Source organism: Chiloscyllium plagiosum, unplaced genomic scaffold (assembly GCF_037043375.1).
Source record: "Chiloscyllium plagiosum isolate Xiang-an unplaced genomic scaffold, Cpla_swu_hap1 HiC_scaffold_32, whole genome shotgun sequence".
NCBI classification, from domain to species: Eukaryota; Metazoa; Chordata; class Chondrichthyes; order Orectolobiformes; family Hemiscylliidae; genus Chiloscyllium; species Chiloscyllium plagiosum.
In genome coordinates, this window is record NW_028270170.1 from 52,699,377 (window position 1) to 52,771,465 (window position 72,089).

The window sequence follows — 72,089 nt, forward strand, 5'->3', positions numbered from 1 at the left end:
GAGCACTTTGGGGATAGTGACCATAATTCGGTGATTTTTACTCTCGTGATGGAGAGGGATAAGTGTGTACTACAGGGCAAGAGTTATAGCTGGGGTCAGGGAAATTATGATGCGGTGAGGCATGACTTAGGATGTGTGGCTTGGAAAAGTAGACTCCAAGGCAAGAGTGTAAATGATATGAGGAGCTTGTTCAAGGAGCAACTATTGAGTGTCCTTGATAATTATGTACCTGTCAGGCAGGGAGGAAAGGGTCGTGCGAGGGAGCCGTGGTTTAATAAGGAATTGGAATCCCTTGTTAAATGGAAGAGGGCGGCCTATCTCAAGATGAGATGTGAAGGTTCAATTGTGACGATTGAGAGGTATAGGGTAGCCAGGAAGGACCTGAAGAGAGAGCTAAGAGCAGCAAGGAGGGGACATGAAAGGTCCTTAGTCGGTAGGATTAGGGAAAACCCTAAGGCTTTCTATAGGTATGTTAGGAATAAAAGAATGACTAGGGTAGGAATAGGTCCAGTCAAGGATAGTAGTGGGAAGTTGCGTGTGGAGGCGGAAGAGATTGGGGAGACACTGAATGAATACTTTTCTTCAGTATTTACTCAGGAACAGGGCATTGTCGTCGATGTGAATACTGAGTCACAAATAAGTAGAATGGATGGCTTTGAGGTATGTAGAGAAGAGGTGTTGGAAATCCTGGAAAGGGTGAAAATAGATAAGTCCCCTGGGCCTGATGGCATTTATCCTAGGATTCTCTGGGAAGCAAGGGAGGAGATTGCAGAGCCATTGGCCTTGATTTTTATGTCCTCTTTGTCTACAGGAGTAGTGCCAGAAGACTGGAGGATAGCAAATGTGGTTCCCTTGTTCAAAAAGGGGAGTAGGGATAACCCTAGTAACTATAGGCCGGTGAGTCTCACTTCTGTTGTGGGCAAAGTCTTAGAGAGAATTGTAAGGGATAGGATCTATGCACATCTGGATAGGAATAATGTGATCAAGGATAGTCAGCATGGTTTTGTGAAGGGCAGGTCGTGCCTCACAAACCTTATTGAATTCTTTGAAAAGGTGACGAAGGAGGTTGATGAGGGGAAAGCGGTAGATGTGGTATATATGGATTTTAGTAAGGCGTTTGATAAGGTTCCCCATGGTAGGCTACTGCAGAAAATACGGAGATATGGCATTGAGGGTGAGTTGGAGGTTTGGATTAGGAATTGGCTGGATGGAAGAAGACAGAGGGTAGTAGTTGATGGCAAAGTTTCTTCATGGAGTGCCGTCACTAGCGGTGTTCCGCAAGGATCTGTTTTGGGACCATTGCTGTTTGTCATTTTTATAAATGACCTGGAAGAGGGGTTAGAAGGTTGGGTGAGCAAGTTTGCGGATGATACGAAAGTCGGAGGAGTCGTTGACAGTGAGGAAGGATGTGGCAGGTTACAGCAGGATATAGAGAAGCTGCAGAGCTGGGCAGAAAGGTGGCAAATGGAATTCAATGTAGCTAAGTGCGAGGTGATTCACTTTGGGAAGAATAACAAAAAGATGGGGTACTGGGCTAATGGTCGGATACTTGGTAGTGTGGATGAGCAGAGGGATCTTGGTGTCCATGTACACAGATCTCTGAAAGTTGCCACCCAGGTAAATAGTGCGGTGAGGAAGGCATATGGCGTACTGGCTTTTATTGGTAGAGGAATTGAGTTCCGGAGTCCTGAGGTCATGATGCAGTTGGATAAGACTCTGGTGCGGCCGCATCTGGAATATTGTGTGCAGTTTTGGTCGCCATACTATAGGAAGGATGTGGAGGCACTGGAACGGGTGCAGAGGAGGTTTACCAGGATGTTGCCTGGTATGGAAGGAAGATCGTATGAGGAAAGACTGAGACACTTGGGGCTGTTTTCATTAGAGAAAAGAAGGTTTAGGGGTGACTTGATTGAGGTGTACATGATGATTAGGGGGTTAGATAGGGTTGACAGTGTGAACCTTTTCCCGTGTATGGAGTCGGGTATTACAAGGGGGCATAGCTTTAAATTAAGGGGGGGTAGATATAGGACTGAAGTTAGGGGTAGGTTCTTCACTCAGCGAGTTGTAAGTTCATGGAATGCCCTGCCAGTAGCAGTGGTGGACTCTCCCTCTTTATGGGCATTTAAGCGGGCATTGGATAGGTATATGGAGGATAGTGGGTTAGTATAGGTTAGGTGGGCTTGGATCAGCGCAACATCGAGGGCCAAAGGGCCTGTACTGCGCTGTATTGTTCTATGTTCTATGTTCTATGTTCTAACTCTAGCTCTGTAGTATATTTGAATTTTCTTTATCCTATCGTGGAGTGCCTGGGTCAAGGGTGGGGCACTGGTTGGGAGAGGATATGATGGGCTTTTGGAAAGGAAGTGATGCCCCCTGGGAACAAGGGGAAAATCTCCGTTTAAATATCTTTTATATTTTTTCTATTTAGAAATAGATTTTTATTATATTGATGTGAGTGTATTAAAGGACCTCTATTTTTGTGAATTTTATATGTTCTAGGCTCGGGATGTTTTGGATGGGGTTTCCCCTCCCAAGGGGTCTCAGACTTGCCCGGACGATTATGGTTAATCAGTCGGTTAAATGGTGCACCTGGAATGTCAAGGGGAGTAATTCACCAATCAAAAGGAAGAAAATATTATCAAACCTCAAGAAAGAAAGGGTTGATATAGCTCTCCTACAGGAGATACATTTATTGGATAAAGAACACTTGAAATTACGGCTGGGTGGATTTGATCAGGCCTTCTTTTCTTTCTCCAGTTCAAAAAGTAGGGGAGTTGTCCTTCTTATTCAGAAGAAAATCCTAAATCAGATAAAAGACGAATCTGGAAGATATATTCTGATTAAAGCCCTTAAAATGAAGAGGAATATGGGATCTTAAATCTATATTGTCTCCAAATTGATGACTCTTGGTGCTCGTCATACAATTATCGGGGGAGACTTTAATTGTATTCTCGATCCGGAAATAGATAGGATTCCCAAGAGTACTGCAGGAGTATCCCCCAGATCCAGACAATTGGTGGATTTGAACAAAGAATTAGGACGAGTAGATGTGTGGAGATGCCTTCACCCACAGGACAAAGATTTTTCTTTTTACTCCGATCCACATAAATGTCACACCGGAATTGATATGGTTTTTGTCCCCTTGATTTTTAAAAATTCCATATCATCCTGTAAAATCGGTAGTATAGCAATTTCTGATCACGCTGCTGTATATATGGAAATCAAGGTGAGGAACAATGGGACATCCCCTCGGTATTGGCGTATGGAATCCTTCCTGATGAAAGATAGTAAATTTGTAAAGTACTTCTTTCAAGAATGTAAAACTTTTTTAGAAATTCATTCAGATACGGCTAGCAACCCATCAATGATGTGGGAGACCATCAAAGCTTACGCGTGAGGTTTGATCATTTCATACTCAGCGACCCAGAAAAAATTAAAGGGAGAACAACAGCGTCTGCTTGAAGTTCGCTCAAAAGCAGCTGAAACAGCACACACTGACAGACCTTCTATTATCAAATTACAAAGGATTACGGCCCTTAGGGCAGCTCTAAACACCACGCTTACCCAAACGGCTAAGAGGGAAATATTATTTGCAAAACAAAGGTTCTATGAATTGGGCGATAAACCTGATAGATACAGAGCATTTCTTGTAAAGAAAAAAAAGCTCCTCAAACTATCACATCCATCAAGGAAAGTGCGGGTACTCTGACTCATGATCACAAAAGGATTAACACAATCTTTAGAAAATTTTATTCTGTTTTATATAAATCACAGGATTGCGAAGATAGAGCTAGGAGGATGCAGTCATTATTTTTAAAAACCTGACCTTTCCGGACCTAACTCCGGAACAGGTATCGGTACTGAATGTTCCCTTAACAAGCCAAGAAATACTTGACACAATCAGGCAGCTTCAGAGCGGTAAGGCCCCTGGCCCAGATAGCTTTCAAGCTGAATTCTATAAAGAATTTACCGGAATATTGGCTGGTCCACTTATGGACATGTATAACTATCATACAGTCAGGGCTGTCTCGCGCCTTCGCTGAAAGAGGCAAATATCTCCCTTATTCTCAAAAAAGGAAAGGACCCAAAAGATTGCGCGTCATACAGACCAATATCCTTGCTAAATGTAGATTTTAAAATCCTTTCTAAAACGTTAGCATTGAGGCTAGAGAGGGTATTGCCATATATCATAAAGGAAGATTAGACGAGGTTTATTAAGGGCTGTAGATCATCCAATAATGTTAGAAGGGTTTTGAATGTGATTCAAGCCTGCCATCAGGGAAAGATACCAGGAGTAATAGTCTCATTAGACGTGGAAAAGGCATTCGACAGGGTTGAATGGTCATATCTGTTTTACACATTGGAAAGGTTTGGCGTTGGAAAGGTGTTTGCCAAATGGGTCTCAACATTGTATAGTGATCCCAAAGCAGTTGTGATTACCAATGGATTAGGCTCGGAAAGCTTCAGTGTGGGTAGGGGCTGCCGTCAGGGATGTCCTCTCTCGCCATTGCTATTTACGCTAATAATCGAGCCACTAGCAGAAGCCATACGGGCTGACCCTAATATAACGGCCCCGAGGATTGGTACAGGTAAACATAAAATTACCCTTTATGCAGATGATGTTCTCCTATTCCTCAGTATTTCCCTGATGTCCGTGCCTCGCTTAATCCAAGTTATTAGTATATTTAGCGCATCCTCAGGCTATAAAATTAATTTTTCAAAATCAGAGGCTATGCCAATGGGTGACCTTGCTCGTGTTTCCACCTATCGGATGGATCCCACTTTCCCTTTCGATGGTCCCTGGAGGGTTTTTTATATTTAGGCATTTTTATTGTCCCAGTATTTGGCCAGCTATACAAGGCTAACTTTGTGCATTTACTGGAAAGGATAAGGCAGGACCTCCAGCGATGGGGAGACCTTCCAATTTCCTGGCTGGGTAGAATAGCACTAATTAAAATGAATGTCCTGCCCCGTCTCCTTTCCCCTATGAGAATGCTTCAAGTGATGCTGCCAAGGCTGGCACTATGTAAATTGTATGGCTGGTTGGGTTCCTTTATCTGGAATCATAGACGGCCTCTCATTAAGCTGAAGAAGCTACAGCTTCCACAGGTAAGGAGAGGACTGGATTTTCCAGATTTTAGGAAATATCAGTTAAGTTCCCTTTTAAGCAACATAGCTGATTGATTGCGGGTCAGACAAGACCCAATCTGGCTGGACATCGAGGCTTCTCAAGTAAAATGCCCACTTATTAAGGTCTTATTTTCAGACAAGAAGAAAATCATCACTGATCACTGTAAAAACCCTATAATACGAAATACAATTAAAGCTTGGAATATAATGCAGCAAAATGAGGGCAATTCACATAAAACATCCCCCTATATTCCGATAGTGGGGGCATGGGGATTTCAACCGGGGCTTACAGATGTCACTTTCAAACTCTGGAGATCCTGGGGTATCTCCTGTTCAGGGGATCTGTTTAAGGAAGGGGTCCTGATGTCTTTTGAACAGCCGCATCAGAAATTTGGATTACCTAATGGTGATCTCTTTCGATACTTCCAAATTCGAGATTACATACAGAAGAAGACTACACTATTAGATAGTCTTTATAAATCAGACAGAGAACGTAGAGTGCTATGGCCAATGGGGGTATTTTCGGTCAGCACTATTTATCATTTATTACATGATGAAGTATTGGAAGATATGGACAATCTGCTTAAAACATGGGATCAGGATTTGGGGCTGGAAATCTCCATAGAAATATGGAATGACATTTGGGAAAATGCCAGAAAAATCTTAACAGAACCCAGGCCATTCAGTTGCAGATACTTCACAGGGCCCGTATAGCACCGGACCGATTGGCAAAATGTAAGGCAGGAGCATCTCCAATGTGTCCCAATATGTAAAACACAGGTGGGCACTCTTGTACACTGCTTATGGACTTGTCATAAGATCCATAAATATTGGACTAAAGTAGCAAATGCCCTGACAGAAATCTTGGGAACTGAAATTAGACTGGATCCAGTATCTCTCCTTTTGGGCTTTTCAATCTTACCTTCCCTGGATGTGCACGGGAAGAGATTATTTTCCATTCTCTCTTTCTGTGCAAAGAAAAATATTTTGGGTGAACTGGGTGGCTGAGGGCCCTCCTGGACTTTCGAATTGGCTCAGAATAATCATGGAATATATTCCCCTTGACTTCCTTACAAACATGGTGCACCAAAAAACCGAATTATTCTATAAAATATGGCAGCCCTTCTTGAAATACACAGATACAGATATTTCGGCCATTCTAACAAGGGCTTTTATCGAGTTGAGACAACGACTCTGGCTGGTCCGGGCCCCTTGGGAGAGGAATCCCACACGAGTACGGGTTTTGTTACGATCTGATGTTAACACATTCCGAGCATGTACTTTACGACTCAATTTCTGTGTTATCCGTCGTTTATTCTTTTCTTGAGTAATGTAAGAGATTTAATCATACACGCTGGTTAGTTGGAGGTTAGATTAGTAGTTAGTTGAGTTTTGTCTTTTTTTCTTTTCAGTATCTCTTCTTTTGTTTGATAGAGTTTGGCTATTATTTATTGAAGATTTAATTGTATATCAATGTTTATACCTTGGTTTTTTATTTGTAAACTTGGAAAAGCATGTTAAGTTTTCAATAAAAATATCTATTAAAAAATCATTTCAGTGACATCACACCGTAAATGTTTGCTATAAATTCTGTGTCTTACAATCTTACAAATAAACCTATTGGACTATAACCTGGTGCTGTGTGATTTTTAAATCACAACAGGGAGAGAGAGAGACTAAATATTTAAATTTCAAAGTAGCACCAGAATAATACAGCTCCATAGTGAGTATTTTAACGCGAGCAGCGAGTTCTGGAACACCGGGAGCAGCGAGTTCTGGAACGCCGGGAGCAGCGAGTTCTGGAACGCCGGGAGCAGCGAGTCCTGGAACGCCGGGAGCAGCTGAGGTCTGGGGCTTGGAGCGGGGGTCAGGGACAAACTGGGAGTTCTCTTCTTGCTGCTCAAATTGGATGTGAGACAATCTGTTTTACTGAATGTGCCTTTGTCAAGGGGTGTGGTTATGGGATGTTCCTATATTGGAACAGATAATTATAATAGTTACTCCATCTATTATTTGGCTCTGGATTTGGATCGAGTTACACCTGAGCCAGTTCTTTTCTTTATCTTTCCTCCTGTTGTCTTTTTAACGATAGTGGACAAATAAAGTGTGTTTTGCTTCATATCTGGTTTTCCCAATCCAATTGCACCTGGAACACAACATCTCACACTGACCTTTCAAATACAAAATAGTTCAGGTCTAGATTATCTTCTTATTGTATGTTGAGGGTGTTCAGTCAGGTCCATAATACATGTTGTAATTGTAAGAAAGAGAGTGCAGGAGCACAATCTGGTGAGCAACTCGCGGTGAGAGCTCCCCAGTTGGTGAGGGAGACATGCCCCAGGTGGCTGGCACTGGGAGGATGGTCAGACACCGTGTACCTGCTCAGGCCTAGGCAGGAGAGGAGCCTGTGGTGTTGACAATCAGGGATTTCATCCACATGCACAGGGAGGGCCAGGGACAGCAGGCTGGGCTGTGGGACACAATGGCCCTCATTGGCCAGAAGCTGCAGCAGGGCAGACATGTGACTGTCCGGCTGGGCCCGTCTCTCCCTAAGGGTCTGCTGGAGGGGTGTACACTTAATCAGAAGAAAAAGACATGACCAGTTTCGTATTCTAATCTTTTATTTGAGATGGGATGTGGACATTTGTTACCTGTCCCTAATTGCCCTTAGCTGAGTTGTTTCATTTTGGAGAACAATTAAGAATCAGAGTCAATCACCTTGGTCTGGAGTCCCGTGTCAGCCAGACTGGCCAAGAATGGGAGATTTCCTTCCCTAAAGTATATTATGAACCAAGTGGGTTTTCACAATAATGGCCACGTAGCCACCATGAGGGAAGTTTTTAATTCTCAATGTTATTTAACACTTGCTGCAATGAACTTTGAACTGATATTCCCGGAATATTAGCCTCGTGCTCCTGATTATGGATAGGAACATGACCATGCTTCCCGCTAAAGTCTACTGATCAGCAATTCCACAGAAGGGAAGACTGGCTGGATTTCATAATCACAAAACCCAAGATTTTTACAAAACAGATGGAACCTATTTGGTTTTGCCTTTGAAGGAATTGCTTTGTTTTGTCTACCCTGCCTGCTATGTTCGCTGGAACTGAAAATTCCTCATAACATGATTTATCCTGTTCCGTTTGAAACCCAGGATTGAATCTGCTTCCATCAAGTCCTGAGGCAGTAGATTCCCAGATTTAAACAACTCTCTGCAGCTGAAAACAATTTCCTTTTTTCTCCTCAGCTTTTAAAATCCTTCTCGTAGTGAATGTGTCCTTGAAAGTAATGTCCATTATGTATCAGTTAAGGTCAATCGTATGTTTCAGAAAGGGCAGTGCTGCCAATGCTGACCCCGGGGCAATATCACGGTGTTCTCACCTTCCAATCTGAACCATGACCATTCACCCATTCCCATTATAATCTGTCCCCTAACCAATGCCTTATCCACACTCCCACTGCACCTTTTTCATCAACGTTTTTCAGTTTCTTAATGTGTGAATTAAAAGCCGATCGACAACCAAATGGATTAACCCAATAGCTATTCCTCATCTTCTCTATTACTTCACCAACAGAATTTCATAAAATGAGTCAGAAGCGATTTTCCTTTCATGTATGTTTGCTACTTGTCAAATATTATCTCATGGTTTTTCTAAGCCCCACATTAAATTGTCCCAAGATATAAAATTTAAGAGTTCCCTGCATATATTTTATTGACATTAGACTGGCTGTTCTGTAATTAAAGGGTTTAGCCTTCTCTACGTTCATAAACCTCCCCTGCTTGTCTGGTAACCCCCCTTCCCAAGAAGGATTGAATGTTTCAGACTGACCTTTATGCAATTTCTCCAAATTCCCTCTTCGCCTGTCTGGGTGTAATGTAGGAGAAAGTGAGGTCTGCAGATGCTGGAGATCAAAGTTGAAACTTTATTGCTGGAACAGCACAGCAGGTCAGGCAGCATCCAGGGAACAGGAGATTCGACGTTTCGGGCACAGGCCCTTCTTCAGGAATGAGCAGAGAGTGTTCAGCAGGAGAAGATAAAAGGTAGGGAGGAGGGACTTGGAGGAGGGGAGTTGGAAATGTGATAGGTGGAAAGAGGTCAAGGTGAGGGTGATAGGTCGGAGTAGGATGGAGGCGGAGAGGTCAAGAAGAAGACTGCAGGTCAGGAAGGCGGTGCCGGGCTGGAGGGATTCGGCTGCGACAAGGTGGGGGGAGGGGGGATGAAGAAACTGGTGAAGTCCAAGTTCATCCCCTGTGGTTGGAGGGTTCCCAGTCGGAAGATAAGACGCTCCTCCTCCGACCGTCGGGTTGTTGTGGTTTGGCGGTAGATGAGTCCAATGACCTGCATATCCTCGGTGGAGTGGGAGGGGGAGTTGAAATGCTGTGCTACAGGGTGGTTGGGTTGGTTCATCCGGGTGGCCCAGAGGTGCTCTCTGAATCACTCCGCAAGTAGGCGGCCTGTCTCCCCAATATAGAGGAGGCCACACCGGCTGCAGCGGATGCAGTAGATGATGTGGGTGGAGGTGCAGGTGAATCTGTGGCGGATATGGAAGTTTCCTTTGGGGCCTTGGAGAGAAGTGAGGGGGGAGGTGTGGGCGCAAGTGTTGCACCTCCTGCGGTTGCAAGGGAAGGTGCCGGGAGTGGAGGTTGGGTCGGTGGGGGGTGTAGATCTGACAAGGGAGTCGCGGAGGGAGTGGTCTCTACGGAAAGCTGATAGAGGAGGGGAGGGAAATATATCCTTGGTGCTGGGGTCTGTTTGGAGGTGGCGGAAGTGACGGCGGATGATGCGCTGTACATGGAGGTTGGTTGGGTGGTAGGTGAGGACCAGTGGGGTTCTGTCCTGGTGGCGGTTGGAGGGGCGGGGCTCAAGGGCGGAGGAGCGGGAAGTGGAGGAGATGCGGTGGAGGGCACCGTCGACCACGTCGGGGGGGAAATTGCGGTCCTTGAAGAAGGAGGCCATCTGTGTTGTACGTATTTTGAACTGGTCCTCCTGGGAGCAGATGTGGCGGAGACGAAGGAATTGGGAGAATGGGATGGCGTTTTTACAGGGGGCAGGGTGGGAGGAGGTGTAGTCCAGGTAGCTGTGGGAGTCGGTTGGTTTGTAGTAGGTGTCCGTGTTGATTCGGTCGCCTGAGATAGAAACAGAAAGGTCTAGGAAGGGGAGGGAGGAGTCCGAGACTGTCCAGGTGAATTTGAGGTCGGGGTGGAAGGTGTTAGTGTAGTGGATGAACTGTTCAACCTCCTCGTGGGAGCACGAGGTAGCGCCGATACAGTCATCAATGTAGCGAAGGAAAAGATGGGGGGTGGGGCCAGTGTAGTTGCGGAAGATGGATTGTTCCACATACCCTACGAAGAGGCAGGCATAGCTGGGGCCCATGCGGGTGCCCATGGCTACTCCTTTTGTTTGGAGAAAGTGGGAGGATTGGAAAGAAAAGTTGTTCAGGGTGAGGACCAGTTCAGTCAGTCGAAGGAGGGTGTCGGTGGAAGGGTACTGGGTGGTACGGCGGGAAAGGAAGAAGCGGAGTGCTTTGAGTCCTTCGTGATGGGGGATGGAGGTGTACAGGGACTGGATGTCCATGGTGAAGATGAGGCGTTGGGGACTGGGGAAGCGGAAATCCTGGAGGAGGTGGAGGGCGTGGGTGGTGTCACGAACGTAGGTGGGCAGTTCTTGGACTAATGGGGACAGGACCGTGTCGAGGTATGCCGAGATGAGTTCGGTTGGGCAGGAGCAGGCTGAGACGATGGGTCGGCCAGGGCAGTCAGGTTTGTGGATTTTGGGCAGGAGGTAGAAACGGGCGGTGCGGGGTTGTGGGACTATGAGGTTGGAGGCGGTGGATGGGAGGTCCCCTGAGGTGATGAGGTTATGGATGGTCTGGGAGATGATGGTTTGGTGGTGGGGGGTGGGGTCATGGTCAAGGGGGCAGTAGGAGGAGGTATCTGCGAGCTGGCGTTTGGCCTCAGCGGTGTAAAGGTCGGTGCGCCAAACTACTACTGCGCCTCCCTTGTCAGCTGGTTTGATGGTGAGGTTGGGGTTGGAACGGAGGGAGTGGAGGGCTGCGCGTTCCGAGGGTGAGAGGTTGGAGTGGGTGGGAGGGGTGTGGGAGTTCAGGTAGCGGTTAATATCGCGGCGGCAGTTTGCTATGAAGAGGTCGAGGGCAGGTAGGAGGCCAGCACGGGGTGTCCAGGTGGACGGGGTGTGTTGGAGGTGGGAGAAGGGGTCGTCAGAGGGTGGGCGAGAGTCTTGATTGAAGAAGAAGGCACGGAGGCGAAGGCGGCGGAAGAATTGTTCGATGTCACTCCGTGTATTGAATTCATTGACCCGAGAACGTGTGGGAACGAAGGTGAGGCCCCTCCGGAGGACTGATCTCCCATCCTCAGAGAGGGGCAGGTCCGGAGGGATGGTGAACACACGGCAGGGCGGGGAGCTAGGACCTGGTGTGGGACTGGAGCTGGATGTGGGGGCGGGGTTAGGTCTGGGGGCGGGGACAGAGGTCGGTGGGGGGGCGGGGTTGGACATGGTGATGGAGACCGGCGTGGGGGCGGGGTTAGGCGCGGTGACGGAACTCGGCGGGGGGCGGGGTTCGGCGCGGTGACGGAACGCGGCGGGGGCGGGGTTATGCGCGGTGACGGAACGCGGCAGGGGGCGGGGTTAGGCGTGGTGACGGAACGCGGCGGGGGGCGGGGTTAGGCGTGGTGACGGAACGCGGCGGGGGGCGGGGTTAGGCGCGGTGACGGAACGCGGCAGGGGGCGGGGTTAGGCGCGGTGACGGAACGCGGCGGGGGGCGGGGTTAGGCGTGGTGACGGAACGCGGCGGGGGGGGCGGAGACACATGCGGCGATGTCCCGATGCAGGTCGCTGACGTCACTGGGGGCAGAAGTAGCTGCGGCGACCACGGAGACAGAGTTCTTCCCCATAGCCGCGGAGGTCGCCAATCTGTTGGCGATTGTCTTCATGACGATCGCAGAGCAGGTTGTCTGTGCGGCGATCCCGGAGGCGGTTGTTTGGGCCGCGATCATGAAGGTTGCGAGGTCGGTGGGGGCGGACGTGACGTCATCGTCGGCGGCGTCTGCGGCTATTGCCGCGGGCGCTGTAGCGGCCGCGTGTGTAATGGCGCCGGACTGGTTTCGGAGACCGATGGAAGTTTCTGGAACGGTTGAGGAATCCGGAGTTTGGGGGTAAGTGCATGAAAGTTCTTGGTACTTACTGCCTTTAATTTCCGATATGGCTAGAAAGAACTGTTTGTTCAGTCTATGGATTCTTCTGTAAATGAAGAACAGTAGAGGTCCTTTACAGGTCTGTGAGAGAGTTGTCCTGAGCTGGGGTAGGTCGAGTTGCAGGGAATGTAGGTACCGGCGCATGGCTGCAAGCGTGGAGCGGAGGATCCGGAGGGAGGTCCGTTGCTGGAGGCTGCGGATTTGTTGCAGGTGCTGGTTGTCCTGGTTGGGTCCAAATTGTGTTGGTCGGAAGGTGATCTGGAGTCCATGGGGGATCAGTCGGTTCCGTAGGCAGGTGCTGAGAAAGGAGATATGGCTGTGGTAACGAGTCTGCTTCAGAATGTGGCTGAAGAGCTTCTGTGCAGAGGAGATGACCTGGGGTGTGCAGTGAGAGAGGGACTCACTGAGATCTTTATAGAGAGAGGCAGAGAGCTTCTTCAAGGAAGGCATCCTTGTAAGAGGATTCGCAGTAGGTTGAAATCTTCGAGGAGAAAGTGAGGTCTGCAGATGCTGGAGATCAAAGTTGAAACTTTATTGCTGGAACAGCACAGCAGGTCAGGCAGCATCCAGGGAACAGGAGATTCGACGTTTCGGGCACAGGCCCTTCTTCAGGAATGAGCAGAGGGTGTTCAGCAGGAGAAGATAAAAGGTAGGGAGAACTGTTTTAGTTTATGATGGGACATAAAGTGCTGGATTGAAAGAGGTTAATTGGATTTGGTTGTTCAGTGATTCTGACTGATGTCAGTCTCCATGGATCCTAATTGTGTTACTGGAGGGTTTCTGACTTTTATTAATAAGAGGTTCCTTTTAATGCATTACCCCACAGGATCAGCAGGAACATCACCTTCCAGCAGCAACAGGCCTCTGGACAGAGGGAAAGGAGAGATTGGAATCGGAGAATAGATTGGAATTTACAACAATGGACAAAGGATTAGATTCCGCTCTCTACATGCTTTCTCTAGATCGAACCCCATTAGAATGGCGGGTCAGATACACACTTCAGGTTATTCAAGTCGGTTACTATCCCATCCTGGCTATTCTTGGTGTCCCTGGTAAGTCTCTCTAACTAGTTATTGACTTGATGACCCATATTTAACTCTATTATTGTTCCTGTCCTTGACATTTTGTGAAGCCTGTAACCAGTTGCTTCATTTCCAATGACAAATCCCATTCCTTGTGCCTTGATACAAACCCCTTCCCTGACCAAAGGCTAAGGTTGAAGCAGAATGGTCCCAACCTTGGGTTCTCGTGTACACAAAGCTGATTTCAACCCCCTTCACCTCTCCATCCCAATCCCCTGATAACCACATCCATTATGTCACCCATCTCCATCTTTTCCTGAGTCTGTCTGCTCAATAAATACACAACAAACACTTCCTCAAGTCTGTGAAAAGACAGAGGTGATAAAGTGAGACTTTGTTCCATTGAATATGACACTGAGGGAAACAAGGAAATAGAGACTTTGAACATGTACTTTGGATTGGTCTTACAGTTGGGATACAGCAAGTAATTCAAGAACAGTTGAAAATAAGCGGGAAAAGGGAGGGAGAAAGTTTAAACCAGCATGGTCATGAGACAAATATATGAAGCAAACAACAGAATTAAATGCTGTCAAGTGCCACTTACCTGCCAACCACATTTTAATATCTTCTAAAAGTGGTTGCAGACATTGTTGTTCTTCTGTTATCCAATGTCTCATGTTATTTATGTTGGGAATTGGTTTAGCTCAGTTGCTGGATTGTTGGTTTACAGAGCAGTGTGGGTTCAATTCCCATCATCACTTTGTGGTTACCATGAAGGACTCTCCTTGTGAATCTCTTCCCTTGCCCGATTTCTGTGGCCCTCAGGTACAATCACCACCAGTCACTTCTCTCTGTAATGAGAGAGCAGCTCCTGTGGTCTGGTAAGACAATAGCAACATAAAAAAATGTTTATGTTACACCTTATCTGTATTGCTCATCAACATTAGGTGAGAGTTTTGTAAACTATCTGAAGATTCAAATAATTTAAGAGTCAGCCATGGATCAGCCGAACTGCAAATGTAAATGGACTCAGGAATTTACTGCAGATGGAAATTGTATGAGCCTTTCAAAAGGTAAACCCTCTGGATCTTCGGTCATTCAAACATTGTCTGTCCCATCAAAACCCTCGATCTTCCATATGTCAGAGAAATTGTGTTCCATTCCAAGATTGACACATTGACAGTTTTTTAGATTCATTGACATATTTGGTAGTCTCTAACCCGTCTGTGCTCTTCAATTGCCCTGTTAAGCTTACTCTCACTCTGATGGCTGGTCTTGGTTTTATTCTGCCACACTCTTTATTCAGCCGTCTCTCTCTACTCTACTCTCATTGCTGTTCTCAGGCCAGCTCTGTCGCTGCTCTTTACCCCCGTTCATCTCTTCACTGCAGGTGGAATGAAAATGTCAGCTTAGCGGTGACTTTTATCCAATATTCTATAACATCATGTTTCATTCCATCCCTAATTATAATTTGCATTTTATACTTGCTTTCTTTGAATGTTAATCTGTCTCAAGCAGATAATCCTGTGGCAGGTACAATCATTTCAATACATCAGGCACAGTAACATACATTGAAAAGACAGTAAATCATGAGTCAAATCAATTCCTTTGATTCAACCTGATGAATAATCCTCGTTTAATTCCCTCTCTTACAGTTAACATAGTGACGATTGTGATTTTGTCTCAGGGTAAGTGTGGTCTCTCAGAATGTGTTACTTATTAAGTGATGGCCATGGCAGCAGCTGATCTCGTGGTGATCATCCTTGATCTGATATTGAGGCACATTCCAATTGTTTATGAGGAGCAGTTTGTTTTCCTGGAGTCCATCCCAGTGTGTAATATCCACGCCATCCTGCTTTATGCAGCCACTGACTGTTCTGTCTGGTTCACCGTCACTTTCACCTTTGATCGGTTTGTGGCCATTAGTTGCCAGAAGCTGAAAAGCAAATATTGCCTCAAAAACACTGCAGCTGTGGTTCTGGGAACAGTGACTGTGCTGAGTGGATTAAAGAATATTTTCTGGTACTTTATGTTAATGGGTCGATATTCACTGAGGAATGACCCTTGGTTTTGTGATGTAACACTCATGACTCTGTTTTCTCGAATCTGGGTAACAATAGAGTTTCTCCATCATATTCTCACCCCAGCTGTCCTGATTTTGCTGCTAAATGTTTTCACCGTGAGACACATTTTACTGAGCAGCAGAGCTCGCAGGAGACTCCGGACTCCCAGCAGTGGCCAGGGATCCAGAGACACAGAGATGGAGAATCGAAGGAAGTCCATTATTTTACTGTTTGTTATCTCAGCAAATTTCATCCTATTATGGGCAACATTAATGCTGTTTTCTATCTGTAGGCGAATGTGGTTACTGGGCTATCGCTCTGTATATATACAGATGGTTTGGTACAGGAATGTGGCTTCATGCTGCAGCTCCTGAGTTGCTGCACAAACACTTGTATTTATGCTGTTACTCAAACCAAGTTCAGGGAACAGCTGAAAAATGCACTGAAATATCCCTTCACATCAATTGTTAAATCTACTGGATGATCAGAATAACCCATTGTTGAGAGTTTCCAGCGTTCTCTCATTATATTCCATCTTTCCAAGAGGGACCAGGCTGTTGCTGTGATAAGGTATGGGTGGTCTATTTGCCCTCCCTGGGGATAATGTTGTTATGGACCAGAACAGATCCCCTCAAAAGTATTTTGAGAAGGTAGCCTAGACCCAAATGTTTTCTTCTTAAATGTAGATGTAGTGTTGTGTTCCAGAGGCAATTCGATTGGTCAAACTGCTCAACGTTAGCAAAATACAATTTATTCAAACACGACAGATAAAATACAAATAAAAAGAGGAACATAGAATAACTTAACTCTGTTGGAAAACTTAACAGAATAATAAATCCAGTAGCAACCCATAAACACACCCTTTTGTAAAAAGGCAAATTCGGAAAACAGATTTTTTCACATGCAACCCAACGGCAGAGAGAAAGAAAAAAAATGAAGCATAACTCAGAGAGAGTAGTATGAGGAGACATTTCCTGCTGCTTCCAAGCCTCTTTTGACTCCAATAGCAACTACTGACAGTGACCTAAGATTCTGTGACAGCTTGCGCACACCCATTCAGGCTGCTTCTATTGTTGCAACTTTAAAAAAACAAGACCTCACAAAAGTTGTTTATCTTCCCATAGACTGCTCCGTACCTGTTCCCCAATCTCTCATTAAAAGAAACGAGGACAAAACACACCTCTGAAAATCACAGCCTTGTCACAGTAATGCAATCAACGTGGGGCCTGTTCCTGATGGTGATGAGATGGAAGGACATAGGAGTCATTTAGGAGTAGGAAATCAGAGAATCTATCTGCAAACAGAATAGCCTGAGGACCCTCTGATTGTTCATTAAACAGTAGCATCATTAATCTCCACCCAGCATTGCTCCCTTCCCCAGAGGCTAAACTTGTTTCCTCACTGAACAGCTTCTCTTTTACCTCATTTAACTGCCGCCAACTGAAGGGGAATGCAACGTGTCCCCACAATGACCCCAGCTTTTTTTTTTATTGGTTATGTTGAGCTTTTCTTGATCTAATCCTGCAAGGCCCCCTCCCTCAACTCGATTTTTTTGTCAGTACATTGATGACTAGATCAGTGCACTTCATAGTCACATGATGTATTGGATCATTTTGGTCACCATTTCCAGGTTTGATCCTTCTCCCCTTCACCAGGTCCATTTCCAAATCCTCCCTTCTCTTCAACTTCTCTTTCAATTTCTGGGGATGAGCAGTCAATGAATACTCGTTATGAGCTCAGCCACACATCCTCAGACTGCCCTTTCTGTAAGGATTCCATTCCATTCTGAGTTTATTGGTGTACCTCATCTCTGTTGGGAGAGCATAGCCTTCCACATTTGAAGGTCCTTTTACTTTTCTCTTGTATGAGGATTCTCTCACACTCCCCCAACCCCATGTTTGATAAGACCCCTGACTGTGTAAGAACCCTTCCCCTCCCTCTTTGTTGTTTTCCTCCATCCATCCCTCCCTCCCTCCTCCACACTCAATGCATTATCTCCTGCCCCGACTCTAACGTGACGCCATCACAAAACATCTTGGCCTGCATTTCCCTTGCAGCCTTCCCAAGGGTCTATTCCCTCTGGAGTGGCCTCAGCCATCCTGCTTACAGCACCTTCCTGAGCGACTGGAGTAGGCATAACATTCACCTCATCCCTCGTCCAAGTATAAGACCCTAAACACTCCTTTCCACTGGGAAAAAAAACAAAGGATTTGCCTTCTTTTACCTTTTTCAAAATCAAGAAACTTAATTTGCTCCTGAAAATGCTGTGTCCTCTACAGAGGGAGAGGGGCCTGTTCACCAGAGGGACAGGGGATCGAGAGTGGGGTTCGTACCCGTGGTGATGGAGGATTGGGAGTGGGGACTGTTCAGCAGATGGGTGGGGAATGGGGTGATAGAAGATTGGTTGTGGGCCAAGTTCCCATGGTGTCCGGACAGTGAGCAGATCGTAATGTCCACTCTCACTTTCAATAACATTGACCCATTGGAGCAGGGAGAGGGCATGAGGGGTATGTGCAACAAGCACACACCAGACAGAGATGGCCATTCGCCAGAGGAGAGATTAAGAGAAGAAGGAGGAGTAGGAAAAGCTTTTGGGATTGGGACTGGGATTCCTCCCATCCAGAGATGCATGGTTCAGCAGTTTGCCTCAGGCCCTGTGTGTAACACGTGGGGATCTCTCTCCAGCTGAATTCATCTCAGATTGACTGGACACCTCTGTTCTTTATTTGGAATATTTAGCTCTCAGTCTGTGTCAGGGGCATTAGTATCATTTTAAAATGATCAGATTCCACTCACAGGGTCCACACCGGGACTGGGAAATGAACAGGACCCAGTGTCACAAATCAATTCCACACATAGCTCCCACTTTCTAATAAAGCCAGTCAGCTCCATTTCTTCAACCCCTCTCTCTTTATCTAATGGTCAGGGTTGGAACGTCACCTGGGTGTAAGGATCCTGATGCCTGAACCGAACTGGGAGGGGGAGACTGAGCCCAAACCTCCTGGCAGTGAGACTGGGATATACGTGTGAGGGAGTGAGGGAGGGAATGAGGGAGTGACAACAGGTTTTATTGAGTAAACTGATTTCCAGAGGTGACGGCAGGGGGAGGATTTTATACTTTCTGGAGTCCAGACTCCACTTCCATACACATGTCACGATAACAAAGCTCCATCTCCACACACACAGAAGATAAACTGAGATTAAAGGTCCAATTCCGTTCCCTTTACACCTCCCCCAGGTTCTTCAATGCTAATGCTTTTGACCATGACCATACAGCCATTAACACTGAACTGGTTTATTCTGATCCCCACACAGCTCATCAGTCTATTTTGCTCAAGGGTCAAATCTCCCACGGTGTGCTTTGTGAAAGTGTAGGATATAGACGATCTCTTGTCGATTCCCAGAGCAATGATGTAATGGTGGATGAGAATGGCAGCTGGTTGTTGTGCTGTGACACTCAGGAAGAGGAGCCTGCAGCACTGAAAACCACTCAACAAAGAATGGATTTCCACGAGGAGAGTCCAGGCTGTAAACAGACCCAGCTTTTAGAAAGGAAGGCAAAGTAGTGACATTCTCATGGTCCTTTCTCTCAGCTTTGCTCTTTGACCTGGAGATGAATGTAATCAGATAGAAAGGGGAATGTAGGGTGTTCCACAGAGAAGGGTGGAGACAAGGAAATACAGATTGCACCATTATTCTAGGGTTGGGATTTGTTCTGTTATGTCTCATGGACTGTGTGTCTGTATACAATACAGAGACATGCTCATGGTATCATCATGGTGTATGGCCTGAGGGTGGAAAGGTCACCGACTCCATCAGACCGCCAGGAACAATTGGAGCATGACATGTGGCTAGGAGAATGCTGCTTTCTGCTGTGACCCAGTCGTTAATGTTAGCCCATTCACCTGCAGGTGTACCTGCAATTACAAGGTTTTCTATATAATAGTCAGCTGCAATAAATGTCATTTGGAATCAATATCATGCTGCCCACAACCAGTTTCTTATGTAACCATGGAAACATCAGCATTGTCACATCGGGTAAAACACTCTCCTAGATCAAACTCTCACGAGGAATTTCTTTCCCTGAAGGTGTTTCTGTTGTTAAGGCTTGAGGTGACTGAGGTGCAGAGAGGGACAGTGTGGGGAGTCCGTGAAAGTGTCAGACTGTGCCATCATGGACAATAAAATAACTACAGGAACAGGGTCAACAGGAACTTCCTGCAGATCCACTCCCACAGCCACCATCATTCTGTCGGTGATTCCTTCATGAAGGAGGGAACAAAATATCCTGGTTTTCTCTCTCTCCAGACTTTCCTCTTCAAGAGTTAGGTCACTCAGTAACTGTAGCAGAAAGTTTCCTGCAGCTAATCATTTCCAGACCTTGGAGTTCTGAATATTGCTGCAATGCAGAGGCTGTTTTGTTCATTAATGCCTCTCAATATGATGTCAATTAGGGATGAACACTGGATGTTTGAGTGTAAGAGTTTTGTAAATCTTCTGCAAGATTCTCAGTTTCCACCTGAAAAGCTTGATTGCCTTATGTGCCTGTTAATAGTTGGTCTTTATGTTCTGTCGTCTCACTGAGGGAGTCACACTGTGCCATTCCTTGCTGAGATTGAATGGGTCAAGCTGGTTTTAACATTTCCACGTTAACATTTACCGAGGGACACTCTCCGTATGCAGGAGGTCTATAGTCTGTTCTTGGAGGAGAAAGTGAGGTCTGCAGATGCTGGAGATCAAAGTTGAAACTTTATTGCTGGAACAGCACAGCAGGTCAGGCAGCATCCAGGGAACAGGAGATTCGACATTTCGGGCACAGGCCCTTCTTCAGGAATGAGCAGAGAGTGTTCAGCAGGAGAAGATAAAAGGTAGGGAGGAGGGACTTGGAGGAGGGGCGTTGGAAATGTGATAGGTGGAAAGAGGTCAAGGTGAGGGTGATAGGTCGGAGTAGGATGGAGGCAGAGAGGTCAAGAAGACGACTGCAGATCAGGAAGGCGGTGCCGGGCTGGAGGGATTCGGCTGCGACAAGGTGGGGGGAGGGGGGATGAAGAAACTGGTGAAGTCCAAGTTCATCCCCGGTGGTTGGAGGGTTCCCAGTCGGAAGATAAGACGCTCCTCCTCCGACCGTCGGGTTGTTGTGGTTTGGCGGTAGATGAGTCCAATGACCTGCATATCCTCGGTGGAGTGGGAGGGGGAGTTGAAATGCTGTGCTACAGGGTGGTTGGGTTGGTTCGTCCGGGTGGCCCAGAGGTGCTCTCTGAATCGCTCCGCAAGTAGGCGGCCTGCATCCCCAATATAGAGGAGGCCACACCGGCTGCAGCGGATGCAGTAGATGATGTGGGTGGAGGTGCAGGTGAATCTGTGGCGGATATGGAAGTTTCCTTTGGGGCCTTGGAGAGAAGTGAGGGGGGAGGTGTGGGCGCAAGTGTTGCACCTCCTGCGGTTGCAAGGGAAGGTGCCGGGAGTGGAGGTTGGGTCGGTGGGGGGTGTGGATCTGACAAGGGAGTCGCGGAGGGAGTGGTCTCTACGGAAAGCTGATACGGGAGGGGAGGGAAATATATCCTTGGTGCTGGGGTCTGTTTGGAGGTGGCGGAAGTGACGGCGGATGATGCGCTGTACATGGAGATTGGTGGGGTGGTAGGTGAGGACCAGTGGGGTTCTGTCCTGGTGGCGGTTGGAGGGGCGGGGCTCAAGGGCGGAGGAGCGGGAAGTGGAGGAGATGCGGTGGAGGGCACCGTCGACCACGTCGGGGGGGAAATTGCGGTCCTTGAAGAAGGAGGCCATCTGTGTTGTACGTATTTTGAACTGGTCCTCCTGGGAGCAGATGCGGCGGAGACGAAGGAATTGGGAGAATGGGATGGCGTTTTTACAGGGGGCAGGATGGGAGGAGGTGTAGTCCAGGTAGCTGTGGGAGTCGGTTGGTTTGTAGTAGATGTCCGTGTTGATTCGGTCGCCTGAGATAGAAACAGAAAGGTCTAGGAAGGGGAGGGAGGAGTCCGAGACTGTCCAGGTGAATTTGAGGTCGGGGTGGAAGGTATTAGTGTAGTGGATGAACTGTTCAACCTCCTCGTGGGAGCACGAGGTAGCGCCGATACAGTCATCAATGTAGCGTAGGAAAAGATGGGGGGTGGGGCCAGTGTAGTTGCGGAAGATGGATTGTTCCACATACCCTACGAAGAGGCAGGCATAGCTGGGGCCCATGCGGGTGCCCATGGCTACTCCTTTTGTTTGGAGAAAGTGGGAGGATTGGAAAGAAAAGTTGTTCAGGGTGAGGACCAGTTCGGTCAGTCGAAGGAGGGTGTCGGTGGAAGGGTACTGGGTGGTACGGCGGGAAAGGAAGAAGCGGAGTGCTTTGAGTCCTTCGTGATGGGGGATGGAGGTGTACAGGGACTGGATGTCCATGGTGAAGATGAGGCATTGGGGACCGGGGAAGCGGAAATCCTGGAGGAGGTGGAGGGCGTGGGTGGTGTCACGAACGTAGGTGGGGAGTTCTTGGACTAATGGGGACAGGACCGTGTCGAGGTATGCCGAGATGAGTTCGGTTGGTAGTCTGTTCTTATCAACTTTGACTGAACAAACATTCCAGTTTATCCCTGGCTGACTGATGGGTTGGTTTTATAACTTCCTGCTACCATCTACATATCTCAGCGATTTCAGCACAGGGGATATTAACTTGTTCTAAGTTCAGCTTAAAGATCTCTTTATCCCTGGGTAGCTTTTTATTAGCTACTTGGTGGTAATGGACTTTAGGTGAAAGTGAGGACTGCAGATGCTGGAGATCAGAGCTGAAAATGTGTTGCTGGAAAAGCGCAGGAGGTCAGGCAGCATCCAAGGAGCAGGAGAATTGATGTTTGGGCATGAGCCCTTTTTCAGGAATGAGGAAAGTGTGTCCAGCAGGCTAAGATAAAAGGTAGGGAGGAGAGACTTGGGGGAGGGGTGTTGGAATAGGTGGAGGGAGGTTAAGGTGAGGGTGAGAAGGTGAGGGTGATCATGGACTTTCCCAAGGATTGAAGTTTCTCTGAATGTGCTAAGCGCAGGTTGATCCTCTCTATACACATTTGCAAAGATGTGCTTGAATACACAGGCTGCCTATTCTGCCTGTGAAGGTGAGACAGTGTCTTCCCCAGAATCAGTCTCATTTGGAACAAAGACCTCTCACTCCGACTCCAGTAAATAAATGACTTCAATGAATGATTTCCTTTTCGAAAATTATATTCTGAAAGAGTGAACCTGGTCCAGAATCCCTTACAGCTGGTCACTGCCATCTTTAATGGGCCTTCTTTTCCTGCTAATTTCACCTTCTGTTACCCACACTCTCTCAAAGCTGGGTCGGAGTGTCTGAAGGGGAAGGTGATCATTTGCACACTGAGCCAGTGGCTGCATCTTCTATGTCTGCCAAGCAAAGGCTGTCTAAAGTTGTACAGAGAGATCTGCTTAATGAGGAATCATAGTCATCAAAAACAGTGTACAGTGTCACTCTAAATTTACTTGTGGACAAGGCCAGCAATGGAAGTGACCTTTTGGGGGTTATCCATGGGATCATAGAGAGATGGGGTTCAGATCAGGAGGGTAACAGGTGACAGATCTCACCTGCCTCCCGAAAGAAACAGCACCCACCCCCTTCCTCCAGACCTCCCCCATGCAGCTGAATTGGAGACTTTGCCCGCGACTGCAGGGCACCCCAAATACCATCATGGTCATGAGGAAGTTGGCAGCACCCCACTGTACCCAGGGCTCCCCCCTGGAAGGAGCTGTGTGGGTGACAGTCACAGCGACTCCCCCCTGTGTAGTGATTGGGACCAGGTGGATCTGGTGGACTATGAGCTCCTTGATGAGGGATGTTAATCTGGGCCAAATCAGGAAGGCCTGGCTGACCAGTATTACCAGGGGATTGAGAATCTCCTCAGTTCAGGAACCTGACTCGGAGCTGGCTGGTCACAGCCAGTGTACTCTGCCCAAGTAAATCAAGGGGGATATGGTGACAGGGTCTGGGGGCTCAGGTCCCAGAATCGGATGGATTTGGATCGGTTCAAACAGACTTGGGGATTACTGTCCCAGACCTTAAAATAAACCTTCGGTGGAAAGATACGGTTAGTTTTGGTTACTTGTGGTTGGTCAAATCAAAAGCTGGGGGAAATGGCTTTTAACATTGCAAAAAACGTTCTGGGTTTGAACAAATTCCCAAATTTGCCGAGGAAGTTTAGAAAGAGAAACTTTCAGAATTAGCAGACAGGCTAAAATTTTCAAAGTACCAAAATTCAACAATAAAGACATAGAAGCCTTTTTGAATTATTTTGAACAACCGGTGAGACAGATGACTCGGCCAGAGACTGTGGGGGTAATGGTCGTTCCCCCCAGTGGGAGTTGGTAGGTGGGGTGAGTGAGGTGTTTGCAGCGCTGTCAGATGGGGGTGTGAAGAGATTGTGAAGATGGTAAACAGGCTCTCGAGTGGCTACAAATGGATTTCAGAAACATATAGGCAGCAGGTCGGCAACAAAGGAACCAGGTCAGACATGTATCTGGTTTGAAAGTATTAAACATAACAACGTCCATAGATAGGGGAGGGCATTAAAGATAGAAGAGATATACAGGGATTGGAGAGAAATTATTCTGCAACTTAATGTGTTCATTTGATCCTGCTGTCGAAGACTGGGCCCAGGATGTAGAAAGAACGTGATATTTTTTCTGGGCAACTGACACTGGGGCAGGTGAAAAGCAACAAGTAATCCTTCGGACTGCTTGCAGACCCACAGCATTTTCAGTCACAGGGGGTTTAAATGTTCCCAGAGGCACCAGATACCAGAACCTTCCGAGAATTGACAGAGTTGCTTAAGGAATATTACGACGACAAACCATTTCTACTCCTCAGACGCCATCGGTTTTCTTCGGCTGTTAGAGGACCAGGGAATCCGTAGAGATTTTTGACGGGGTTGAGGCGACTGGCAGAGGCAGGTGGTTTTGGGTTAACACTGAAGGAGATGCTGAGAGACCGTTCTGAGGAATGGGAGACATGGGGATGGAGCCAGCTTTCCCATTGCTCATCACCAGATACTGACTGAACTCCATCAGGGTCATCCAGGGGTTTCCAAGATGGAGATACAAACAAGGAATTATGTCTGGTGGCCGGGATTGGATGCTAACACAGCTGCATTGGTGGGCAGTGCCCAGAGGGCCCACAAGGATAAAAATTACCACCAGCTGAACTCCCACATTCATGGGAATGGCTCAGTTACACAACAACTATGCAGGTCCTTCCATGGGCACAATGGGCATTGACAATGACCAGGAACTAAGTGGTTGGATGTGCATAAAGTTTATTCAGCAAACTCAGGGATGATGGAGAAGCTGTGAGTATCATTCACAATACAGAGTCTGGGAAGTATCAGTCATAGAGAGTGGAACATCATTGACTTCAAAAGATACTCAAATTCTGTGGGAAAACGGCATTTGCCACATAAGGTACTCCATGCCAACCATCGTCCAATGGTCTGGTGGAAAGAGTGTTCCAAATGTTGAAGGCAGGCTTAAAGCAGCAGCCTACAGTGTCACTCGATACCAAACAATCCTGGTTCCTGATCGAATCCTCCCACTTCCTCCAGACCAAAGGGGTGGCCATGGGCGCACGTGTGGGCCCCAGCTATGCCTGTCTCTTTGTTGGCTACATAGAGCCGTTGATCTTCCGTAATTACACCGGCACCACTCCCCACCTCTTCCTCCGCTACATTGATGACTGCACTGGCACCACCTCGTGCTCCCGCGAGGAGGTTGAGCAATTCATCAACTTCAACACATTCCACCCTGACCTTAAATTTACCTGGACCATCTCTGACACCTCCCTCCCCTTCCTGGACCTCTCCATCTCCATTAATGACGATCGACTTGACACTGACATTTTTTACAAACCCAGACTCCCACAGCTACCTGGATTACACCTCTTCCAACCCTACCTCTTGCAAAAATGCCATCCCGTATTCCCAATTCCTCCGCCTCCGCTGTATCTGCTCCCAGGAGGACTAGTTCCACCACAGAACACACCAGATGGCCTCCTTCTTTAGAGACCGCAATTTCCCTTCCCACGTGGTTAAAGATGCCCTCCAACGCATCTCGTTCACATCCCGCACCTCCGCCCCCCTGACCCCACCCTCCAACCGTAACAAGGACAGAACGCCCCTGGTGCTCACCTTCCACCCGACCAACCTTCGCATAAACCAAATCATCCACTGACATTTCCGCCACCTCCAAAAAGACCCCACCACCAGGGATATATTTCCCTCCCCACCCCTTTCCGCCTTCCGCAAAGACCGTTTCCTCCGTGACTACCTGGTCAGGTCCACGCCCCCCCTACGACACCCTCCCATCCTGGCACTTTCCCCTGCCACTGCAGGCACTGTAAAACCTGTGCCCACACCTCCTCCTCACCTCTATCCAAGGCCCTAAAGGAGCCTTCCACATCCAAAGTTTTACCTGCACATCCACTAATATCATTTATTGTATCCGTTGCTCCCGATGCGGTCTCCTCTACATTGGGGAGACTGGGCGCCTCCTAGCAGAGCGCTTTAGGGAACATCTCCGGGACACACGCACCAATCAACCAAACCGCCCATGGCCCAACATTTCAACTCCCACCCCACTCTGCCGAGGACATGGAGGTATTGGGCCTCCTTCACCGCTGCTCCCTCACCACTAGATGCCTGGAGGAAGAACGCCTCATCTTCCGCCTCGGAACACTTCAACCCCAGGGCATCAATGTGGACTTCAACAGCTTCCTCATTTCCACTTCCCCCACCTCATCCTAGTTCCAAACTTCCAGCTCAGCACTGTCCCCATGACTTGTCCGGACTTGTCCTACCTGCCTATCTCCTTTTCCACCTATCCACTCCACCCTCTCCTCCCTGACCTATTACCTTCATCCCCTCCCCCACTCACCCATTGTACTCTATGCTACTTTTTCCCCACCCCCACCCTCACCCTCCTCTAGCTTATCTCTTCACGCTTCAGGCTCACTGCCTTTATTCCTGATGAAGGGCTTTTTCCCAAAACGTCAATTTCGCTGCTCCTCGGATGCTGCCTGAACTGCTGTGCTCTTCCAGCACCACTAATCCAGAATCTGGTTTCCAGCATCTGCAGTCAGTTTTTACCTCTATTCTGGGCCCAGCCCACACGCAACAACAGAATAGTTCCAGCAGAGTTGGTGATGGGGAGAAGACACTGCACCAGGTTAAACCTGATATTTCCCAAACTGGGGGAGGGCTGTTGGGGTGAAACAGCAGCAGGATCACCAATGCCAGCCACATGCCTCCTCGAAGTGAGGGAGACCATTTCATTGAGGGGATGACGTTTGGTGCCAGAACCATGGCAACACCTCTGTATGGGTACGAGGTGAGGTTGCCGTGAGGTCAGGTCCCGTGACTTATAAAGTTTGGGGAAAGTGAGGCAGTCCTGAACCAACACGTGAATCACCTGAAAACTGTTCCCTCACAAACAGGGCAGGAGCAAAACATACTAGGCCCCTGTCAACAACCAGTTAGCCTGTCAGAAACCATGGGCTCTCCCCTCCGGCTGGTGTCGAGGAAACCTCAGGGTCCAAGATGGATGAGCCTCGATACCATTACTGCTGGAAGAGGAGGAAATTCTCGAGATGCTCTGGATACAAGGAGAGGAACTACAGTCCGGTACAGGACGTGTCAGAGTCCGCATCAGGGGGACCGGAGCTGGGGTGGAAACGTCACAGGAAAAGCTACAAGAGGAGCTGACCCACACCCCCGGGCCAGTGGGGATTTATTTGCTACAAGATCCTTGATTGGGGTTTCAAGCCCAGGCCAAACAGGAAGCCCTGGTTAACACCTTCAACACATTGTCTAGCTATCACCGTTGTTAACAGCTAACCAGAGAATGCAACTTTAAAAAAAGGGTTGTGATTTACACATGAAAGAAGTGAAACTATCACTGTATTCTAACAGATGAAAGGCTTAACAATCAATTCTTCAATGTATAATTTCAGTTACATCACACTGCAAATTTTTGCTATAAATTCTGTTACGATCGAGCCCTCCACAATCACCTGATGAAGGAGCGTCGCTCCGAAAGCTAGTGTGCTTCCAATTAAATCTGTTGGACTATAACCTGGTGTTTAGAGATTTTTAACCCTGGTTAACAAAGATAACCAGGAGATCACCTGCGCACACACATGGGTGCTGGGGAAAATAAGCACTACCGCTGTTAGGCGGTAGTGTGGGGGTTTAATAAAAAAGGGGAAAAAAAAAAACAGGAGATTTGGGAGTGGAGTGCATAATTTCCCCCTCCAGCTGTATTTTGATTTAGTCCCTGCCCTCCCCTTCACTGTTTGATCACACAGCACTGCCCCTTTGATGTGAAGGGAACTGCTTGTCACTGGCCACTCGGGTGTTTCCTTTCTTCCTGGTGGTGGAAATTGAGCTGAAAATGTGTTGCTGGAAAAGCGCAGCAGGTCAGGCAGCAACCAAGGAGGAGAATCGACGTTTCGGGCATAAACACTTCTTCAGGAATCGGGCTTATGCCCGAAACATCGATTCTCCTGTTCCCTGGATGCTGCCTGACCTGCTGCGCTTTTCCAGCAACACATTTTCAGCTCTGATCTCCAGCATCTGCAGCCCTCACTTTCTCCTCGGTGGAAATTTTGAATAAAGATCCATGCACCTTGTGTCTTACACTGTGTCTCTCACCTGCACCCGCACAACATGGGTGCTGGGGAAAAAATAAGCACTACCTCCGGGAGGAGGTCACCGAGGGCTCCTTCACCCTCCTCCACGAGGGCATGGCCTACCGCGCCTTCTGGACGGACGGTGCCACCTGTGCTGCGAGAAAACTGCCCCACCCAGAAGGCTGCCCAGCCCACACCATCAGCTGGGGGTGGCACCACCGCACCCACTCCCCCTCCCCCAAAGTCAACACCACAAGTCCCAGCCGCGGGGGCTAAGCCAGAGGCTTCCAATGCCTCAGCCTTTGGCAGGGGGGGGGGTGAGCGTCTGGCCGGACGGAAAGCGATAAAAAAGACCCAACGTGCCAGGCCCGCCCACGTGGAGACCACCCTGTCACCTTCCCCAAAACCAGACCCTCACTCTGTCCCACCCTGGCACCATAATGCCCCTGCAGCTGTGCCAGCGTCACCCCGGCGCAGGAACCCTGACCCCCAAACTTGTACCTGTTCCCAGCCCTGCTGCACCCACTGACCCCACACCCAACCCCCGCCCCATTACAGAAACCCCTGGGGCTTCAACGCCTGCCCCTGGCCCGGGGGCCCCGAGCCCTGGCACTAACCCACCGCTGCCCCACCTCCTGCAGTAGCTGTGTCTCTGGGCTCCTGCCCCACCCACCATCACCTGATAAACCAGGGGCAGGGCAGGAAGTGACACAGCTGACCCTGGCCACGCCCCCACTTACCCCAGCCAATAATATTCCAGGAGAAACTTGGGGTGGTGGGGGAGAGAGACCAGGTCCATAAACTCCCCCAGTCTCGCTGGGGAAGAGGTGCCAGCCCTTGGAGGGGAGAGCCATCCAGCCGGCAGCTCTGCCCCTCTCCGGGGGATGAGCCCACGGTGCCTCTTGCCTGTTCCACACCCTGGCCTGGCCTGGCCTAACCTGCCTGAACCCCCAGGGGCTGCAGCAGGACTTTCTTCTGCCGTAATTCCACCAGCCCCATGCAGAGGACTTTAAAAACCACACAGGCCGCGGTGCGGGCGACAATAGGGAACTGGCCAATGGGTCGTCGAGCAGGGGAGGGGAGGAAGGTGTTACCTCACTCCTCCCGCCCAGACTATATTTCCGGGGGCCCTGGCCCTGGGGTAGGACCTTCCACCCCCCACTACCCGAGGAGCCGGTCATCCCAGTGTCGGGAGAGGAGTGGGGCCCCGAGCCTCTACCGCCTGACGACCTGAACTCGGGGCATTCTGGGAAGGGGTGCGCTGAGGAAGGTACTGCCAGTGAGCCTGGGGGTGGGGATCGCTGGGGGTTTGAGGCCTGACCAGACCCCACTCTCATGGTGGGGGAGGAGTCAGTGACTGAGGGACACTTCCCGGAGGGTTCGGGATCGGTGGTGGACACTGGGGACGATGCGGAGTCTGTCTCCAGCAACATTGGAGTCCCAGGTGCCCCCCACAGATCTCCCCCTCATCGCCTTCGAGGAACTCCGGGAATTTGTCGAGGAAACTCAGGGTCGCCGGGATAGAGCCCAACTGGCGCTCGACCGCTGGAGCTCCTTTGAGAGAGTTTACTGGTCGGCCCACGCTGCCCGCCAGGCACCTGGGCTCGACATTAACGAGCGAAAGCGAGTCAGGAACTTCCTGGGGGCACTCCTGGTGAGGGCGAGGGACTTCAGTGCCCCTCCCTCGTCCTCCCTGTAAATATATACACAGGTTTGTTAATTGTACCGGTGGTGGTCGCACAAAAGCTTCCGACATGGAGACGACTATAGCCAGCCTCAACATCAACGGCAGCAGGGAGTCGCAGCGCAGATTCCAGACCCTCTCGGTCCTTCGGGACGGGAGGTATGCGGTGTGCTTCCTGCAAGAAACCCACACTACCCCGGGAGACGAAGCCACCTGGCTCCTGGAGTGGCGAGGGGGGGTCTACATGAGTCACCTCACCAGCAGATCTGGCGGGGTGGCTATCCTGTTGGCCCCGCATTTTCAGCCAGAGGTCTTGGGGGTCAGGGAGCCAGTGCCAGGCCGTTTGCTTCACCTGACGGTTCGGCTGGGGGGCGCGGTGCTTCACTTGGTGAACGTCTACGCTCCCCTGGCCGGGCCAAGGCAAGCGAGCTTCTTCGAAGAAGTGTCCGCTCATCTCGCTTCCATCGACGAGAACCAGTGCGTCGTCCTCGGGGGAGATTTTAACTGCGTCCTCGAGGGCAGGGACCACGGCGGTGCCCGCACTGGCTGCGCGTCGGGGAAGAGGTTGGGGGACTTGGTCAAGTCCTTCGACCTGGTGGACGTCTGGTGGAATCTCCATCCCGACTCCATCGCCTTCACCTTCGTGAGGCCTGGGGTCGGAGCGTCCAGAATCGACCGCCTGTACGTTTCGCGGGCGTACGCCTCCTGTTTTCCGAAGGCCTCCACGCGGCAGGTGTCGTGCTCGGACCACCACCTGGTGTGGGCGGAACTCCTTCCGTTCGGCGCCAGGCTCGGCTCCGCGTACTGGCACTTTAACAACCTGCTGCTGGAGGACGAGCGGTTCCGGGACTCGTTCCGTCGTTTCTGGGCCGGCTGGAGAAGGAAGCGGGGAAGCTTCCCCTCCCTGAGGCTATGGTGGGACGTGGGCAAGGCTCACGTCCACGTCTTCTGTCAGGAGTACGCGAGGGGGTCGACGAAGAGGCGGAAATCCAGGATCGGGGAGTTGGAGAGGGAGTTGCTCGACCTGGAGTCACGCCTCGGTCAGCCCGACGCGGACCCGGCCCTGCGCGGGGCGTACGAAGAGAAGAAGGCCGCGCTCCGGGACCTGCAGCTCGTCGGGGCTCGGGGCACGTACGTGAGGTCGCGGATCCAGCTCCTCCAGGACCTGGACCGCGGCTCCCCCTTCTTCTACTCGCTGGAAAAAAGGCGTGGCACCCGTCAGCAGCTCCTTGTGCTGCTGGCCGACGACAGGTCCCTCATCTCGGATCCGGAGGGCGTCAGGGCCCACGTCCGGAACTATTACACGGCTCTGTTCTCTCCGGATCCGTCCAGCGAGGATGCTCGCAGAGTTCTGTGGGAGGACCTGCCGCAGCTCAGCCCGGAGGACGCCGGAAGGCTCGACGCACCCGTCACTTTCGAGGAGCTGACCGGCGCCCTCGACCGGCTCTCGAGGGGCAAGACCCCAGGATTGGACGGGCTGACTGTGGAGTTCTTCAGGGTGTTCCGAGACGTCCTGGGGAGCGACTACATACAGGTCCTGGGGGAGTGTCTAAATGCCGGACAGCTGCCCCTTTCTTGGCGCAGGGCGGTCATCGTCCTGCTGCCAAAGAAGGGGGACCTTCGTTATTTAAAGAACTGGCGTCCGGTTTCCCTCCACAGCACGGATTACAAAATCTTCACCAGGGAGTTGTCTTCTGGCCTGGCCTCCGTGCTGGCCCACATGATTCACCCGGACCAGTCCTACACGGTCCCGGGCCGGAGGATACACGATAACGTCCACCTGGTCCGGGACCTGATCCATTTCTGTCGACGGGCTGGTCTGCCGAGCGCCTTCCTGTCTCTCGACCAGGAGAAGGCGTTCGACAGGGTCGATCCCGCGTACCTGCTCGGGACTCTGCGGGCATTCGGGTTCGGGACGCAGTTCGTCGCCCGGATCCGACTTTTGTACGCCGCCGCAGAGTGTCTGGTTAAAGTTAACGGGTCCCTGATGGCGCCCCTTCGCTTCGGGAGAGGAGTGCGTCAAGGCTGCCCCCTGTCTGGCCAGCTGTATTCCCTGTGCGTGGAGCCTTTCCTGCGCCTCTTGCGGAGGAGGTTGTCGGGGCTGGTTCTGCGCGGCGCGGGCACGGGCGTGGTCCTCTCGGCCTACGCCGACGACGTGCTCCTCACTTTCACCGACCCGGCTGACCTGGGGAGGATGCGCGAGTGCCAGGCCATGTACTCGGCGGCGTCTTCCACCAGGATCAACTGGGCCAAATGTTCCGGACTACTGGTCGGCCCGTGGCGGGTGGACTCTCTGCCGGAGGAGTTACGGGGGTTCAGCTGGAGTACCACCCATCTCCTCTACCTGGGGGTCTACCTCGGCCCGGCTGAGGAATCCTGGCCAGCCAACTGGCAGGAGCTGGAGGCCAAAGTCTCGGCTCGCCTAGGCCGCTGGACAGGACTGCTCCGAGTGCTATCTTACAGGAGTCGAGTGCTGGTCATAAACCAGCTGGTGGCCGCCATGCTGTGGTACCGGCTGGTCACTTTGTTCCCTCCTCTTGGCTTTGTCGCTGACATCCAGAGAACGTTGGTCGATTTCTTCTGGGACAAAAAGATGCACTGGGTCGCCGCGCAGGTTCTGAGTCTCCCTATTGAGGAGGGCGGTCAGTCGCTGGTGTGCGTCCGCACCCAGGTCGCGACGTTCCGCCTTCAGACCTTGCGGCGATACCTTTACGTCGAGCCTCCTCCTAGGTGGTGCCCCCTGGCGACGTATTTTTTCCGCCAGGTGCGTAACCTCAACTACGACACGCAGCTCCTGTTCGTCGACCGTGACGGTTTGGAGGTCACCCTCAAGACGCTGCCTGTCTTTTACCAGGACCTGATCACTGTCTGGAACATGGTCGAATCGCGTCGCGCCTACCCTCCGGCTGGAGTAGCGGCTGTCGTCAGGGAGCCGTTGCTCAGGAATCCGCACCTCCGTACTCGCGGGTTCGAGTGGCTGTCGGAGGGGAGGGCCGCGGCGGCGAGGGTGACCAGGGTCGGGGACGTGCTGGGTGCCGGGGGCCTGGGCTGGACGCTGCCGCAGGACATAGCAGGCAGGGCAGCGGTAGACGTCTGGTATGTGGCCACCGCCATCCGACGCCTTAAAACGGCGGTGCTCGGACCCGACGTAGTGCACCAGTTGGAGGACGCTCAGGTGTGCGGTGGGATCCCGTCCGCGCTCACCCCAGCCCGGACGGAATTTCACATTGGCCCCAAGGTCCCGTACTTCCCGCAGGAGCCTGTGCCCCACAACCTGAGCCGCCTCCGGAATTTTAATTTTTGTTCCTTTTGGTGGGTAAAAAGGACGGCCCTGTATAGACTGCTGCTGCACACCATCCACCTCTTCTCCCTCATCCACCGTCCGGACACGCCTTGGCGTGCCCATTTGCCACCGGGCGGTGGGGATCCCCAGTGGAGGGCTCTCTACGTGGGAGTCCTCCCCCTTTCTCTCAGGGATCTGGGGTGGAGGGTGCTGCACGCAGCAGTCCCCTGCAACCGCAGATTGCGGTGGTTCACGGACTCCCAGCCCAACTGCTTGTTCTGTGGCGCTGTGGAGTCCGTGGACCACGTGTATATTGGGGGTAGGGCGTTTGCACTCCCTTTTTGATTTTCTCAAAAACCTTCTCCTCTGTTTTTGGCTGCACTTCAGTCCCACGCTCCTGATCTTTGGGCACCCGGTACGGAGGAGGGAGGGCAGGTCTGAAGACCACCTCGTGGGTCTGCTCCTGGGCCTGGCCAAACTGGCCATTAACAGGTCCAGGCAGCGGGCCGTGGAGGGGGTCGTTAGGGAAACTGCCTGCCCCTCTTCCGCGGTTACGTTAGGGACCGGGTGTCCTTGGAGAAGGAGCACGCGGTGTCCACCAACACCCTGGAGTTGTTCAGGGAGAGGTGGGCGCTGCAGGGAGTGGAGTGCATTATTTCTCCCTCCAACTCTATTTTGATTTAGTCCCTGCCCTCCCCCTCACTGTTTGATCACACAGCACTGCCCTTTGATGTGAAGGGCACTGCTTGTCACTGTCCACTCGGGTGTTTCCTTTCCTCCTGGTGGTGGAAACTGAATAAAGATTCGTGCCCCTTGTGTCTCTCACTGTGCCTCACACCTACACACAAAGACCTAACTAGGAGATTACACCTGTGCACACAAAAAAAGAACAGGAGTGTCTGACATTCTGTTCACTCAGAGCTGGAGCAGTGTGTGCGCGCAAGGACTCTCCTCCTTGAAGGGGTCTGAGAGGCAGGGGACTGTCCCTGGACCAGCTGCCCCACATCCAGTGGACGAGGACGAGGACGAGGACGACGACAGCTCTGAGTCCTGGGCCTGCATCTGGAGCTGTAGCCTGGGCCACACCCAGGTCAAGGGAGTGTTGCTGCTGACCTGGGCCCCACTCCCACTGCTGGTGTCTGGGGCCCCACTCCCACTGCTGGTGTCTGGGGCCCCACTCCCACTGCTGGTGTCTGGGGCCCCACTCCCACTGCTGGTGTCTGGGACCCCACCTCGCCCTGCCTCACCCCTGCTGCCCAGGACTCACCTTATGTCCCTCCCAGGACCTCCACCTCTGCTACTGGTGAGGCCCACCTCCACCGCTGCTGCCTGGGAGACCCTCCCCAACAGGTCTGCGCCCACCGCTGCGACCAAGGGCCTGCCTGAGACTTGGCTGAGGCCTGCCTCCACCTCAGGCAGTGGCCTCTCCTGAACAACGACACGGCTGGTTCCTGGGCCTACCAACATTCAGCAGCACAGTATTGCGAGTCCCAAAATCGCAGGGCCCAGCCGCACCTACGCCAGGGTAGCCACTGCCTTATGGACGGCTGCTCCAACCCCGACTCCCTTCAGGCACCTGACTCAACAGCTGGGGGTCAAGTCCTATCCCCACTCCAACATGACCATCGAGGCCTGTAGCAAGGCCATGGCTAGTGTGGTCGGCCCACTGGCCATCGTCGCTGCGGCCCGGATGTACGGGAAGGCTGTCTTTTTCTTGAAGACCAAGCAGGCGGTCCACCTGGCCTTGGAGAGGGGGCTCACTGTGGGCGGGACACATCTGCCCGTCGACCCTTTGGAGGTTACGGCCCAGAGGGTTGTGATCTCCAACATCCCGCCCTTCATTGCCAGTGAGCTCCTTCTTCCCCACTTCCACACCTTGGGGGAGATCCGGTCAGGGGTCCAGCCGCTCCTGCTCGAAGGACCCTGCCCTCCAGCACATTTACTCCTTCCGACACCAGGTGTTCATTTGCCTGGCCCGGGAGGTCACCGAGGGCTCGTTCACCCTCCTCCACGAGGGTGCGGCCTACCACGTCTTCTGGATGGCATGCGGTGCCACCTGTGCTGTGGAGGTGGGGCACAAACTGCCCCACCTAGAAGGCTGCCCAGCCCCTACTAAAGGCTGAGGGTGGCACTGCCACACCCACTTCCCCCGAAGTCAACACCACAAGCCCCAGCAGTGGGGGCTAACCAGAACTTTCCAATGCCTCAGCCTCTAGCGGGGAGGGGGGTGAGCGTCCGACCGGTCAGCGCAAGCTTACCTGGGTAGGTTTTTTTCCCCGATAAAAGCGCGCAGGAGGGGAACCCGAGGCACTACAGAGGTAGTGCCTCCCACCCTCCCTCCTCCTCTAACCCAATAACAAGACCCGTTGTGGTAAGTAGGTAAGTGCTGCATTTTGCTTGTTCTATTCTTTAGACCTAGTTTTTTTTTTTTTTACAAAAGGTTACTTTCAGAGGGATGGCAGTGAAGGCAGTGCAATGTTCCTCTTGCAACATGTATGAGGTGAGGGATGCCATCGACGTCCCTGCTGATTACACTTGCAGGAAGTGCACCCATCTCCAGCTCCTCCAAGACCGTGTTAGGGAACTGGAGCTGGAGTTGGATGAACTTAGGATCATTCGGGAGGCAGAGGGGGTCATAGATCAGAGCTTTAGGGAAGTAGTAACTCCAAAGATGGCAGATAGATGGGTGACAGTGAGGGGGACTGGGAGGAAGCAGCCAGTGCAGGGACCCCCTGCGGCCGTTCCCCTCAAGAACAAGTATACCGTTTTGGATACTTGGGGGGGACGACTTACCAGGGGTAAGCAATGGGACTAAGGCCTCTGGCACGGAGCCTGTCCCCGTTACTCAGAAGGGAAGGGTGGAGAAGAGCAGAGCAATAGTAATTGGGGACTTGATAGTTCGGGGCACAGATAGGCGGTTCTGTGGGGGCGAGAGAGACTCATGTTTGGTATATTACCTCCCAGATGCAAGGGTATGTGACGTCTCTGATCATGTTTTCCAGGTCCTTAAGGGGGAGGGGGAGCAGCCTGAAGTTGTGGTCCACATTGGCACCAATGACATAGGTAGGAGGAGTGCTGAGGATGTTAGACAGGCTTTCAGGGAGCTAGGTTGGAAGCTCAGAGTTAGAACAAACAGAGTTGTTGTCTCTGGTTTGTTACCCGTGCCACGTGATAGAGAGTCGAGGAATAGGGAGAGAGAACAGTTAAATGCGTGGCTACAGGGATGGTGCAGGAGGGAGGGATTCCGGTATTTGGATAACTGGGGTTCTTTCTGGGGACGGTGGGACCTCTATAAACAGGATGGTCTACACCTGAACCTGAGGGGCACCAGTATCCTTGGTGAGGGGTTTGCTCGTGCTCTTGGGAGGGGGTTTAAAGTAACTCTGCAGGGGCATGGGAACCCAGACTGTAGCTTTAGGGTGCAGGACCTGGAGTGTAGGGAGATTAGGAACATGGCATCAATCTCAAAGGAGGGTGCCTGTAAACAGGAAAGTGGCTTGAAGTGTGTATACTTCAATGCAAGAAGTATACGAAATAAGGTAGGTGAACTTGCAGCGTGGGTTGGTACCTGGGATTTCGATGTTGTGGCTATTACGGAGACATGGGTAGAACAGGGACAGGATTCAAAGTTTGTGCGAAGATTTGTAGCTCGGGTGCTCGTTGTTGTGGTTCTGTTCGCCGAGCTGGAAGTTTTTGTTGCAAACGTTTCGTCCCCTGGCTAGGCGACATCAGTGCTTGGGAGCCTCCTGCGAAGCGCTTCTTTGATATTTCCTCCGGTGTTTATAGTGGTCTGTCCCTGCCGCTTCCGGTTGTCAGTTTCAGCTGTCCGCTGCAGTGGCTGGTATATTGGGTCCAGGTCGATGGGTTTGTTGATGGAGTTTGTGGATGAATGCCATGCCTCTAGGAATTCCCTGGCTGTTCTCTGTCTGGCTTGCCCTATGATAGTAGTGTTGTCCCAGTCGAATTCATGTTGCTTGTTGTCTGCGTGTGTGGCTACTAAGAATAGCTGGTCGTGTCGTTTTGTGGCTAGTTGATGTTAATGTATGCGGATTGTTAGCTGTCTTCCTGTTTGTCCATCAACAAACACATCGACGTGGACCCAATATACCAACCACTACAGCGGACAGCTGAAACTGACAACCGGAAGCGACAGGGACAGACCACTATAAACACCGGAGGAAACATCAAAGAAGCGCTTCGCAGGAGGCTCCCAAGCACTGAGGATGTCGCCTAGCCAGGGGACGAAACGTTTGCAACAAAAAATTCCAGCTCGGCGAACAGAACCACAACAGGGACAGGATTGGCTGTTGCAGGTTCCAGGGTTTAAATGTTTTAGTAGGGTCAGAGGTGGGGGTAAAAGAGGGGGAGGTGTGGCATTGCTTGTCAAAGTTAGTATTACAGTGGTGGAAAGGACGATGGATGAAGACTCGCCATCTGAGGTAGTTTGGGCTGAGGTTAGGAATAGGAAAGGTGAGGTCACCTGGTTAGCAGTTTTCTACAGGCCTCCTAATAGTCCTAGAGACGTAGAAGAAAGGATTGCAAGGATGATTCGGGAGAAGAGTGAAAGTAATAGGGTGGTTGTTATGGGGGACTATAACTTTCCAGATATTGACTGGGAAAGCTATAGCTCAAGTTCGTTAGATGGGTCGGTGTTTGTCCAATGTGTGCAGGAGGGTTTCCTGACACAATATGTAGACAGGCCAAGAGGTGAGGCCATACTGGATTTGGTTCTGGGTAACTAACCAGGCCAGGTGTTAGAATTGGAGGTAGGTGAGCACTTTGGGGACAGTGACCACAATTCGGTGACTTTTACTCGAGTGATGGAGAGGGATAAGTGTGCACTGCAGGGCAAGAGTTATAGCTGGGGGCAGGGAAATTAGGATGCGTGGCTTGGAAAAGTAGGCTTCAAGGGAAGGGCGCAATTGACATGTGGAGCTTGTTCAAGGAGCAACTATTGAGTGTCCTTGATAAGTATGTACCTGTCCGGCAGGGAGGAAAGGGTCGTGTGAGGGAGCCGTGGTTTAATAAGGAATTGGAATCCCTTGTTAAATGGAAGAGGGCGGCCTATGTAAAGATGAGGCGTGAAGGTTCAATTGGGGCAATTGAGAGTTAAGGTAGCCAGGAAGGATCTGAGGAGAGAGCTAAGAGCAGCAAGAAGGGGACATGAAAGGTCCTTAGTCGGTAGGATTAGGGAAAACCCTAAGGCTTTCTATAGGTATGTCAGGAATAAAAGAATGACTAGGGTAGGAATAGGTCCAGTCAAGGATAATAGTGGGAAGTTGTGTGTGGAGGCTGAAGAGATTGGGGAGACACTGAATGAATACTTTTCATCAGTATTCACTCAGGAACAGGACATTGTTGCCGATGTGAATACTGAGTCACAATTAGAATGGATGGCTTTGAGGTATGTAGGGAAATGGTGTTGGAAATTCTGGAAAGGGTGAAAATAGATAATTCCCCTGGGCCTGATGGCATTTATCCTAGGATTCTCTGGGAAGTAAGGGAGGAGATTGCAGAGCCATTGGCCTTGATTTTTATGTCCTTGTTGTCTACAGGAATAGTGCCAGTAGATTGGAGGATAGCAAATGTGGTTCACTTGTTCAAGAAGGGGAGTAGGGATAACCCTAGTAACTATAGGCCGGTGAGTCTCACTTCTGTTGTGGGCAAAGTCTTAGAGAGAATTGTAAGGGATAGGATTTATGAACATCTGGATAGGAATAATGTGATCAAGGATAGTCAGCATGGTTTTGTGAAGGGCAGGTCGTGCCTCACAAACCTTATTAAATTCTTTGAGAAGGTGACTAAGGAGGTAGACGAGGGTAAAGCGGTAGATGTGGTGTATATGGATTTTAGTAAGGCGTTTGATAAGGTTCCCCATGGTAGGCCACTGCAGAAAATACGGAGGTATGGCATTGAGGGTGAGTTGGAGGTTTGGATTAGGAATTGGCTGGCTGGAAGAAGACAGAGGGTAGTAGTTGATGGTAAAGGTTCATCTTGGAGTGCCGTTACTAGCGGTGTTCCGCAAGGATCTGTTTTGGGACCATTGCTGTTTGTCATTTTTATAAGTGACCTGGAGGAGGTTGGGTGAGCAAGTTTGTGGATGATAGGAAAGTCGGAGGAGTTGTTGACAGTGAGGATGGATGTGTCAGGTTACAGCGGGATATAGATAAGCTGCAGAGCTGGGCAGAAAGGTGGCAAATGGAGTTCAACATAGGTAAGTGTGAGGTGATTCACTTTGGGAAGAATAACAAAAAGATGGGGTACTGGGCTAATGGTCAGATACTTGGTAGTGTGGATGAGCAGAGGGATCTTGGTATCCATGTACACAGATCTCTGAAAGTTGCCACCCAGGTAAATAGGGCGGTGAAGGCAGCATATGGTGTATTGGCTTTTATTGGGAGAGGAATCGAGTTCCGGAGTACTGAGGTCATGTTGCAATTGTACAAGACTCTGGTGCGGCCGCATCTGGAGTATTGCGTGCAGTTTTGGTCGCCATACTATAGGAAGGATGTGGAGGCACTGGAACGGGTGCAGAGGAGGTTTACCAGGATGTTGCCTGATATGGTAGGAAGATCGTATGAGGAAAGTCTGAGGCACTTGGGGTTGTTTTCATTGGAGAAAAGAAGGTTTAGGGGTGACTTGATAGAGGTGTACAAGATGATTAGGGGTTTAGATAGGGTTGACCATGAGAACCTTTTTCCACATATGGAGTCAGCTATTACGAGGGAGCATAGCTTTAAATTAAGGGGTGGTAGGTATAGGACAGATGTTAGGGGTAGATTCTTTACTCAGCGAGTAGTGAGTTCATGGAATGCCCTGCTAGTAGCAGTGGTGGACTCTCCCTCTTTATGGGCATTTAAACAGGCATTGGATAGGCATATGGAGGATAGTGGGCTAGTGTAGGTTAGGTGGGCTTGGATCGGCGCAACATCGAGGGCCAAAGGGCCTGGACTGTGCTGTATTTTTTCTATGTTTCTATGCATCAGGCCCGCCCACGGGGAGACCAACCTATCACCTTCCCCTACACCTAGCCCACGACCTGTCCCGCCCAGCACAATAATGCTCCTGTGGCCGTGCCAGCATCGCCCTGGTGCGGGAACCCTGACCCCCAAACCCAACCCCTGCCCCATTACAGAAACCCCTGGGGCTTCAATGTCTGTTCCTGGCCCGGGGGGCCCTGAGCCCAAGCCCTGCCACACTCTGGCATTAACCTGGGGGGAACCATCGCTACCTCACCTCCTGCAGCAACTGTGGCTCACGGCCCTGGAGGGGGAACTGGGCCCTTGCCCCGCCTACCACTCTGAAACTGGGGCAGGGCAGGAAGTGACATGGCTGACCCGTCCCAACCTGGCCACACCCCCTGCCTTCCCCCAGCCAATAGCATTCCAGGAAAGGCTTAGGGGAGGGACCACGGGCCCAATGACAACCAAGGCAGGCAGGGAGGGAAAGGCCCATAAATTGCCCCATCTCTCTGGGGAAGGAGGGGAGAGGCATCCCTGCAGCACGCTATGGCGCTGCCCCTCTCTGGAGGAAGAGCCCACGGTGTCTCTTCCCCGTCCCGCATCGTGGCCTGACCGACCCAAACCCCCAGGGGTTGTAGCAGGGCCTTCTGCCTCCGGACCCCGGGGAGGACAAGAAGAATAAACGAATTGATGAAGATATTAGGAATTAAACATGACAAGACATTTACCCAAGAGATCATTCGTCTTACAACTTCCCTAACAGTTAATTCACATTATGGACTTTTTAAATCTGCTCGCTAACTTTAATTATAAATTTTAACTTCTCAATTATATTTGTTTTAATACATTTTAATATTTTACGTTTAATTTTAGTCAAAGTATTATATTTTAGAGTTGCCTATCTAAATCTGTGGCAACACTAGATTGGGGTTCGGTCTCACATCGACGAGAGACGACAACAAAACTCTGAACAGACACGACCCATACAATAGATGGCGAGTGTTCAATGTCACCAAATGCCTCGCCACCTAATTAGTGACGCGCATGAATGGATGAACGAGATTCACACTGTCCCGACCTACTATCGAGCAAAAACACAGCCAAGGGAACGGGCTTGGCAGCATTAATGGGAAAAGAAGAATTCTCTCAATGTCTGCACTGTTTTAAGGTTAAATGCCATTCCTTGAGGTTGCTAAGGAGATTATGCAATTTCCTGCCTATTGTCTAATACAGATCCTGAGAACAATTAACTCAGACAGAAGAGTTAATCAGTTAAAAAGGATCCAGAAACAAGAGAGCAGGGTCTGGGGCTCAGAACACGGAATCATTGACTCAAGGAGAAACAACTTCAGGGAAAGGGAGGAAAGCAGATCATGGCAGGAGGGCACAGAGGACTAGTAAGGGAAGGCAGAAAGAGGACATCAATAGTGTTGCCTGGAAACATTTGGCTCAGAAATCCCATTAAAGAGACTCAAATACTGAATAACAATAGGAGATAATGTACCCGGTAAACTCTGGGACACTGACTGTTGCCCTCTGTCCTCTACCCAGCGAGGAGCTGGAAAGGGTATACAGTGGGGAATGATCCATTCCCAATCATGAAGCTGAGACGTTAGTTCTAGCCATATACCATCAGGGGGAATGTCAAGCTCCTGATGAGCCCCATAGAAGGAAGTGAAATCAAGACAGTGATTGAGGAGATCAATCCGAAACGTGTCCCAGGACCCAATGGGATGAACCTGGAGGCCATTAACCTTCACAGAGTTACTGCTCACCTCAAGGTTCTCTCTGGATAATCAGGAGCGAGACCCGATTCATTGACAAATCAAACTGTTTTAATTCCAAAGACTGGATGATAAGGACAGCCTTAAAGTAATTGATAACCAGAGACCTATTACTATTGGCCTGATTTTAGCGAGTCTTTTCCCTGAGGGTTTAAGCGAGGAGACTCAGTTTGAATTTTGGACAGAATGGTTGTAATGCAGCAACACTGGGCTGTAATGGAAATACAGCCTTCTTACAAAATATTATTCAAAAAAGGAGCCCAGAGCAATAGAAAGGATCTTTCCGTTGTCTTGGAACTGGCTACAGCCTTCAACTCCATCACAAACTGGTGGTGTTAAAAACTTCAGAAGGTTTGTGTCCCTAAATCATTTATTCAACTAATTACCGATTTATATTCTAAATCACACAGCAATTGCCCTCGAACGGGAGAGTAGGCTAAACACATTTTGGGAATGGTGGGGGGGGATGTGGCTTTGGCTTTATTTGTGGCTGGGGTCTCCCCAGAAGCCTTGCTTGTGTAGTCACCGTTGAGTGTTTGTTTGTTCAGATTTTTATCTCACGATGTTTGGTTGTACCTCATGGTTCCTCTGGTACTGGCAGTGGGAGAGTGTACCTGTTTAACTCTTATTGCTTGTTTTTAAGCTGGTTTTACTGGTCTTTGGACCAGAGTACTGGCTTTAGGTTTGTGGTACAGCCGGTTGGCTTGGTCTGGCTCAATCCACTGTTGAAACTTTATTGCTGGAACAGCACAGCAGGTCAGGCAGCATCTAGGGAACAGAAGATTCGACGTTTCGGGCACATGCCTGACCTGGCTTCTCCTGCTGAACACTCTCTGCTCATTCCTGAAGAAGGGCATGTGCCCGAAACGTCGAATCTCCTGTTCCCTAGATGCTGCCTGACCTGCTGTGCTGTTCCAGCAATAAAGTTTCAGCTTTGATCTCCAGCGTCTGCAGACCTCACTTTCTCCTCAATCCACTGTTGACCCGTGTGGATTGTAGGCACTGCCATTGAACGGTACTATTAAATAAATAATGGGAGATTTAGTCAATCTCCCGCGTTCTGGATGGACAGATATCTGGCCACACCCTGTAAGCTCACTTGTGCTGGGGGGATTGTGACAAATATTAACCACACCAGAAAAATGACAACCATCTCAACACTAACTGACTGTTGGAGACCCCCAGATTTTTGTCTATTGCTGATACCAGGTTGTAAGCCCATCGGGTCAGTGAATAGATCAGAGAGTGACGTTAACCTCCAATAAAGGCTCATGATGTGGTTTAAGTCTAATGGAGGTATTATTTCCACTCACCACCTGGAGCAACCAGTAGAGGAAATGGATGATCATTTGTGGGGTGGGTCCCAGAACAGCAGCAGGACCCAATGGTATTGGGTTAAATGGGAATTAAATGGCATTAAAAGACAGTTCAGAAATTGTATGAACAATACCGTTAGAAAACATTTGTAGAAGTTTGGATAAGAGCTGAGGATGAAAGATGATGGAAGTTCTCCGGAAAATGTTCGGTGGTCATTGTCGATGTCACGGGTGTGTTGAGAAGGAGGACAGTTCACTGGAGAAGGTGTGCAATGAAAACGTGCACAATCTTCCCACACAGCTAGTTAGTTTTCATTCAGTCAGCAAACGTACATCCAGAACCTCAACCTGAGTAACAAATCTTCTCAAAACTCACCAAACATTAGTATAATTACTGAGATAATTGGTCATTTAGCTGGACTCCTGTTAATTCCATCCCCCAGTGGAGACAGAACTATTCAGGGGTATGGGTTGACCCTTGGGCAGGTCCACAGGAAGCAAGATGGGAGGAAAAATTGCAAAAACCTGGTCTAATTTAAAATCAACTGCTCTAATGTCAAAAGTGTCATTCTTCCAAACAATGGCTCCCCACAAGTGTACCATCTGATTTTAAATAGAAGCATCTCAAAACATCCAAAGTATTAGTAATTTTACAAAAGGAGGTCCACCATCTTCCCATGATACAACCGCTGGGATCTGCCCAAGGAACAGGGATGGTGGCCTTGGGATGCTGAGACTGAGACTGAGTGACACATTCCCATTGCAATCATTAACCAGGAGAACCTGGAATCTCCCACCAGAGTGGGCCAGGCCTCCTCCCATTTCCAAATGGAAAGGAATTTGTCAAACTCCAAGTAAAGGGGAAAGAACAGCTGGGTGGCATTAGAGTTCAACTACAAGGGAGCTATGGAACTGTGAACACCCATCATTTCCCGAATATCATCCAAAGGGTATATTCCATCTCTGTCCAGTCTGGTAAAGACTGACTCCATTCTCTCAGTCACTACCAGTCTGATGAGGATTTGTTGAGAGCAGTTCTGAAAAGAAAAAAACATGACACAACATGAACTAATTAAAAGGTCATCATGCCAAGTACATAATTAGATAGACAGACTTCATTCTCCAAATACATGACTAGATGTGATCACGGAACGGATTTGAGCTGAGACTCCAAGGACAAACCGAATCCTTAGGTCGTGAGGAAAGTGTGCCCTATTTTTGTGGTCAATGGGAGATCAATTAGTTCTGGCTTGTAGGTGGGTTACTGATGAGTTGTGGAGGACACAACAATGTGCAACCTGACCCATGGAGGGCAATTACTGAAACTGCATTTAATAAACTTGGATATTCATGAACTTCAGCTTCCAACTGAGCCAAGACCACAAAGTCGAGCTGTCACAATCTTCAGTTGTGTGGGTTATTATCCCAAATTCATTGTTCACATGGAATTAATTAGTGTTGATGGGATCAAGGGATTAAGCTCAGATGTGCATTTGTCAAGCATTTCAATTAAATGGGACTCCTCAGGAGAGTCATAACCAGAGTGGACTAGTTCATCCTCCATGTTCAGACTGAATTAAGCTGCTTCAGTGTAGATTGCACTATTTTAAATGGAGCCAACATTATGGAGCTGAGCGTTTGGGTATAGATAGCTTTAACTAAACACTGGCTCCAAGCAGAAAGCCAGGTCATATTTCTGCTTTGCCTCAGTGAGACAGTGTGCCTCAATATAATTAACAGACACCTGGAGTAGTGAGGATCCATGATTAAGGCAGGGGCGGTCATTGAAGGGTTAACTGCTCTCAGAGCAAAACTCTAGCAGTAGATAGAACACCCTGGAGGTTTCAGGCTTGCTCTCACCACCTCTTTACCATCCCTTCCTCAGCCTCCTCCAGGTCTTGGGTGACTGGATCTATTCATCTCAATCACTGATCATGGGACAGTGGTTAACTCACCACATTATGCAGTTACAGTGCTGTGGTTTAATAAAGTCAGTGTAGCAGTTTAATTCCCTGCACAAAGGACTTATCAGTCACTGTATTGGCAGGGACAGCAAGTGAAGAGAATATCATGCAAATTCCCTGCTCTTCAAGAAACCAAGCAACATGGTGAGATAAACCAGAAAGTCCAAATTCTACAGCAATCCAGCTCCCCGTCCCGGTCACCGCGCTCCCCGCTGTTTAATCCAGCTCCCTGTCCCAGTAACTGCACCCCCTGCTTTTCCAGCACCACTCTAATCTAGACTCTAATCTAGTCCCTGCCATTTCACCCTCAGTTCCAGTGAAGGAGGGTCAGATCAATTCCTTCTGGAACCTGGAGCCAGGCTGGTCGTGGTTTCCATCCCCACCCTCTCAGATGGTGCACACTCCAGAATCAGTTTAGTGCTGATTGTCAATTGTGGGTCAGTTTGTGTTTTGTTCCAGTGAGGGACAAGTCAGTGGTAACACCCATTTCTCAGATTAGCAGCTCTTCCCTATAATCCTGACTCCATCTCACAGTACAGTCTTTTACTTTCATAAAAGAATTCCTTTCCTCTCCAGATGGAGAGGGTATTTTCACTGGGAATTGGAGGATTGTTCGGAATACAGAGAGACAGGAAAGGAGAAACATGATTTCGAGTAGACACCAGCTGTTGGCCAGGAACAAGCTGCTCCAACACCTCCCACTGGTTTCCCAGACTGAGGAAGGGCCTGAACATTTTCCTTGATGCTCAAACCCACATTGAGAAGGTTTCTCCCCCTGCCAAGAGCAAGCTAGACTTGTATCTGTTAGCAATCCCCCTTCTCTGTACTAGTTGTCCTTGTCCCTCACAGCTACAGAGCGGTGTCTATCCACACAGCCTCCCGAACTGAAAGGACAGCTCTTGACCCACAGGCCCTTTTAATCAGCTGCTAATCAGCCCCTTAGCTGCTTCAGCTGAGCAATCACTCAGTGAGAGACTGAAAACAAAGTGACCCTGAGGAGACGGAACAGACACAAAGAAACTATTTAAAGAGACAGCCTTGGAAAAATGGAAATTCCAGAATATAGAAGATAGCTGAGATACTGGGTGTGTGTTTATATATTAATGATCTATATTTTGTTAATGTGACAAGAACATTGTAATTTCTAACATCCTTGTTTTAATTTTGAAGATGTTTTGAAAGTGATAGTGTATGAGCTAAAACTTCCAATTGCAGAGTTTGTATTTGAGATGAGACACAATCTCATGTGAGAGACTCAGAACAAGTCAGTGGGTGGGGGAGAGAGAGAAGTGGAGAAAAAGGGAACTAAACTGTGTGTGAGAGACACAGAGAGAGATCTTTTCTTTGTGAGTTCTGGACGGAGTGTTTTTCTCTGAATATGAGCTGGTGTATTTCTGTAGATTGCAATCGAGTGTGTTTTGGAATTGTTTCCTGAAACAAGCCATTGATGTAAATACAACCACAGTCTGGTTATAGCACAGAGGGAGACCATTTGGCCCATCATGTGCATGCAGCCCTCTGCAACATGAAGTTAGCCAGTCCCACTGGCCTATTCTTTGCCTGTAGCTTTTCCAATGTTTTTCTTTCAGATAATGATCCCGTTCCCAATTAATGTCACAATTGACTCTGCCTTCACTGCTCTATCACAGACAGGCTGGAGGCTGGAAGAACACAGCAAGCCAGGCAGCATCAGCAGCTACAGATAGGGCACCCTTTGTTGGCCAGTACTTCCCAGGAGCTGAAAAACTACACCATGTTCTTCACAGCCTGCAGCACATTATTGGAGGATGAGCACCTCGCCAAGACCTTCCCCACACCTCCATGTCTCACCTTTAAACAACCACCAAACCTTAAACAGATCATTGCTCGCAGCAAACTGCCTGGTTTTCAGGACAGCACCACACAACCTTGTCACACCTTGCTGCATGGTGTGTCAGAGTGTTGACACGATACCACCATGACACGTCGGGACACCTCCCACCGTGTACGCGGCAGGTACTCACTTTGTCTGTCTCATACGCTGCAGGCAAGGATGCCCTGAGGCACGGTACGAGCAGAGGCTACGACAATGAACAAATAGACACCGCACAACAATCAACAGACTGAGGGGTTCCCTCCCAGTCGGGGAACACTCCAGCGGTGAGGGACATTCGGCCTCGGACCTTCGGGTGACCATCCTCCAAGGTGGGCTTCAGGACAGGCAACAACACAGAGTGGCCGAGCAGAGGCTGATAGCCAGGTTCGGTATCCATGGGGATGGCTTCAACCGGGACCTTGGGTTCATGTCACTCTACAGGTCACCCCACTGCACCACACACTCTCACACTCACACTCACAGTCACACTCTCTCACTCACACCTACAGAGCCATACACTCACGCAGACCCTCTCTCATCCATAATTTCTCTCTCATTCACTCACACGTACAAACCCCCCCCCACACTCACACCCTCACATGCACCCTCCCACAGACTTATACCCCATTACACTCCCACACATACACACACTCTCACACACACTCACTCTCACAGACACACACACACCCTGACACACCCACCCCCTCCAACCCCCTGCTACACACATACATACACACACACACACACATTCACACACACATTCACACACGTACATACTCACGCGCACGCATACACACACGCACACACATACATACACACACTCTCACAGACACACACATCCCCCGACACACCCACCCTCTCCACCCCCCGCTACACACACACATTCACACATACATTCACACACATACATACTCACGCGCACACATACACATGTGCACACGTACATGCACACGCACACATACACCTACATACGTGCGCACACACATCTAAATTTGGGGTTAAATTTGGTCTTGTAGAATTACAATTATTTTGCTCAAAAACCGTGTAAGATTCAATAAATTGCTTTTTTTGAAAAAGTATCAATCTGAACATTGGAACACAGACAGACAGACAGACTTTAACCTTACACCCTCGATGCATTATCTGAGCTGACATGACACCTATTGCATTAGTTCACTTGAGAATGTGACTTTAAATAAAAGGTTCTAGGATCTTCAACCTGAAAGAACTGAAACCGAGGTGGTCATTCTAAAAGATGAAAGACTGAACAAACAGCCCCAGGTCTTTCTCATAATATCATTTCTGTTACATCACACCATAAACATTTGTTATAAATTCTGTGCCTTACAATCTTGTTCTCCACAACCACCTGATGAAGGGGCAGCGCTCCGAAAGCTAGTGCTTCCAAATAAACCTGTTGGACTGTAACCTGGTGTTGGGTGATTTTTAAATGCAGCCGGGAGAGAGAGACGACTGAATATTCAAATTTCGAAGCAGCACCAGAAGAATACAGCAGCAGTTGTGAGTATTTTACCGGGAGCGGTGAGCGCCGGGACACTGGGAGCGGTGAGCGCCGGGACACCGGGAGCGGTGAGCCCCAGGACGCCGGGAGCGGTGAGCCCCGGGACGGCGGGAGCGGTGAGCGCCGGGAGCGGTGAGCCCCGGGACACCGGGTGCGGTGAGCACCGGGAGCGGTGAGCCCCGGGACGCCGGGAGCGGTGAGTGCCGGGAGCGGTGAGCCCCGGGACACCGGGAGCGGTGAGCCTGGGACGCCGGGAGCGGTGAGCCTGGGACGCCGGGAGCAGTGAGCCCCGGGACGCCGGGAGCGGTGAGCACCGGGAGCGGTGAGCCCCAGGACGCCGGGAGCGGTGAGCCTGGGACGCCGGGAGCGGTGAGCCTGGGACGCCGGGAGCGGTGAGCCCCGGGACGCCGGGAGCGGTGAGCACCGGGAGCGGTGATCCCCGGTACGCCGGGAGTGGTGAGCACCGGGAGCGGTGAGCCCCGGGACGCCGGGAGCGGTGAGCCCCGGGTGGAGTCTGGTGTGAGGGAGGCAATCCTGGCACTTACCTGGGAGCAGCTGAGTGCTGGTACAGAGCGGTCTGAGGCTTGGAGCGGGGGTAGGGACGGCTGTTGGAGTGGGCTCTGTTGTGGATGGTCACACCTTTGTTTTATTTCAAAACTAAACTTTATTCATAAACTATTTTGATGATTTGTACAATTGGTCCTGCCATCCATACGTAAACATTCCATTTCTTTGCATACAGAGATCGGAATTTATCATTCATATATACAGGGCTGTACGTTTATCAGTTATATATCCATATATTTAGCTGAGGCGTCAGCGGGGCCCGATTACTGCGTGGGCCCCCTGTTCTTCTTAGGCTGGCAGATGTTACACGGTGGTCTTTCCCCACCGCGCCTTGGCGGCAGCTGCCCCAAGCTTCAGCGCGTCCCTCAGTACGTAGTCCTGGACCTTGGAATGTGCCAGTCTGCAACACTCAGTCGGGGTCAACTCCTTCAGCTGGAAGATCAGCAGGTTTCGGGCCGCCCAGAGAGCGTCCTTCACCGAGTTGATGATCCTCCAGGCACAGTTGATGTTCGTCTCGGTGTGCGTCCCAGGGAACAGGCCGTAGAGCACGGAGTACCGCGTCACGGCGCTGCTCGGGACGAACCTCGACAAACACCACTGCATTCCTCTCCAGACTTCCTCTGCGTAGGCACATTCCAGAAGGAGGTGTGTGACAGTCTCGTCCCCCCCGCAGCCGCTTCGAGGGCAGCGTGCGGTGCGGCTGAGAGTCCGGGTGTGCATAAAGGATCTCACAGGCAGAGCCCTTCTCACCCCCAGCCAAGCCATGTCTTGGTGCTTGTTGGAAAGTTCTGGCGATGAGGCATTCTGTCACATGGCTTTGACAGTCTGCCCAGGGAACCGCTCGATTGGATCCGCCCTCTCCTTTTCCCGAAGGGTCTCAAGGACACTACATGCTGACCACTTCCTGATGGACTTGTGGTCAAAGGTGTTTTTCTTCATAAACTTCTCAACGAAGGACAGGTGATACGGAACGGTCCAACTACTCGGAGCATTCCGCGGCAGCAAGGCCAGGCCCATCCTTCGCAACACCGGGGACAGGTAGAACCTCAGTATGTAGTGACACTTGGTGTTTGCGTACCAGGGATCCACGCACAGCTTGATGCAGCCACACACAAAGGTGGCCATCAGGGTGAGGGTGGCTTTGGGTGTATTTTTTCCCCTGTTGCCCAGATCTTTGTACAGCGAGTCCCTTCGGACCCGATCCATCTTTGACCTCCATATAAACTGGAAGATGGCCCAGGTGACTGCAGCGGCACAGGTTCTGGGAATAGGCCAGACCTGTGCCACGTATAACAGCAATGACAGTGCCTCACACCTGATGATCTGTTTTTTTCCCGCGATGGAGAGCGACTGGAGCTTCCATCTGCCCAGTTTCTGCCTCACTTTGCTGATACGCTCCTCCCAAGACTTGGCACACGCCCCAGCCCCCCCCCCCCCCCCCCCCCCGAACCAAATACCCAGCACCTTCATGTGGTCAGTCCTGACGGTGAAGGGGATCGAGGATTGGTCAGCCCAGTTCCCGAAGAGCATGGCCTCGCTCTTGCCTCGGTTTACCTTGGCCCCCGAGGCCCGTTCGAACTGGTCACATATGCGCATGAGTCTGTGCATGGACAGCGGATCCGAGCAGAAAACGGCGACATCATCCATGTACAGGGAGGCCTTAACCTGCAGGCCCCCACTGCCAGGAATAGTCACCCCTCTCAGGCTCGCATCCTTCCTGATGGACTCGGCAAATGGCTCTATGTAGCACACAAACAAGGCAGGAGAGAGAGGGCAGCCCTGCCTGACTCCAGATCTGACTGGGAAGCTATCTGATTCCCACCCATTGATTGAGACTGCACTGACAATGTTGGTGTAGAGCAGTCTGATCCAATTGCAGATTCCCTCCCCAAAGCCCATTTTGGAGAGAACATCTCTCATATACCTGTGTGATATCCTGTCAAAGGCTTTCTCCTGGTCCAGGCTGATCAGGCAGGTGTCCAACCCTCTGTCCTGCACGTAGGCAATCGTATCTCTGAGGAGTGCGAGACTCTCAGCGATCTTCCTGCCCGGTACAGCACAGGTTTGGTCAGGGTGAATCACCCCAGAGACCCCAGAGCAGACCTGACCCGGTTGGCGATTACCTTTGACAGAATTTCGTAATCCGCATTCAATAGTGTGATTGGTCTCCAATCTCTGAGTTCCTCCCTCTCCCCCTTCCCATTGTAGATGAGGGTGATGATGCCTTTCCTCATGGATTCACTCATGGTACCTGCCCGAAGCATACTGACATACACCTCCAGCAGGTCCCGGCCAATCAAGTCCCACAGAGCGGAATAGAGCTCGACCGGTAAGCCGTCACTTCCGGGAGTTTTATTCTTTTCGAAGGACTCGAGGGCCTTGGTCAGCTCGTCCAGAGATAGCGGCTGGTCCAGCCTCTCCCGTGTTCTGTCGTCTCAGACCTCTGTGATAGAGACCAGCAACGAGTGGGAGGCCGTGCTGTCGGTCGGTTTCATGTCATACAGACTGGCATCGAAGGATTTACTGATCCTCATGACGTCAGCCTGAGATGATGTTATCGAGCCATCTTCCTCCTTCAGGCTGCTTTACTTTATTTCAAAAATCTACTTTATTCATAAAATAATCTGAAGGTCTGTACAGTTGGTCATGCCATACATACGTAAACATTTGCATAGAGAGATCGGAATTTATCATTCATATATACAGGGCTGTACGTTTATCAGTTATATATCCATATATTTAGCTGAGGCGTCAGCGGGGCCCGATTACTGCGTAGGCCCCTGTTCTTCTCAGGCTGGCAGATGTTACACGTTGGTCTTTCCCCACCGCGCCTTGGCGGCAGCTGCCCCAACACGTAGTCCTGGACCTTGAAATGTTCCAATCTGCAACACTCAGTCGGGGGTCAACTCCTTCAGCTGGAAGATCAACAGGTTTCGGACCGCCCAGAGAGTGTCCTTCACCGAGTTGATGATCCTCCAGGCACAGTTGATGTTCGTCTTGGTATGCGTCCCGGGGAACAGACAGTCTCTTCCGGGAGTTTTATTCTTTTCGAAGGACTCGAGAGCCTTGGACAGCTTGTCCAGAGATAGCGGCTGGTCCAGCCTCTCCCATGTTCTTCTCACAGCCAGAGCCCTTCTCACCACCAGCCACAGAAAGAAATTCTGGAGCTTTTTGTTATAATTACTCATGTTTGTGTTTCTTCTTCTTTCAGTTTGTACCAACATTTCTGTGCACCTGAACCACTGCAAGTGCGGTTTCTCCATCCTTGGGACTGACGGTCGCCTCTTCCTTCCACATTGTCCTCATTGTGGGCGAGTTCTTCATTGTTTATACTCTACCCAAGAGATTCCACAGAATGGACAGAAATCTGTTTTTAGAAAATTCAAATTCATAGTCTTTGCTGTTCCAATCCGTGTGGGGTTAGCCTGTGGTTAAACACGACAGCCCCACCCCCTGAACTGCTTTTGTGTACTTCAACGTTAACCTGATATTCCTCCTTCCACCTGCTGTCCACTCTCTCCCAGCTGACAGCGACTGTTTCAAACTATCCATCTCACTGACTGCGGATTGAAGGAGGGGCTAGCAATCCGCACTGATTCTTATTGCCAAAGTCGAATAGCTTGCTGGGGCTCTGCACTGATCTGTCAGAGTTAACCAACTCGGTCGGTCTGGATTCACAAGTGAGACCTGAGACACAGTGATCCATAAACCAATGGATCTTCAGTCCAATTGATAATAATTTCATGCTCACCAGAACTGAACGTGCTGCAATTCTCTAGATTTCAGTGGCTTCTAGAAAAGGGGGATAAAGACCAGGGAAAGAGAGAATCAATTTCAATAAATAACATTCCTTCTCAGGGCTAATGCCCTCTCTGTGGAGGTCTCTTTGCCCAAGTGCTGTTTGGCTTCGGTTCCTGACTATGTGCCGGACAAAACGAGATCGGTTTCTCATTATGAAACCTGTGAGGAAGCTGAGCATCACGTGGGAAAATAGCAGGGTGTGGAAGAACAAATCTGTTAGAGTTAAATGAGGCAGAGGGCTGTGAGTGCCCTCCTCCAGCTCCTGTTTCCTCAGTTCCCACCTATTCATTAATATTTCAGAGAAACTCCCCCCCAGGTGGGAGATTGACATTGTTACTCCTGTCTCCTGGCCCTCTGGTTTACAAACCCAGAAGCATTCCCACGACACCACCATTTCCCATAAAACATGGCCTCATCCCACTCTCATTGATCTCACTGCAGCCAAAGAATCACAGACAATCGTTTCCCACTGGATTCCTTTTGCAATTTTCAAATAAAATATTTTGTTCCCTAGATTTCCACGTTTTATGTGTAAACATGTTCAGGGACAGAAAAATGTTTTTCAGAAAATGCCAGGGTTACACAGACAGAGACGTCGAGCGGTCCGGGAAGTTCCTCAGGATTGTCTCGCTCCTACAGTCACCCAGAGGAGCGCTCCAGCCAAGGGTGGAGTGAAGATCACTCATCGCTATAGAGTCCGTGCTGGCGCTCTGAGGGAGAGTCGATGCTCTCACTGATCCCGAGAGTTGTGAATACACGAGCTGCCCTTCCAGAATGGGGTACAATGCTCAACTCATCGACCGCCAGATCCGACGTGCCACAGCAAGGAACCGTAATGACCTCCTCAGGAGACAGACACGTGCTGCGACCGATAGGGTACCCTTCGTTGTTCAGTATTTCCCAGGAGCTGGAAAACTACGCCATGTTCTTCGTGACCTGCAACACATTATCAATGAGGATGAGCACCTCGCCAAGACCTTCCCCACACCTCCACTGCTCACCTTTAAACAACCGCCAAACCTCAAACAGATCATTGTTCAACATATGAAACACCTTCAACATATTGTCTTGCTAACACCAATTGTTACAGCTAACCTGAGAATGAAGCTTTTTAAATAAAGGTTTTGTGATTTACACATGAAAGAAGTGAAACTATCATGGTATTCAAACAGATGAAAGGCTCAACAGACAATCCAGGTATTTTTCAATGTATAATTTCAGTTGCATCACACTGTAAATTTTTGCGATAAATTCTGTGCCTCAGAATTGTGGCCGGCACAACCACCTGGTGAAGGGGCAGCGCTCAGAAAGCTAGTGCTTTCAATTAAACCTGTTGGACTATAACCTGGTGTTGTGTGATTTTTAACTTTAGATTTGTAAACAGTCAGCTAGGATTGCAATTTGTTGCTTGTTGTGAATTCTGTTATTTGCATGAATTCACATTTGCCGAATCGAGTTACACTTTCCCCTTTCCTACTCAACTGACTGATTGATTTCCATCAGCTTGCAGTCTGCAGATTTGTCCTTCACTATCACTACCATGCCATCTGTAAATTGTAATTCTCTACATTAATTCCAGGTGGTGGGGTGTACCAGGAAAGGCAGGGAACAAATACTGAATCCTGAGAGTACCCTTTGGAAACAACGTTCCAAATACGCAAACACGAGCTCTTTATTTTCTTTCACTGAGGGCGCGTTATCAGTTCAACCTGACAAATTACCTTTGATAGCTTTGCTGACCGGACTGTGATCAGAGACCAGAGAATTACTGACCATTGATGGCCAAGAAAGCAGATACTTGGTCAGTGAAGTTAAATGTATTCAGTGCTGAAGCACAGGAGAGAACCAAGGGGCCTTTAAATGTTCAGTCGATTGCTCTCCCAACTGAGCAATGTGAGTGGTTCAGTGTGTGTCCCTGCCTGTGTTTCTGTGTGTGTGTCTGTGACTCTGTCTGTCTGTGAGCCAATGTCTGTGTTTGTGTGTCTGCATTTAACGTGTGCATATCTCTGTGTCTGGTTTGCTGTGTATTTGGGGTTCTCTGCTGTTTCGGAGACGAATCCATTGAAAGGGGGAGGAGCCAAAGCCTGTACCCCACCCCAGCCCCACGAAGCCCCCACCCCAGTCCTTCACAGCCCCTACCCCAGCCCCCACCCTCCTCCTCATCCCAGCCCCCACACCAGTCCCCACCCCAGTGCCTCCCCTGTCCCTCACAGCCCCCACCCCAGCCCCACACAGTCCCCAACCCAGCTCCCACCCCAGCCCCCACCCCTGTCCCTCACAGCCCCCAGCCCAGTCCCTCACCGCTCCCATCCCAGCCCCACACAGCTCCCACTCCAGTCCCTCACAGCCCCCAGCCCAGTCCCTCACCGTTCCCATCCCAGCCCCCACTCCAGTCCCTCACAGCCCCCACCCCAGTCCCTCACAGCCCCCACTCCAATCCCTCACAGCTCCCATCCCAGCCACACCTCGTCCCCACCCCAGCGAAGCCATTGCCAACTGCTGTTTAAGAAAAAAACCATCTGCCTCACGAGGGTCCTCCAGGGAAGGAAATCTGCCATATTTACCTGGTCTGGCCTGTATGTGACTTCAGACCCACAGAAATGTGGTTTGCTCTTAACTACCGTTGTGGTTCTGTTCGCCGAGCTGGTTTTTCTCATGTGTACAATGTAGTGTACACAATCCCATTCAAGGACTGCACAAAACACTACATAGGACAAACAGGAAGACAGCTAACTATCCGCATCCATGAACACCAACTAGCCACGAAACGACACGACCAGCTATCCTTAGTAGCCACACACACAGATGACAAACAACATGAATTCGACTGGGACAACACTACTATTATAGGACAAGCCAAACAGAGAACAGCCAGGGAATTCCTAGAGGCATGGCACTCATCCACAGATTCAATCAATAAGCACATCGACCTGGACCCAATATACCGACCACTGCAGCGGACAGCTGGAACTGACAACCGGAAGCGGCAGATTCACACCACTATAAATGCCGGAGGAAAGATCACAGAAGCGCTTCACAGGAGGCTCCCAAGCACTGAGGATGTCACCGAGACAGGGGACGAAACGTCTGCAACACAAATTCCCAGCTCGGCGAACAGAACCACAACAACGAGCACCTGAGCTACATATCTTTTCACAAACTTTGACCTCTTAACTACTCCTCGAGATGACTTGGCAAACAGTTTAAGGGCAGCTAGGGAAAGGCAATAAATACTGGCCAGCCAGTGATTTCCACCTCCCACATGAGATTAAAACCAGTCGCTCCAAGTCAGAATACTGTGTGACTGAGAGGTAAGGGGCACTTGGAAGTGGCCGTCTGCCTGTGATTCTGTGCCCGTGTCCTTCTCGATGGTAGAACTTGAAGGTATGGAACATGCTGTCAAAGGAACGTTGGTGAGTTACTGTAGTAGATCCTGTAGATGGTACACACTGTGCTTCAGTAGTGAAGGGACTGAATGTTGAAGCTTGTGAGTGGGATACCATTCCAGAAAACTGTGTTGCCCTGGATGGCTTTGAGCGTCTTGAATGTTGTTGAATACAATCTGCCATTGGCCTTCTAACCTTTGCTGTGTCGGTGCCTGATGGTATTCTGGAAAACACTTTCTGAAAGCCTTGACATCTTTTCTAACATCTGGTGCTCAGAATTGAAGGCAACCTTTCAGCTGAAGAAGTCAGTAATGTCGAAGGATTCCGGATAATCCCTTGATTTGCTGCTCCATGTCTCCATGAATGAAGCTTTTTATAAGCAGCCTCATTAAAGTGCCCAGCTACATTCAAACATTTGTGTTCATGCACCCCCTGGTCATTCTGTTCAAAACTGTACAATGACAATTATTCTGTCTTATCTCATTCTTCCTTCCATGATCGCTGCTTGCCTGTGAATTACTGTCGGATGTTTTGAGGGTATAACAGATTAGAGACCAGAATGAGAAAAGGACAGATTTTTTTCAGGATAATATGTGTCGCAGGGAGATAGAATAGTGAAGAAGGCGTTTAGTATGCTTGCCTTAATTGGTCAGAGCATTCAGTACAGGAGTTGGGAGGTCATGTTGTGGCTGTCCAGGACATTGGTTAGGCCACTTTTGGAATATTGTGTTCAATTCTGGTCTCCCTCCTATTGGAAAGATGTTGTGAAACTTAAAAGGATTCTGAAAAGATTTACAAGAATGTTGCCAGGGTTGGAGGATTTGAGCTATGGGGAGAGGCTGAACAGGCTGGGGTTGTTTTCCCTGAAGAGTTGGAGGCTGAGGGGTGACCTTATAGAGGTTTATAAAATCATGAAGGGCATGGATAGGATAAATAGGCAAAGTCTTTTCCCTGGGGTTGGGAGTCCAGAGGGCAGAGGATCAGGGTGAGAGGGGAAAGATATAAAAGGGACATAAAGGGCAAGTTTTTTCACGCAGAGGGCGGTTTGAATTGAACTGAATTTATTGTCACATGTACCGAGGCACAGTGAAAACCTTTGTTTTGTGAGCAATACAGGCAGATCCCAGAGTTAAGTAGCATCGATAGTAAATAATAAGGAAACAGCAGCAAAAACAAAACCACATTCAGGCGAATGTTGAGAGTTTGTGAGCCCATTCAGTATTCTAACAACAGTCGGGTCGAAACTGTTTTGATACCAACTGGTGCGTGTGTTCAGACATCTGTACCTTCTCCCCGATGGTAGGGGCTGTAGAAAAACATTGCCGGGTGGGATGGATCTTTGAGAATGCTCGCGGCCTTTCCTTGACAGCGGGGCCTGAGAGATGGATTCGATAGATGGGAGGTTGGCCTTTGTGATTGTCTGGGCCGAGTTCACCACTCTCTGTAACCGTCTCCGATCTTGAATGGTACAGTTGCCATACCAGGTAGTGATACATCCAGACAGAATGCTCTCAATGGCGCACCTATAAAAGTTGACAAGGGTATTCGCCGTCATGCCAAATTTCCTCAGCTGCCTGAGGAAGAGGACATGTTGCTGGGCCTTTGTAACCAGTGCGTCCACATGGAGAGTCCAAGAAAGCTTGTTGTGGATGACCACTCCCAGGAGCTTGACACTCTCCACTCACTCCACCTCTGTGCTGTTAATGTGTAGGGGGGGCATGAGTAACATCCTGCTGAAAGTCAGTGACTGTGCTGAGTGGATTAAAGAATACTTCGCAGTCAGTAATGAGTTCCTTGGTTTTGCCAGCATTGAGAGTAGGTTGTTCTCAGTGCACCATGTTTCGAGGTCTTCCACCTCCCGTCTGTAGTCTGTTTCATCACCATCTGAGATTCGACCGACTATGGTGGAGTCATCAGCGAACTTGTAAATGGCATTAGTCTAGCATTTAGCGACACAGTCCTGGGTATACAGTGAGTACAGTAGGGGGCTGAGTACGCACCCCTGAGGGGCTCCAGTGTTGAGTGTTAGTGAGGATGAAATATTGTCCCCAATCTTCACTGATTGTGGCCTGTGGGTCAGGAAACTGAGGATCCAGTTGCAGAGAGTGGGGCTTAGTCTGAGATCACAAAGTTTAGTAATCAGTCTCGAGGGGATAATAGTGTTGAAGGCTGGACTGTAGTCAATGAGTAGGATTCTTACTTGGCTGTTCTTGGTGTCAAGATGTTCTGGGGAGGAATGAAGGGCAAGTGATTATGGCATCTGACATAGATCTGTTGGTCTGACAGGCAAATTGGAGTGGGTCAAGAGTAGTGGGGAGGCTGGGTTGATTAATGCCATGACCAGCCTTTCAAAGCACTTCATGATCACCGAAGTTAGGGCCACTGGACGGTAGTCATTGAGACAGGCTGCGTGAGCCTTCTTAGGCACAGGGATGATGTTGTCCCTCTTGGAACAGGCAGGGAGAGTGGCCTGCTGCAGGGAGAGGTTGGAGATGTCTGAGAAGACCTCTGCCAGTTGATCTGCACATGCTCTGAGAGCACGGCCTGGTACTCCGTCTAGTCCCATCACTTTCCTTGGATTCACACAAAGGAAAACCGATCTGACCTCTGACCCAGTGACTATTGGGATAGGTTTGTCAGTAAGCTTTATCCAGTAAGCTGGCTTTGAGGATCAGAGGAGCTTCAAACCTGTGAGTTCAGATAAAACATAGTTGTTGGTAATTCTTTAAAAGGATACAATTATGTTTAAAGTGTATAGAACGATTATCGAAAATAGGAAATTTAGATCTGCGCGCCGGAGTTAACAAGGAGTATCCGGCGAAGTATTCTTTAATCCACTCAGCACAGTCACTGTTCCCCGAACCACAGCTGCAGTTTTCTTGGGGCAATATTTGCTTTTCAGCTTCTGGCAACTAATGGCCACAAACCGATCAAAGGTGAAAGTGACGGTGAACCAGACGGAACAGTCAATAGCTGCATAAAGCAGGATGGCGTGGATATTACACACTGGGATGGACTCCAGGAAAACACACTGCTCCTCATAAACAATTGGAATGTGCCTCAATATCAGATCAAGGATGATAACCAGGAGATCAGCTGCTGCCATGGCCACCAGGTTGTATGGAACACATTGAGAGACCGCACTTACCCTGAGACAGTATCACAATCGTCACTATGTTAACTGTAACAAAAGGAATTAAACAAGGGTTATTCATCAGTTTGGATCAAAGATATTGATTTGGCTCATGATTTACTGTTTTTTTTATCTCTGTTACTCTGCCTAGTGATGTATTGAAATGATTGTACCTGCCACAGAATTATCTGCTTGAGACAGATTAACATTCAAAGAAAGCGAGTATAAAATGCAAATTATAATTAGGGACGGAATGGAACATGAGGATGTTATAGAATATGGGATAAAAAAGTCACCGCTAAGCTGACGTTTTCATTCCAACTGCAGTAAAGAGATGAAGGGGGGTACAGAGCAGCAACAGAGCTGGCCTGAGAACAGCAATGAGATTAGAGTAGAGAGAGACGGCTGAATAAAGAGTGTGGCAGAATAAATCCAAGATCAGCCACCAGAGTGAGAGTAAGCCTAACAGGGCAATTGACGAGCACAGACAGAACAGGTTAGAGACCAGCAAATATGTCAATGCATCTAAAATAACTGTCAATGTGTCAATCTTGGAATGGAACACAGTTTCTCTGTGTCTGTCCCATCAAAACCCTCGATCTTCCATATGTCAATGTTTGAATGACCCAAGCTCCAGAGGGTTTACCTTTTGAAACACTCGTACGATTTCCATCTGCAGTAAATTCCTGAGCCCATTTACATTTGCAGTTCAGCTGATCCATGGCTGACTCTCAACTTATTTGAATCTTCAGATAGTTTACAAAACTCTTACCTAATGGTGTTTATTGATGAGCAGTGCAGATAAGGCTTAACATAAATAACATGAGACATTGGATAACAGAAGTACAACAATGTCTGCAACCAGTGGGCAGCACGGTGGCTCAGTGGTTAGCACTGCTGCCTCACAGTGCTAGAGACCTCGGTTCAATTCCCGCCTCAGGTGACTGACTGTGTGGAGTTTGCACATTCTCCCCGTGTCTGCGTGGGTTTCCTCCAGGTGCTCCGGTTTCCACCCACAGTCCAAAAATGTGCAGGTTAGGTGAATTGGCCATGCTAAATTGCCCGTAGTGTTAGGTAAGGGGTAAACGTAAGGGAATGGGTCTGGGTGGGTTGCGCTTCGACGGTTTGGTGCGGACTTGTTGGGCTGAAGGGCCTGTTTCCACACTGTAAGTAATCTAATCTAATCACTTTTAGAAGATATTAAAATGTGGTTTGCAGGTAAATGGCACTTGACAGCATTTAATTCTGTTGTTTGCTTCATACGTTTGTCTCATGACCATGCTGGTTTAAACTTTCTCCCTCCCTTTTCCCGCTTATTTTCAACTGTTCTTGAATTACTTGCTGTATCCCAACTGTAAGACCAATCCAAAGTACATGTTCAAAGTCTCTATTTCCTTGTTTCCCTCAGTGTCATATTCAATGGAACAAAGTCTCACTTTATCACCTCTGTCTTTTCACAGACTTGAGGAAGTGTTTGTTGTGTATTTATTGAGCAGACAGACTCAGGAAAAGATGGAGATGGGTGACATAATGGATGTGGTTATCAGGGGATTGGGATGGAGAGGTGAAGGGGGTTGAAATCAGCTTTGTGTACACGAGAACCCAAGGTTGGGACCATTCTGCTTCAACCTTAGCCTTTGGTCAGGGAAGGGGTTTGTATCAAGGCACAGGGAATGGGATTTGTCATTGGAAATGAAGCAACTGGTTACAGGCTTCACAAAATGTCAAGGACAGGAACAATAACAGAGTTAAATATGGGTCATCAAGTCAATAACTAGTTAGAGAGACTTACCAGGGACACCAAGCATAGCCAGGATGGGATAGTAACCGACTTGAATAACCTGAAGTGTGTATCTGACCCGCCATTCTAATGGGATTCGATCGAGAGAAAGCATGTAGAGAGCGGAATCTAATCCTTTGTCCATTGTTGTAAATTCCAATCGATTCTCCGATTCCAATCTCTCCTTTCCCTCTGTCCAGAGGCCTGTTGCTGCTGGAAGGTGATGTTCCTGCTGATCCTGTGGGGTAATGCATTAAAAGGAACCTCTTATGAATAAAAGTCAGAAACCCTCCAGTGACACAATTAGGATCCATGGAGACTGACATCAGTCAGAATCACTGAACAACCAAGTCCAATTAACCTCTTTCAATCCAGCACTTTATGTCCCACCATAAACTAAAACAGTTAGCCTGTCTGGGTGGAACGTAAGAGGGTTGCTGAGGGAATTTGGAGAAATTGCATAAAGGTCAGTCTGAAACATTCAATCCTTCTTAGGAAGGGAGAGTCATAGAGATGTACAGCACAGAAACAGACCCTTCAGTCCAACCCGTCCATTCTGACCAGATATCCTAACCCAGTCTAGTCCCACCTGCCAGCACCCGGCCCATATCCCTCATAACCCTTTCAATTCACATACCCATCCCAATGCCTTTTAAATGTTGCAATTGTACCAGCCTCCACCACCTCCTCTGGCAGCTTATTCTATATACGCACCACCCTCTGCGTGAAAAAGTTGCCCCTTATGATTCTTTCATATCTTTCCCCTCTCACCCAAAATCTTTGCCCTCTCGTTCTGGAATCCCCCACTCTAAGGAAAAGACTTTATCTATTTGTCCTATCCATGGCCCTCTTGATTTTATAAATCTTAATAAGGCCACCCCTCAGCTTCCAACACTCCAGGGAAAACAACCCCAGCCTATTCAGCCTCTCCCTGTAGCCCAAATCCTCCAATCATGGCAACATCCTTATGAATCTTTTCTGAACCCTTTCAAGTTTAACAACATCCTTCCCATAGGAAGGAGACCAGAATTGCACGCGATATTCCAAAAGTGGTCTAACCAACATCCTGTACAGCTGCATCATGACCTCCCAACTCCAATACTCAATTCTCTGACCAAGAAAGGAAAGCCTACCAAACGCAGCCTTCACTATCCTATCTACCTGTGACTCCACTTTCAAGGAGCTATAAACCTGCACTCCAAGATCTCTTTGTTCAGCAACACTCTCTAGGACCTTACCGTTTTGTGTATAACTCCTGCTAAACTTGCTTTTCCAAAATGCAACCCATCGTATTATTTAATATAACTCAATCTGCCACTTCTCTGTCCATTGGCCCATCTGATCAAGATCCTGTTGTAATCTGAGATAACCTTCGCTGTCCACTACACCTCCAATTTTGGTGTCATCTGCAAACTTACTAACTATACCCCTTATGCTCACATTCAAATCATTTATGTAAATGACAAAAACTAGAGGACCACCACTGATCCTTGTGGCAGTCCATTGGTCACAGACCTCCAGTCTGAAAAACAACCTTCCACCACCACCCTCTGTCTTCCACCTTTGAGCCAGTCCTATATCCAAATGGCTAGTTCTCCCTGTATTCCGTGAGATCGAACATTGCTAACCAGTCTCCCATGGGGAACCTTGTCGAACGCCTTACTGAAGTCCATATAGATCACATCTACTGCTCTGTACTCATCAATCCTCTTTGTTACTTCTTCAAAAAACTCAATCAAGTTTGAGACATGATTTGCCAAGCACTGAGCCATGTTGACTATCCCTAATCAGTCCTTGCCTTTTCAAATACATGTAAATCCTGTTCCACAGGATTCCTTCCAACAACATGCCCACCACCGATGTCAGGCTCACTGGTCTATAGGAGAAAGTGAGGGCTGCAGATGCTGGAGATCAGAGCTGAAAATGTGTTGCTGGAAAAGTGCAGCAGGTCAGGCAGCATCCAAGGAACAGGAGAATCGACGTTCCTGAAGAAGGGCTTATGCCCGAAACGTCGATTCTCCTGTTCCTTGGATGCTCACTGGTCTATAGGTCCCTGGCTTGTCCTTCCCACCCTTCTTCAATAGTGGCTCCACGTTAGTCAACCCCCAGTCTTCCAGTACCTCACCTGTGACTATTGATGATACAAATATCTCAGCAAGGGGCCCCGAGTATGGCTTTTTCTTAAACTTTGCGGGTAAAAAACAGGCAGTCTAGCTGACAATAATGTGGAAGCCTACACCAGCAGCTCTGATGTAGAAAAGGGATATTGGCCCAATGACAAACCTGCAGAAACGATTGATAAGGGTATGATCAGGATTGAGTGGACGAGCTGCCAGTGAACATAGAAAATCGGTGCAGGAGTACGCTGATTGGTCCTTCAGGCCTGCATCCCCATTCAATGTGACCATGGCTGACCATGCTGTCTCCATACCCCATTCCCACTTTCTCTCCATATCGCTTGAACCCTTGAGCCGCAAGGGACACATCCAGCTCCCTCGTGAATCTATCGAACAAACTGGCTCCAACAGCTTTCTGTGATAGAGAATTCCACAGGGTCACAACTCTGAGGGAAGACATTCTTCCTCATCTCAGTTGTGAATAGGATATCCCTTATCCTTAGACTGTGATCCCTTGTTCTGGACTTCCCTGACATTGGGAATAGTCTTCCCCCATCTAGCCTGTCCAGCCCCATCAGGATTGTATATGTTTTTTCAAAATCCACCCCCCCCACACCCCATTCTTCGAAATTCCAGTGAGTGCAAGTCCAGTCTTTCTTCATTTCAGTCCTGCCCTCTCAGGAATCAGTCTGGTGAATCTTCACTGGACTCCCTCAATAGAAAGAATGTCCTTCCTCAGACTAGGAGACCAAATCTGCACACAATACTCAAGGTGTACCCTCACCAAGGCCCTGTATAACTGCAGCAAGACGGAAAAAGTAAAAGACTGAAGAGGTTGGTGGCTTTTGTAACAAAAAAAACCTTCAGTGAAGAACTGGGAAGCCTTCAGAAGGATGCAGCAGTTTGATGGAAATGAGGGAGAAGGTGAGAGAAGGAGCAGTGTGGGAAAAGGGCTTTTGTTTTTCTTTTAATGGATCATGGGATGTTGGTGTCACTGACTTGGCCAGTGTTTTATTACCCTCTGGATTTGCTAAGTGGGCAATTCAAAGTCAACCACATTGCTGTGGGTCACATGTTGGCCAGATCCAGTAACGGTGACAGATTTCCTTCCCTGAAGTAAACTAGTAAACCAGGTGGATTTTTTTGACAGTGCTTACGTGGTCAACATTAGGTCAGACATCAAAGAGGGAGAAGGTTCTTGCACAATATAAACACTGATTCAATCCGTGTTTGGGATGTGAAGGGCAGGGGAATGGCCTGCTTCTGTGTTATCAGTTCCATGTATTTGCTAAATATGGGGCAGCTAACCCTGTTCTAGTGCGAACATCCAGTACAAATCCCACATGTTCTCCGACTGGGGGAGATCCACCTGCAGAAGCAGCAAAACCAAGGTCATGTGTGAATCACATTCCATGTAATTTAATGCCGTGTTGAGAGAGATGCAAGATCCTCTGACACAGATCAGATAAGCTGAAGAGCGTCACACATGGTACTGCCATCTGGGAAACAATGTCAAGTCAGGACGTTGCCAATTCTCTCAAAGATCGCACTGTGCAGAAAAGGCTGTGACAGACAAAGGACAAATTGGCAACGACTACAGGGACTATGTGCTTGCTCCAAAAAGCACTAACTGTTGTTGTGGTCCTGCTCTACAAGCAATGTCGAAAAAATATAAACCTGGAGGATTAGAGCATCTTCAATAAGCTCTGGGCTCACAGGGCCGTGGTATGAGCATGGAGAGAGAATTAGTCAACAGATAGGAAGCAGAGAACAGGCAGAAATAAGACACTTTTAAAGTAAAAAGCAAAGTCCTGGGGATGCTGGAGATCTGTAATAAAAAACAGGAAGTGGAGAGAGAAAGAGAATCAATGTTTCTCTGGGACTCGCTTTTAGTGTTGGGCAGGCTATGGCTAAAGGAGTGCAGCAAGGAACAGCTTTGGGCCTCAGCTATTTACAACCAAGATTAATAATTTAGAGAGGGAGTTTCAGATTAATGTTTGTTGGCAGTATAAAGCTGTGAGGAGGACACAAAGAAGCTGCAATGTGATCAGACCGGTGAAGTAAGCCTGCAACAAGGTGACAGACGGAGTACATTGCAGTTAAGTGGGCGAATGGAAAAGGTGACTATTTTGTAAAAGGTGGGAAAGTTGGAGATGATGATGTTCAGGGAGACTTGGCTGTAGTCTTATACAGAACACAGAGTTTGCATACAAGTGCAGTGAGCAATTAGGAAGGCAAGACATGTTGGCTTTTACTACAAAGGAACTGGAGTGCTCGGATAAGGACGTGTTGGTATAACTCTACAGGTATTTGATGAGACCACATCTCGAATACTATACAAAGTTTCACTCTCTCTATTTAAGGAAGGATATATTGGAGGTCATACAGCAAAGCTTGGTCCCTGGGATGACAGGACTGTCTTATGAGCAGCTGAGTGAATTAGATCTATAGTCTCTTCACTTGAAAGGAATTCCAGGTGATCTCACAGAAATATGCACAGTTGGAAGGGATTTCGTAAGATGAACACAGAGGTGTTTTCCCCACAAGCTGGGAAATCTGGAACATGTGACACTCAGGAGAAAGGGCCAATCATTTCAGACTGAGATGACAGGAGACATTTCTTCACCCAAAGGGTTCTGAATTTTCAGACTTTGCTGTTCAAGAGGGTCATGGATGCTCCTTTGCTCAATACTTCAACGGATAGGGGAGGTGATTCTAAAGGCGACAACAGATAGGGGAGGTGATTCTAAAGGTGACAACAGATAGGGGAGGTGATTCTAAAGGTGACAACAGATAGGGGAGGTGATTCTAAAGGTGACAACAGATAGGGGAAGTGATTCTAAAGGTGACAACAGATAGGGGAGGTGATTCTAAAGGTGACAACAGATAGGGGAGGTGATTCTAAAGGTGACAACAGATAGGGGAGGTGATTCTAAAGGTGACAACAGATAGGAGAGGTGATTCTAAAGGTGACAACAGATAGGGGAGGTGATTCTAAAGGTGACAACAGATAGGGGAAGTGATTCTAAAGGTGACAACAGATAGGGGAGGTGATTCTAAAGCATTCCATGATGGACAAATTATTTTGTGAAATGTGATCATTGTTGTAACAAAATACAGCAGCTGATTTTCACACACCAAGTCCTGACACATAGCAGGCTGATCACCCATCTCCCATTTTTATTTGAAGTGATGGTGAATGAAGGATACTGGTGATTATTGGCCTGACTTGAATTCCCATGATATTTATTAAAATAGGATCTTTTACACCCAGTTGAGGGGTAGACAAGATCTCTTTTAATATCTCATCTGAAAGAATGGTCACTTCTGACAGTGCACCGCTGCCTCTGTACTGCACAGGGGTGTATCAGCCTGAATTTCCTGATCAAGCCTCAAGAATAAAGATTGAACCCAAAATCTTCCAAATCTGGAAGCGGGAAACTGCTTTCCACTTAGTCATGAGTGACAATGCATCGACGGCCACCGTCGGCTTATTCAGAGAGTGCCACAAGCAGTTCAACTCATGGGGGCATCACAGAAACCTGCCCATCTTTTTGCCTTAACCCAGCCACCATCGTCTGAACTCCGACTGAGGGGGTGTTGCTGGGTAGATCTGCTCCAACCAGCTACATATTTCAACCAGGCCTTGGTGGGAGATCACAATCCCTTTACCAGTAGTGACTCAATAAACACCTACTTACTGAAACAACCTGGATGCAATAGAAAAAATCTAAAACCTCCAAATATCTGGAGTGTCGGAGGCTGAGGGGTGACCTTATAGAGGTTCACAAAATTATGAGGGGCATGAATAGGATTAATAGACAAAGTCTTTTCCCTGGGGTGGGGGAGTCCAGAAGTAGAGGGCACAGTTTAGGATGAGTGGGGAAAGCTATACAAGGGACCTAAGGGGCAACATTTTCACGCGGAGGGTGGTACGTATATGGAATGAGCTGCCAGAGGATGTGGTGGAGGCTGGTACAATTGCAACATTTAAGAGGCATTTGGATGGGTGTATGAATAGGAAGGGTTTGGAGGGATATGGGCCGGGTGCTGGCAGGTGGGACTAGATTGGGTTGGGATATCTGGTCGGCATGGACGGGTTGGACCGAAGGGTCTGTTTCCATCTCTATGACTCTATGACATGGAAGCTGTTTTTCCTGTCAATATATATATTTATTACATAAACAGACAGCCACACAGGACAGATCCATAGTCGAGAGAATATGGATTAAGTCAAACTGAATTCAACATATGTTTCAATGCTCACTGTTAAAAATGGATGTCTCGTGCTCTGTAAGACCCTGCTCCCTCGAACAGTGTGCACGACTTCATCTTTCACAATTAAAGTCGAGATGGCTAAACCCTTCAACTACAGAACAGTCAGTCTACTGTCAATAAAATATATGTAGGGAGCTTTTAAATTCTACATTTTGGGACAATTTAGTGTGGGGCTCAGAAAAACCATGAGATAATATTTGACAAGTAGCAAACACACATGAAAGGAAAATCGCTTCTGACTCATTTTATGAAATTCTGTTGGTGAAGTAATAGAGAAGATGAGGAGTAGCTATTGGGTTAATCCATTTGGTTGTCGATGGGCTTTTAATTCACACACATTAAGAAACTGAAAAACGTTGATGAAAAAGGTGCAGTGGGAGTGTGGATAAGGCATTGGTTAAGGGACAGATTATAATGGGAATGGGTGAATGGTCATGGTTCAGATTGGAAGGCGAGAACACCGTGATATTGCCCAGGGGTCAGCATTGGCAGCACTGACTCCTCTGAAACATACGATTGACCTTAACTGATACATAATGGACATTACTTTCAAGGACACATTCACTACGAGAAGGATTTTAAAAACTAAGGAGAAAAAAGGAAATTGTTTTCAGCTGCAGAGAGTTGTTTAAATCTGGGAATCTACTGCCTCAGGACTTGATGGAAGCAGATTCAATCCTGGGTTTCAAATGGAACAGGATAAATCATGTTATGAGGAATTTTCAGTTCCAGCGAACATAGCAGGCAGGGTAGACAAAACAAAGCAATTCCTTCAAAGGCAAAACCAAATAGGTTCCATCTGTTTTGTAAAAATCTTGGGTTTTGTGATTATGAAATCCAGCCAGTCTTCCCTTCTGTGTAATTGCTGATCAGTAGACTTTAGCGGGAAGCATAGTCATGTTCCTATCCATAATCAGGAGCACGAGGCTAATATTCCGGGAATATCAGTTCAAAGTTCATTGCAGCAAGTGATCAATAACATTGAGAATTAAAAACTTCCCTCATGGTGGCTACGTGGTCATTATTGTGAAAACCCACTTGGTTCATAATATACTTTAGGGAAGGAAATCTCCCATTCTTGGCCAGTCTGGCTGACACGGGGCTCCAGACCAAGGTGATTGACTCTGATTCTTAATTGTTATCTGAAATGAAACAACTCAGCTAAGGGCAATTAGGGACAGGCAACAAATGTCCACATCCCATCTCAAATAAAAGCTTTGAATACGAAACTGGTCATGTCTTTTTCTTCTGATTCAGTGTACACCCCTCCAGCAGACCCTTAGGGAGAGTCGGGCCCAGCCGGACAGTCACATGTCTGCACTGCTGGAACTTCTGGCCAATGGGGGCCATTGTGTCCCACAGCCCAGCCTGCTGCCCCTGGCCCTCCCTGTGCATGTGGATGAAGTCCCTGATTATCAACACCACAGGCTCCTCTCCTGCCTGGACCTGAGCAGGTACACGGTCTCTGACCATCCTCCCAGTGCCAGCCACCTGGGGCATGTCTCCCTCACCAACTGGGGAGCTCTCACCGTAAGCTGCTCATCAGATTGTGCTCCCGCACTCTCTTACAATTACAACATGTATTATGGACCTGACTGAACACCCTCAACATACAATAAGAAGATAATCTAGACCTGAACTATTTTGTATTTGAAAGGTCAGTGTGAGATGTTGTGTTCCAGGTGCAATTGGATTGGGAAAACCAGATATGAAGCAAAACACACTTTATTTGTCCACTATCGTTAAAAAGACAACAGGAGGAAAGATAAAGAAAAGAACTGGCTCAGGTGTAACTCGATCCAAATCCAGAGCCAAATAATAGATGGAGTAACTATTATAATTATCTGTTCCAATATCGGAACATCCCATAACCACACCCCTTGACAAAGACACATTCAGTAAAACAGATTGTCTCACATCCAATTCGAGCAGCAAGAAGAGAACTCCCAGTTTGTCGCTGTAACAGAGAGAGGGAGAAATAGCTTCCACACCTTCAGGACCCCAGCAGCAAGTGCTGAAAGTCCAAACTAAAAATCCCCGTTGCGTGGGAGCTTGACCCCACCCATTCAGGCTGCTCCTATTGTTATAGATTTTTAAAAAATCCAAGGCTTCTCAAGCTGTTTACTTTATTCGCTTCAAATAGCCAGTGCAGCAACTCTGTCTGAATCCCTCTCTTCCAAAAAAAAATTAGAACAAAATACAACTCTTAAAGCCATATTATTGTCATGTATTTAAAAGACATTTGGACAGGTAAATGGATGGAAAAGGTTCAGAGGGATATGGACCATGTGCCGACAAATGGGACAAGTTCAGTTGAGGAAACCAGGTCAGCATGGATGACATGGGCCGAAGGGTCTGTTTCCATGCTGCATAACTCTATGACACTATAAACAGAAAACTCTGATATCACCTGATCCCTAACCAGACACCCATTGGTGAGGTCATGGGTCACCAATCTCACACTCTTGCCAAGCTCTGCAAGGCGATGCCTCTGGTATCTCCTCCACCTCTGATCCTGTTGTATTTAATTTCTGCATGGCACCATTGGATAATGGAACATCCCAAACAGGGATCATGTGCATGGGGTCATGAAGGAGGGGATGGGGTGACAGGATTGCATGATGGGGTCTGAGGAGGATAGCTGACAGTTTGGAGGGGAAGGGAGGAGGGTAGTGACAGTTTGGAGGGGAAATGCTCCAATACCTCAGAGGGTTATAGGCTGTGATGTCCGTTGAAGCAGGGAGACGGTATAAGGTGGTTTTGAACAGCCAGGGTCTGGGGCTCAGGGTCTCCTGCCTACAGTATATACAGGGAGAAAGTGAGGACTGCAGATGCTGGAGATCAGAGCTGAAAATGTGTTGCTGGAAAAGCACAGCAGGTCAGGCAGCATCCAAGGAGCAGGAGAATAGACGTTTCGGGCATGAGCCCTTCTTCAGTAATCCTGCCCATGGGGAGACTGAATGTCAACGGTGTCCCACATCCACCAACATCAGACCCACTCCCACAGGCAAGGTCAGGAAACCCATCACAGAAGAGGAAGTCTCAATACAACACAGTGTGTCCAATTCTGGCCATCCCCCTTTCGGGAGGATGGGAAGGTTTTACAAAACAAAACAATATCCTTTTATTGTCATGTGTCCTCCATTGGTGAGCACACTGCAAAGTTTTTACAGTGTCTGCTGCCTTGTAGCAACATCTGAGATACAAGTCCCCAGGTACAATTCTTGGATACAGCGGAGGGAGAAAAGTAGATGCATTACTCAGCGTTGAAAATAAGTTAAAAACAGGACATCATTAAAGGGTTGACATTACAGTAAGGTCAGAAATTTCAAGTAGACATTACAGTGTAACAGCTCAGCACAGGGTCTCCACACGTGGTCTGACCACCCACACCAGAGCCTACTCCAACAGCCGTCCCTGCCCCCGCTCCAAGCCCCAGACCACTCTGTCCCAGCACTCAGCTGCTCCCGGCGTTCCAGAACTCGCTGCTCCCGGCGTTCCAGAACTCGCTGCTCCCGGTGTTCCAGAACTCGCTGCTCGTGTTAAAATACTCACTATGGAGCTGTATTATTCTGGTGCTACTTTGAAATTTAAATATTTAGTCTTCTCTCTCTCCCTGTTGTGATTTAAAAATCACACAGCACCAGGTTATAGTCCAATAGGTTTATTTGTAAGATTGTAAGACACAGAATTTATAGCAAACATTTACGGTGTGATGTAACTGAAATGATTTTTTAATAGATATTTTTATTGAAAACATAACATGCTTTTCCAAGTTTACAAATAAAAAACCCAGGTATAAACATTGATATACAATTAAATCTTAAATAAATAATAGCCAAACTCTATCAAACAAAAGAAGAGATACTGAAAAGAAAAAACGACAAAACTCAACTAACTACTAATCTAACCTCCAACTAACCAGCGTGTATGATTAAATCTCTTACATTACTCAAGAAAAGAATAAACGACGGATAACACAGAAATTGAGTCGTAAAGTACATGCTCGGAATGTGTTAACATCAGATCGTAACAAAACCCGTACTCGTGTGGGATTCCTCTCCCAAGGGGCCCGGAGCAGCCAGAGTCGTTGTCTCAACTTGATAAAAGCCCTTGTTAGAATGGCCGAAATATCTGTATCTGTGTATTTCAAGAAGGGCTGCCATATTTTATAGAATAATTCGGTTTTTTGGTGCACCATGTTTGTAAGGAAGTCAAGGGGAATATATTCCATGATTATTCTGAGCCAATTTGAAAGTCCAGGAGGGCCCTCAGCCACCCAGTTCACCCAAAATATATTTCTTTGCACAGAAAGAGAGAATGGAAAATAATCTCTTCCCGTGCACATCCAGGGAAGGTAAGATTGAAAAGCCCAAAAGGAGAGATACTGGATCCAGTCTAATTTCAGTTCCCAAGATTTCTGTCAGGGCATTTGCTACTTTAGTCCAATATTTATGGATCTTATGACAAGTCCAGAAGCAGTGTACAAGAGTGCCCACCTGTGTTTTACATATTGGGACACATTGGAGATGCTCCTGCCTTACATTTTG

General features: G+C 48.8%; 1 long non-coding RNA gene across 1 annotated transcript; it reads left to right on the top strand.

Moving 5' to 3' along the window:
* The first annotated feature begins 12,054 nt into the window (after positions 1-12,054).
* On the top strand, positions 12,055-18,977 carry LOC148141830 (uncharacterized). The gene is made up of 3 exons (XR_015752455.1): positions 12,055-12,304; positions 13,170-13,395; positions 18,744-18,977. It is a non-coding gene; the product is annotated as an uncharacterized LOC148141830 (long non-coding RNA).
* Positions 18,978-72,089: the final 53,112 nt, after the last annotated feature.